This window comes from Petromyzon marinus, chromosome 8 (genome assembly GCF_048934315.1).
Source record: "Petromyzon marinus isolate PM22_M1 ecotype Great Lakes invasive population chromosome 8, UKy_Petmar_22M1.pri1.0, whole genome shotgun sequence".
NCBI classification, from domain to species: domain Eukaryota; kingdom Metazoa; phylum Chordata; class Hyperoartia; order Petromyzontiformes; family Petromyzontidae; genus Petromyzon; species Petromyzon marinus.
In genome coordinates this window covers 15,910,752-15,982,063 of record NC_133674.1, presented here as the reverse complement: position 1 = coordinate 15,982,063, position 71,312 = coordinate 15,910,752, and the positions used below count along the sequence as shown (strand labels likewise).

The following is a 71,312-nucleotide window of genomic DNA, read 5'->3' as shown; positions in this document are numbered from 1 at the left end:
AGAGGAGGGCGAAGCGGTGGGGGCAGTGGGGTTGGGGGGGGGGCAGAGGGGGCAAGATGTTAACTCCCTCGCCTGGTTTACAGGAGGTCGTGGGTTCGATACCGACACACTGACCCCTGCTGCTCTATATTTGGAGTTCGTGTGGATTTTTCTCCGGGTCCTCCGGTTTCCACCGTGCGCATTTGGAATCAACGCGCGTTTAGAGAATTTGGCCGCTATAAATGTCCACGTGATAAGCCACTTCGTAGACCTGCCATCTGTGATAGCCAGAACGCTTCTGAAAAAGAGCTACATAGCTCAGTGGGTCTTACTTGGTAAAATAAAAATTAAATAGTTTTGTTCAATTTGCCTCGGGACTCAGATTCGAAGGGGACTTCAGCAAGTCCCAAGGGTGAGCTCAGAGAGGAGCCTTCTCGTTTGGAATTTACCCCGGTTCTAAAAACAGCTTTAGGCATCCCTGGAGCTGATACAATATCAGATGCACTGAGCCAGCACCATGGAGTGCCTGGATTTGAATCTGGGCTTCCGCGAACCCTTGATCAAACTGAGTTTTCCGGTGTAGTGGCCTCAGCCCGGTATAACAATTACAAACATAGGGGTGTTTTTCTTCCAGTGCAGGGAACACTCTTAGCAGTGCGTATAAAACGCGCTCTCCGAGTGTGGATACATTAATTATGTTTTTTTAAAGCGTCACAAGTAGTGACGTGACGTCACCTCTCTGGAGCGTTCTGACCCAAGGATGAAGCGTCACGTTGCCCTGCAACTCCTGTCGATAGCCCGAGCGTTATGTTCATATGAAAGGGGGTTAAAAAAAAACATCTTAATACACGTGACTATGAGAACACATTACAAACACACAGCTGTTATAGGCGTCGGGGCTACGTGATGGGCAGCGGAGGACGGTGCAACAAAATTAATTGTTGGACTGTACTTCCATATCTATGCTCCCCGCAGTGTGGTGAAGTATGGTCCCGCACGGCGTGAAGGGGGGGGGGGGTGCTTATTATTATTCTTGTTTACCCAGAAAAGTGGAATTGAATCTCAATCATATTTATGAACTCGTGGTCCTGTCAATCGTTCCCAGTATGATGCGATAATGTTGTTACTTGTAATCCCAATTGAGTAATTGATCGGGTATTGGTTTTTTTTTCAGCATCGCGGTGTTTGGCTCGTAGAAGTTACATTGTGCGCGCGTTTTTTTTATGCTACGGGAGGAAAGTGGAGAACCCGGAGGAAGGAGACTCGTGCAGATCAGTTGGGAGATAATACAAAACTCCACACAGAGAGGCCCCACAAGTTGTGAAGTTACGTGCGGTGTGCGAAATAAGTTCAACGAGCACACACAACAAAGCGTGACCACCACGCCACACCTCACGCAGCAGTGGATTGTGCTCCACATTTACATGCGCGAGCGATTGAAATCGAACCACGTAACTCTTCATGAAGGAAAGAAATACAAAAAAAAGCGTCTCGCTGAACCCGCAGATTTTCAGCTGTGTTTGCGGATGAGACACCTCACATGGGCCCGCCCGCCCGCCCATCCGGCAGCTGCTGACGCTGATCCGCGCTTGTTGCTCGAATCCCTGAACTATAGCAAGCATTTGAATTTGCAGGCTGTTGGCAGCAGCTTTGAGCTACGCAGTCTATTGACTCGGTCGATAGCGAGCAGCCAGCCGCCTCCGGGCTTTTGGAAAACACAGGCGGTGCTGTACTATTTGCGTATTTATTTATACGCCGTGGCTGTAGGCGCGCGGTGCGGCGATTCAACGAAGGCGAAGCGTTTGCGAAGGATGCTAGGGATTTACATGTTCATCCCTTTGTCAATGCAAGCCTCCCCATGCCCGTGTCGGCGATGGGCGTTGTTCGACCATACTTCACCACCCCGGTCAGCGCGGGTTTGGTAAAAAAACAAAACACAAAGTGTCGGGGACGGGACGCAATGAGGCGGATTCGTGATATCGCGAGATACGGATTAGGGCGCGGAAAGAAGGGAGGAGTGTGGACAGGCGACAGAGGGAGCAGGGACAAAAAGACGAAACGAAGTCGGTTCTCGAGTTGTAACGATTCGTCGCATCGCAAGGGAGTTGGTTTGCGACGACGGTCACGAATTGCGGTGCGCCCGCGGGCACGCGCGCCCGTGCCGCGAGTCTGGCAGGAGGGGTTGCGGAAACGGCCCCAGCCCGTGCCTTGAATTGACGTCTAATCGGCTTCGTTTCTTCTGTGAAGCGGATTTACTCGCGAGAAGCGCAGCGCACATTGGGCGGCTTTAAACCCTCTCGGGGTCTAGCCCGTGCGCGCGAGCGTGTCTGTGTGTCTGTGTGTGTGCGTGTCTGTGTTTGTGTGTGCGTGTCTGTGTTTGTGTGTGCGTGTGTGTGTCTGTGTGTGTGTGCGTGTCTGTGTTTGTGTGTGCGTGTGTGTGTCTGTGTGTGCGTGTGTGCGTGTGTGTGTCTGTGTTTGTGTGTCTGTGTGTGTGTCTGTGTGTGTGCGTGTGTGTGTGTGCGTCTGTGTGTCTGTGTGTGTGCGTGTGTGTGTGTCTGTGCGTGTGTGTGTGTGCGTCTGTGTGTCTGTGTGTGTGCGTGTGTGTGTCTGTGCGTGTGTGTGTGTGCGTGTCTGTGTGTGCGTGTGTGTGTCTGTGTTTGTGTGTCTACGTGTGTGCGTGTGTGTCTGTGTGTGCGTGTGTGTGTGCGTGTGTCTGTGTGTGTCTGCGTGTGTGCGTGTGTGTCTGTGTGTGCGGGGAGCGGTAGTGTAGCGGTTAGCGCGCTGCGCTATGAACTTGGCGACCCGGGTTCGATTCCCGCTCACGGCCAGCACCAGTGACGATTATCTGAACCGGTCCTGGGCCTCCCATAGGTCGACTCAGCCTGAAATGAGTACCTGGTGCGGTGTGTAAACATCGCCACTGGGGAGACAAAGGCGGTCGGGCGTGGTGCTGGCCACCCATCCCCTCGTGTACCGTTCCGGCCTTCATAGGTGCTCGCTAACAGCACTTGCCCCTACAGTCTGTTAAGGCTATAGGGGGGTCTTTGTCTTTGTGTGTGTGTGTATGTGCGGCTTTCACCTGCGTGCTAAAATGCGCTTTGTTACGTGTACACGAATCCCAACGCCTCGAAAGGAAATACGCTGCTGGGCTGTGCACTTGGCCGGTAATCCCAGTGTTGTGGAAGCAACAAGGGTTGGTGGATCACCACGCAGAAGCTGTGGAACTCCTCTTCTCGTGGTCGCCGAAGAGGTGCCCATACCCTGGCTTTGCTAGAAGATTACCAACTATTTACCTATTTCTGTTTTACTTAGCTGTATAGCTCTTTTTGAGAAGCGACACGGCCACAAATGATAGCTCATCACGTGGACATTTATTGCAGCTAAATATTATAAACCCACGAGGGGGCAACTGGAGAACCCAGAGAAACATTCACGCGACCACGGGGAGAGAGACATGCATACTCCAAATAGACAGGCGTCAGGGTCGGGATCAACCCCACCGCGGCGAGATGTTAACTGGACCCCACCTGTTCCGTCTGTATGGGATTTAGTGTTTTCCCCTCGCATGCTGAGTTTTTTTTTTTCCGGGTGCTCCGATTTCCTCCCACATTGGCGCCGGTTGTTGCGTAGCTGCCTTGCTGCTTGCCTGCGATCCCTCGCGTCTCTGAGTCATTCTCTCTCTTTGAGGTCGAGTGAATGCTGGGGGCGTTATACGTAAAAATTATTACGCGTATATAATAGGCGAGGATTCGCGCAATGGTCCTTCTTAAAAGCGCATGGGCTTATTAAGAAGGGTCATTGCCCAAAACGGCGCATGTGCAACACCGACAACGCATTATCACCAAAAAAAAATCGATGCACTTATCCATACGTTGCATTTCAATCTCAAAGTTGGAATTGAGGCAAAGTTAGTGAAATACCAAACTTAATTGAAATGCCCATATATAATTTAGTTTTTTGTGCAGATTATTGGTGGCCTGGTTGGGACCATCAGCTAATTACATTTGATAACGCGGTGACTGCCAGGTGACTGTAACCCAGATTCGAACCCATGTTTGGCAATCGCTAAATATATGCATATATAATAATTTCTATACACCGATACATACAAAAAATACGTGCATGTTATATTACTTTGTGCATCCATATTTGACCGTGGGTGCATTTTATATGCAATGTAATACATTTTTATGAATATATCGAACAATGTATAGTCATGACATAATCTACCTATAAAGGAATTATACAAAATAAAATAGGATACCTGCACTGCAGTACACACACACAAACACACACACAAACACACACACACATATATTACGAACTTTTCAATCTCACAAAGAGCCGTGTTCGACATACAAAACAGGCAGCGTGCAGTGAGATCGGATCCTGTTCTATTTTACTACAACCATTCACACGAGGGTGGCGGTGGTCCGGGGGTGGTTGTTGGCTGCGGTGGTGGTGGTGGTGTTAGTTCTTACACGTGCAAATGACGATGGCTCTTTAGTCGCTGTAGCCCTTTCTCGTTACTAATTCAACCAACGCAGCGGCTTCCTGCAGCGATCGATTGTTGGGATTTCAGAGGCAGAGGAAACCTTGGCTCGCGCCACTGTGCCTGGGGAAACTTTAAAGGGATAAGCCGGGCTCACACAACCATGCCCCTCTGTGTGTTGTGTGTGTGTGTGTCCCTCTGCCCGGGCACACACACGCACACACAGGGGCATGGCTGTGTGAGCCGGGCCAACAGTCAGGACACGTTTCACCTGCAGTCTCTGCAGTCGCGCGCTTCACGCATGGACGCGGGCTGGGGGGTGGTGGGTGCGGGACGTTCCTTTCTGCATTCACAGAAATCTCCCGCGTTGAACAAACGCTGCGGGCAAGGGGGAGCGCGCCCGTGCGAGGGGAGGATAACAGCAGGACCCTCCGCGTGCGTTGCCCGGCGGCGACACTGGCAAACTTCCACTGCGTCTGTGTACAAGACGTGTGTCGACTGTGGACAGTTTAAAGACAGGCGTTGCGGCAGCGCGATTGTGGCCATGCAAGCCCCCCCCCCTCCTCACCACCAAAAAAAAACTACGGACCGTGCAATAAACCGTAGTAGTCTGCGCTCATTCGACGGAGAGGGGGGGTGTAAAGTAAACACGAACTCTCTCCCCTACCCCCCCACTCTCTCTGTGTCTGCTGAAGACCTCTCGTGGCTACCAGACCTCGACTTTGGCATTCGTCTACTGAGGATATTGCCATAGGCAGGAATGGGAGAGAATGTCAACTGTTAGGAACAGTGCACTTTTCCGATCCATATTTGTGTGTGTGTGTGTGTATTTGCGTTAGGCTACGTGGTAGTTTTATGCAACAACAAAACAACGATTGTCAATAACCCTCCATCACCCGATAATATTGTCACGTTGACACATTATTTATACTCTTTGGTTCTTTCGGTAAAGTCACGTAGGTAGGTATAAAATAAAACAAAACAAATCACGACGTTTCGATCGCAACACAAGCCATTTCGATTTAAAGCTTTCGTGACTGCAAGGATTCATCTTCTTTGGTTCTTTCGGTAAAGTCACGTAGAATGAGAATAAAATAAGACATTGATATATTTTATTTTATCAATTTATTTTTTTATTCTCATTCTACGTGACTTTACCGAAAGAACCAAAGAAGATGAACACAAGCCATCTTCATCAGATGGAAACCGCAGCAGAAAAAATACCGTGGTTGTCCCACCTGATGAAGATTGCTTGTGTTGCGATCGAAACGTCGAGATTGATTTTATTTTATTTCTACATACGTGACTTTACCGAAAGAACCAAAGAGTATGGATTCCTGCAGTCACGAAAGATTAAAATCAAGACATATTATTTACTTATGCGTGCCAATGTCCAGGGTTGTCCAGATGTCTTGCGACCCCCACTTAATTGACCCCTAAAATTTTCTTCCTTTGCATATTCATTTCTGTTTTAAATCAACCTTACCTAAAATATATATATACGTTTCAGAGAAGTAATTGGAGGGTCACAAGACATATCGACCGCCATGTACTGTGTTGGTCACATTTTGACTAACGCAGCTCTTCGGCGGTGACTTAACACTGCTCATGATTGAATTTAAGATCAACTTATAAGACGCTTTTTGTTGTTGTTGCTACTCAAACTGCTTTGAGCTTTTCGTCAGGAAAAAAAGCGAATTCGTAATTGATGATACACGCACGTGGCCCATGCCTCTGCTCCGGACGATGTCGCTGTGTGCACGATGTAACGAGTGGTTTGTGACCTCTCCAACTTTTAATGCACTATGCATTAAATAGTTCACGATTCGCACGGTTGGCTACGTACGGCGCGAAAGAAGTTGAACATACGTACACACACGTGCACACACATTGCTAGTTAATGCATCATTTAAAGTGGTGAATGCCTTTCCAGGTGCTGGGGCGGTGGTTAGTTTTCTGCAGCACCTCGCCTGTGCATTATATGCACGATTCACAGAGTTACAAATACACACACACACAGCACGTACATATGATAGGTGATCATCTCGGTGGAAGGAGATCGGTGCGCTTGGTACCAACCCACCTGAGTTCGAATCCCCGGCGTGGCTAACGTGAGCGGCGCGGTGAGATCTCCGAACCGTTTCCGTCACCCAGCGAGGTGAAGTATGGTCAAGCAAACCCCCCATTGCCGGAAGACGTGGGGAGGTCCTTCATCCAGCAGTGGCGTGAAACGTGACTGTCAGGAACGGTAACAATAACGAAGCATGATAAATAGCTCGTACGTACAGAGTCGCGTCGCATTAATTTATGATGCTGAACACGGGAATGTAGACCAATGCGCGCATATTGACAGCCAATCCACTGCTGGGTGAAGGTCTCACCACGCCGCTACGGTCAGAGGGCTTGTTTGAGTATACTTGAATTAGTGTGCTTGTTTGAGTATGCTTGAATTAGTGTGCTTGTTTGAGTATACTTGTATTAGTGTGCTTATTTGAGTTTACTTGTTTGAGTATAATTGTTTGAGTATACTTGAATTAGTGTGCTTGTTTGAGTATACTTGTATTAGTGTGCTTGTTTGAGTATACTTGTATTAGTGTGCTTGTTTGAGTATACCTGTATTAGTGTGCTTGTTTGAGTATACTTGTATTAGTGTACTCGTTTGACTATATTTGTTTGAGTATACTTGTATTAGTATTCTTGTATGAGTATACTTGTTTGAGTATACTTGTTTGAGTATATTTGTTTGAGTATACTTGTATTAGTGTACTTGTTTGAGTATACTTGTATTAGTATACTTGTATGAGTATACTTGTTTGAGTATACTTGTTTGAGTATATTTGTTTGAGTATACTTGTTTGAGTAGATTTGTTTGAGTATACTTGTATTAGTGTACTTGTTTGAGTATACTTGTATTAGTGTACTTGTTTGAGTATATTTGATTGAGTATACTTGTTTGAGTATACTTGTTTGAGCATACTTGAATTAGTGTATTTGTTTGAGTATACTTGTATGAGTATACTTCACCACGCTGGTCAGTTCAGAGCGGATTGGTGAAAGTGGAGGGGCGGTGGGTCAGGACAGGCCCAGAGCCGACAGTATTCCCACTCTCAGAGCCGACAGTATTCCCACTCTCAGGGCCGACAGTATTCCCACTCTCAGGGCCGACAGTATTCCCACTCTCAGGGCCGACAGTATTCCCACTCTCAGGGCCGACAGTATTCCCACTCTCAGAGCCGACAGTATTCCCACTCTCAGGGCCGACAGTATTCCCACTCTCAGGGCCGACAGTATTCCCACTCTCAGAGCCGACAGTATTCCCACTCTCAGGGCCGACAGTATTCCCACTCTCAGGGCCGACAGTATTCCCACTCTCAGAGCCGTCCTTCTGGGTGGGTGGGGGTGCGGGGCCCGAGGCTATCCCCCCAGGGAGAGCCCCACGACGCCTTCAAACTAAACTGGAAGTTTAAAATCTGATACCGTGACGTCGAAGCACACCCCCCCCCCGATCGCGGGGCCCGGGCCGATCGCCCCGATTCGCCGTACCCCAGGGACCGCTCTGCCCCCTCTCCACTGACGTTAGCCGTGTTCGGTGAAGCCAACTCGGTTTCGCGGCGTCGCAGCACTTTGCGCACACCGCTGCACCACCGCTCCACCCTAAGTAGGAAGCTAACTGAGTGTCCTTGCACCCTCGCTGAGAGCACCAAAGACAAAAACAAAATAATACCCCGTAGAGGCTTGAAACGACTGCTGGGGCAAGTCGTGTTGGCGAGCACCTATTACAACCGGGCATGGCGAAACGAGGGGGTAGATGGCCAGCACCGCGCCTCGCCGCCTTTGTCTCCCCAGTGTTAATTTTCACACGCCCCCACCAAGGTGCTCTGCTCTATTTAAGGCTGAGTCGACCTAGGGGGAGACGGTGGGTGGCCGCGAGCGCGGTGATCCGCTCCCTCCGATGAGCACGGTTGTCTATGTACGGCGCGAAAGAAGTTCAATCGAACTCGGGTCGCCCCGGTTCGTCAGCAGCGAGCGCGCTAACCGCGGCGCCACCGCTCCTCCGCGAGAGGCACCGTGCCCCACCCCCACCTCGGACTCCCGAGATGAAGTTGGAGGAGCCGCGGATAAATAATGAAATAAGACAACTTAAGGACGTCGAAGATGCTGAACCCCTCCCCTATTGGGGCGGACGGACGAGCGGGTCGCGACGTTGCCGTGGCGACTGGGGCGGTGTTTGCCCAGGGAGATTCTTTCTGCTCGGCTCCCTTTGAGCGAATCGGGGGGGGGGTGAGAGGGGTGGGGGGTGTAACAAATTTTTTTTCTCACAATTGACACTTCACAAACAGCTTAATTAAACACATTAGCGGAGACGAAGTTTGTTTTCCCCTTCAGCCTTAAAGGGCTGCATCTTCCCTCCACAACAGCTGTTTTCAAAAACGTCCTTCTTCGTCTGTCCCCCCCCTCCTCCTCTCCTCGACAAGTAACAGCTGCAACTTTCTCAAGCGGTCGCCTTCTGCGTGTGAGCGGTGTGTGGCGTTGGCGGTGGGGTGGGGTGCTCGCGAACAGCACTTGCCCCAACAGTCTGGTCAGGCTATACGGGGGATATCTGTCTTTGGGGGGGGGGGGAGCGGTGGCGCAGCGGTTAGCGCTGCGCTGCGAAAACCCGGCGAACCGAGTTCGGTTCCCGCTCACGGCCAACACCCAGTGACGACTATCCGAACCGGTCCTGGGCATCCCCTAGGTCGACTCAGCCTCAAATGAGTACCTGGTGCGACGTAGTAAACATCGCCACTTGGGGAGACAAAGGCGGTCGGGCGTGGCGCTGGCCACCCCACCCCTCGTGTGCCGTGCCGGCCTTAATAGGTTGCTACTCGCTCACGGCACTTGCCCCAACAGTCTGTTAAGGCTACACGGGGGACCTTTGCCTTTGGTGTGTGCGCCTGGCTAAGAGACGGGAGTTTGTGTGTGGCACCGTCCCGTGAGCGACGTGGCCACACACAAACTCGCGTGGTGGTGCTGCAAGTGCCGTGCTGTCTGCAATGCTGCGTATAGACGTGCGCGCGTGTGTGTGTGTGTGTTGAACTTCTTTCGCACCGTACGCAGCCAATCCGCGCAAATCGGAGGGTGCGGGGAGGGGGACAGAAAACTAAACCGAAAAAGCAGTTGCAAAGAAATTAGTTTTTCAACTTTTTAAGTTCGCGTATTTTGCTGCCAGTAAAGTGCCGTCCGCAGTGGCGTGTTCTTTCAAACGCATGCAATTTGCCCGTCTTTAAGTTTACCGTATATCACTTTCTTATTAGCCTTTTGCAATCATATGAAGTGTAACGATAATTATAATTGCCAGAAGTCTCTCCTGTGGATGATACTCGAGCGACTTAGCAGAGCAGGGTTGGTTATAATCCGTGTATTTTTTTCCCATAGTTTCCGAGTAAGTGTTACAAAGCTACCAATATCACAGCCGCATTTCATCACACGTGGCCAAATATGCGAAGGAAGCATCGCTCGTGAACACGGATCCTTGAGCTTCATTGCACCCTTCCTGACCACATAAGTGAATGAGCACTTCTCACACGTGGTGTGTGTACACGTGCATTCACGCAAGCACGTATGCGTATACGGCCACTATTATGTGGTGGGGTGTTTAAAATCAATTACTTAGCAAGCCCTGTTTGACTATAAAAATATATATATCTAATCACGCACAACACACGTGGACATACATTCATGCTACGCACGCACGCATACATAGATACATGAATGAATGAATGCATGTGCGGCAACTAGCAGTGACACCCCCTTAATTTATAATACATCAATTACTCGGCAAAATCCCAAGCTACAAAAGTTAACAAAGCGAATAAAGTTTTCCGTTTTTTGTGTGTGTGTGTGAAACACATCCAGGCAGGCATGCATGTCCGATGTGCCATCATGACAAAGAGTCAATGATTCCACCATAAAAACCCGGGCTCGCATTGTCCCGGAGGCTGGATTATTTATATGTAGGTGGTCACGACAGGACCGCGCGGCCTCCGGGAGGAGTGGGGGGGGGGAGACTCCGGATCCTCGGCTCACCCCCCGTGGCTAAACCGGAGCGATTGTTTGTAGGGTCGCAGCCCTTTTCCCTCTGGTGGTCCTTTCAGCAGCGCCCAGCTCCCTGGCTACAGGCGGAGACAGTTACCTCACGACAAAGACGCCTACCCTCAAAGGGTGGTGATCTGGGAGCCTCCGCAGAAGCGGCCTGTTTACACAGGCAGCCCTAATTCCTACCTCCAAGTCTTTCAGCCCCCCATTCTTCGTCGACAGAAAGGAATAAGCTTCGCCTTTCTCGACAGATTTTAGCCTCTCTTTAATAGAGAACAATGTATTTAAACGGTACAAATATGTGTGTGTGTTTTAATGACAAAGGTTTTCTTCCCCGTCCGTTGAATTAAATAAAGTTTTGCGCGTTCACACCGACGCTGGACGGCGTTAACTTATTCATGGTCGCTCATTAGTGGACTCTGCATGTGCGGCGTGATGGTGGTGGTTGGTGGTGTTTGGTGGTGGTTGGTGGTGGTGGTGGAGGAGTAGGAGGAGAGGGATGCAGAGACTCGGAGACGCTGGGGCCGTGTGTTTTGGTGTCCTGGTGCCAAATCCGGTCCCCTTTCCCAGAAGCCACACTTCTCCGTTGTTAGCAGTGTGCCCTGGCCAAACGCGTGCGTCGTGCATTTTAATGCAATATTTTAAGTGATTAAACGAGCGTATTTGTGAGCGGTGGCGCAGTGGTTAGCGCACTATGCTATGAACTCGACGGTCACCCGAGTCGGTATCTAGGCCACGGTCAAACAGTGGTGGCGAGTTATGCTGAACTTGTCCTGGCCACCACCCACCCCCGTTTCTTCACCAACCCGCCTCCAACCGGGTGGTGAAGTATGGTTAAACAACTCGCATGACCGACACGTCGTGGGGAGGCCATCATCCAGCATCGGATTGAGAAAGCTGCAGTTTACGTTTGTGTTATATAAATGAGCAATGCTGCATCACATTAAACAGTACTTCACGTAAATACAAAATAGCATGAAAACGTTATGGTCTATAAACGTATGGGTGTTCTGGGTCAATGTTTCCCAGCAGCATTTGTCTAATGTAGGCATGTATGTTGAACTTATTTCGCACCGTACATAGCCAACCGCGCTGAGCAGGCAACCCCTGGAGCGTTTCGACTTCTCTGAGTCTCATCAGGAGGGTGCGGGCCCGTTGAGTTGCCTGATGATATAGGAAAGGCTACTCCATCAACACTGTGGGCAGTACAGCAAAGGCTGTGTCAGAAATATGCGCTGTCATGAAGGAATGCGGATAATAGGTCATAGTCCGTGGCGCGACCTAAATCAAATACAATTTCGTTTTCAAAAAGCCATCGGCCTTCTGCACCCATGTTTAAAACTTTCTCAGCAACAACATTAATGCACATTCTACTGATGCTCGTGTAAAGATTGCCAATGTTAAATTTTAATTGTATAGTTATTCTATTCTCCACTGCAAAACAGCATCCGAACTTGACCTGGGCCTTCCCTAGGTCAACTCAGCCTCCAATGAGTCTCTTCACGTGGCGGTGTGGGCTTCACCAGCACTGATCATTTAAAGGCGCCCAGCCATATGTGGAGGTGGTGGTGGTGGCTGCCACTCCTCCTCGTGTGTCTTTTTCATCTGACATTTAAAATGTGCTCGCCAACACCACATATTTCAGCAGCATTCCCAGGCGTAACGTCGCATCGGTGTGCATGTGTTGTGCCAAGTGTCCACACTATCTCTATGGGAATTCCGTGAAATGCGTATTTAATCACGTACAGGGCATTGGCAATCTATCAATGCATGGATAAAGGACTCCCCACGCTCTATCGTTCGTGGGTGGCTATTTCACCACGCCGCTCAGTGCCCACTGATGGACAGGGCAAGGACATCACTCGCCACTGAGGTTAGCCGTGGACGAAAATCGAATTCAGTTCGCAGAATGCAAGGTTCTGTTTGGCGACCACTGTACCTAACCACCAAGAGGGGTCTAACCGTCAACGCTTGATGTATTCACCGATTAACACCGAGTCTTATTATCCCTAGGCCAATGGCACGAACGTGACGGATCAAGCATACTGCCAGTGAGACGGACGTTACGATGGAGACTGAAATTGATTGACTATTCAATCGAATCGTGACTCGGGTTGGTTACGATCAATCTGGTCTGGGAGCGGCTGTATGGTGACTCATTACTCGGCTTACTCTTGACAGTAAAGGTACTGCCGCGGTGGCGAGATGTTAACTACCTCGCCTGGTATACGTAAGGTCGTGGGTTCGATCCCGACCCTGACGCCTGCTGTATATTTGGAGTTTGCCTTTTCTCCCCGTGGTCGCGTGGATTTTTTCTCCGAGTCCTCCGATTTTCCCCTCCACATTTCGAAACGTGTTTAGAGTGTTTGGCTGCAATAAATTTCCACGTGGTAAGCCACTTCGTTGAGCTATCATTTGTGGCCAGGTCGCTTCTGAAATAGAGATGTATATAGCTCGGTCGACCTTACTTGGTAGAACAAATAATAGTTTAAATAGTAGTTAGCTTTTTTATATAACAATAATCATTTGTAAGGGCATTAATGATGTTCGTCAGCTCGTGGATTGCAAACAATGGAGTCTCTTTACTCATGGGGTAATCAGCGCGATGATCTCTGTGCTCGGATCATTGCAAGCTTTGAACCTCGCCACATGAGTTCGATTCACCGGCCACGGCTAGCGTGAGTAAGTGAGTGATGTCTGAAGCGGTAGCTCGTTTTTCCCCCCACCATCACGAAATCCGCACTGAACTAGCACAATTGTCTACATTAATTTCAGAATGTACCGTACACATACTCCAATCAAACGAAGCAGACGCGTCCATCAACAAGTAATTCCATTTTATTGGAGGAAGAAAAAAAAACCGTGGACATGAGTATTTTCTTTTGCACGCAAATATCAGCAAAAATATATATATACAATCACTTAGTTAATGCATTTGCATTATTAACACGGAATCGCTTAGAAAACCAAACCATATTGGCCCTTTGAAAATCAAGTGTCTCCGTATTTATCATCAGCATCAGCCAAGTAGTCCATCTTGATATATACATATATATACAATACAGATAATGCCTGTTGAAGGTGGTAGCTATGCACGCCTATAATCCAGCAATATCAAGATAGGGTTGGAGGATCACGAAAAGATGGAAACGTCCACTTGCAGGACAGCGAGGCACCCGTATGGTGGGCAGTGTGGCAAGTAGGTCGCTGCTGGCTTATCTGTTGGGTGATGTTTTGAACAGCGTTCTTTGCCATGCTACAGTACTAATTTGGTCTCGCATCCGATACCAAAGGATACAAACAATCGGCAAATAACGGAAAACTAACAAACCCAAATCTCCCACAGCAGGATCCTCTCGATAAAATGAGACTTGAGTTATCGGTGTCGCCGAGTCCTGGGAACGAGCAAATGTTCGCGATGGCCCAGAAGTTGACACGCGCATCACAACGATACGTGCTGCCCGCTTGGTATGCCCCGGGCAGCCGAGGACACGTGGTGAGGGCTCAGGTATCCCATGTAGGCGCAGTCAAAGTGCTGCCCCGAGCTGAGGAAGCTCTGCTGCCCGGGCGACAGGAAGCCCTGCTGCCCGGGCGAGTTGAGGTAGGGCTGCTGGCCGGCCTGGAGGAAGGGCAGCGGCGCGGTCGCCTGCCAGGGGTACGGCTCTGCTCTCCGAGTGCCGTGCAGGGGCGACGGTCTGCCCGCCGACTCGGGCGCTCCTCCGCCGCCCACGCCGGATCCCCCGCCTCCGCACGTCCCCGGACCGGTGAAGGCGGGCAGCTCGGGGCAGCGGGCCGAGGGCTGCCCCGGCGCCAGCGGGTGACCCGCGGGGCAGGAGCGGCGAGCCTTGGCCTGGAGGAAGGCGAGGACGCGGAGGTAGCGCGAGTCCTTCATTTCGAGGTGCTCGATCGCCGTAAGGTAGTGCACCAGGTTCTTGAGGCACTCCTGGTAGCCGGCCTGGTAGTAGTTGGAGAATTCGCGCAGGAGATCGGCAGCTGCGTGGGGGGCGAAACGAGGGGACACGCGGTTTTATGTCGTCATCGTCATCATCAACCTCATGGTGAACTTCTTTTGCGCCATACGTAGACAACCGTGCCAATCGGAGGTCGCTAATTGAAAAGGAAACCCCTAATAGGAATGATCCTCTACTTCATAATAAAAGTAATCTATCGTTGTCCATCCAGAATTATCAATATCACAATTGAACCCCAGATCCAGGGCCATCCGGAGGGGGGTGTGGGGCCCCTCAAAGCGTGGGGCCCGGGTCAGTCGCCCCAATTATCTGTACTCTAGGGACGGCTCTGCCCAGGTCTCGCTATGAAAAAATGGCCTGCTGGTCTAGATTGCCTCTTATTTGATGATCACAGCCACGTTACTTAGATATCTGCTGTTGGCGGTCTATTCATCGTAATCATCGTGATTTCATCTTAAGTCTCCCTTTAAAAACAAGCTAATTTGTTTCGAACCTGATGTTGTCATGTATTCTATCTCTATATAACCGCCACCAGTTCCATCAGCATTATCATCAACAGCTATGATGATACTGCGGCCCCGCCGATTTAAATCGGCCCTTTGCCTCGTCCGATCTCGCCTCTAACGCCTAGGAAACACAATCATTAATCTTCAGACCCGAGTTGATCCTTTCTTCTGTATTAACGTCGGTAAATAATGTCCTGTGTGTTTACTTTTGTCGCACTTATGAATGAGGCACCCTTCAGCTCACTTCTCACTCCACCGTGCCTCCACAACTCCTTCCCAGCTCAACGCGATAGACAGAGATGTGGCTACACGGTGTGTCTGTGCTAACTATTCCTAACTATCCTATTTTTTTATTCTACCAGGGAAGGCCCACTGAGCTATATAGATATTTTTTTTTCAGAAGCGACCTGGTCACAAATTATAGCCCGACGTAGTGGCTTATCATTACGTGGAAATGTATAGCAGCCAAATACTCTAAACGCATGTTTCTAAATGTAGAGGGAAAACCGGAGGAATATGTTGCTTGTTGGTCCGCCGTGAACATTGCAACCTCTGGATTCGATTTTATTGAAATAATACAGAACCGAACCTAGGTCGACTCAGCCCTAAATGGGTACTTCGTGCGGTGTGTACTAGGGATACACGGCTACAGAATCACCCATCGCGTGCAGTTCATGCCTTAATAGGTGCTCGCTATCTATGACTTCCATGAGTATCGGTGCCTGTAGTGACTGATCATCATAAAACCTGTAAAATAAACTGCAGTACTCATCAAGCCTCATGATGTAAAATGCAGTCTCCAACTCCGACCCACACTATCACTCTGTGACCTTTCGAGCAAACGTGCTATGAAGAAGGGTCATTGAACGAAACGTCGCCTATTATATATCTTGGGCCACGGTGTTATTGACGAATGCGTCGAGTGTCCACGTGAGTGAATGGGCCATGTGTTGCCTGCACAGGGCACGTCGTATTTGCCTGCACCCTCCCGTCACGCTGCCGCTCCCGACCTCCACCCGGGGTCAAAAGGTCAATTCTCTACAATGTGGCATGAACAGCGTAGCGTTATAGAGCGGCGAGCAAAGAGTGCTCACAATTGGAAATAATTAAGTAATTACGTTACCATCCGGTGTAATAACATTACTGCATTATTAGTGAACACGATCCTCTCGTGTCGGTAGTAATTAGCCTATGGTACCTACGAAAAATTCCTCAAAATATGTACAGCAGTGGAGCATATAAGTATAGTACAACAATGCCTTTCGCTACACTGCCCTCTGATGCGCACTACATTGCCCCACAGCCTATGTCTACACTGTTATGCGTCGTGGTTATCGATTCAATCGCTATCCAGGCTGAAAACCTGCTTAGATTTCGAGATATGGCCAGATATGGAGCATTCTGGGTAGTTTTGCAATGAATGGGCTTATCTGCCAGGCAAGGGTGATGTCTGCTGGCAATGCACGTTAAAGAGCCAGTGAATATTCGCGGGTGTCGTGTTCTAGTTGACCCATACCACTGACCCATTCCCACACGTGTTCATATTACAATCCTCCATGATCAAATGTGTAATAAAAGATGGGATTCTAGATAGGAATTACCATGTCTGGGTCAGGAAATTTACCATGTTCAAGGTGATATGCATGATAGCAGTAACAATTAATCGATTAATAATAGAGGTTTTTGGGTTAGATCGGGTAAATATAAATGTGTAGTTAAACCCGCCACCACCAGACACAGCCGATTACTGTGGTCGCTTAGCCTACCACGTGTTAAACTAATTAATGTAGATTATATGCACCGTCATTAAGGCCACGATTGTATCGCGGAGGTCACGGAGGTCACTGGGCTCGTGAATCTGAGTGAAGCACGTGGTATCGTGGAGATGACTGTCGAGACACACCAGATTATACGTGTGCGCTTCCTTGATTATCTTTACTTAAACAATCATCTAATTCGTTCAACCCGAAACGAAAAATAACAATAAAAATACGAATTAATCACTTGGTGTACGCTTTGTTTATACTTACTTTAAAAGTTTTTTTTCAACTCCTTTTATGAAAAAAATATTTCGCAACTTTGTTTGGATATCCGAATATTAATTGTATGCAATTAAGAAATACACGTGACCCTTCCAGCCACTCGAGGCGCTGCCATACGTACACAACAATGTTCAAGGAGCAATAACAAAAAAAATAACAAAAATAGAATCCTGAATCGAAATCGTGGCCGCGAATCGTGACCATTGGTCAAATCGCGGGCGGGGGGTGGGGGGTCGATGCGGTGGGTGGTCAGGTGAATGCGTGCAGAGTTCCAACAGTAACCAGATCTGTATCAGTTCTGCAGTCAATCTCATCAACAAGGGTCCTGCTGGGAAGGGGATGCATTGGGGGCGGGAGGGTGCGGGGGGTTAGGGGGCGAAGAGGGGGGCGGTAGCGTAGCGGTTAGGGCGCTGCGCTACTAACCGCACATGGCTAACCCGATTGTCTGAACCAGTCATAGGCCTCCCATAGGTTGACTCAGCCTCAAATGAGTAACGCGGTGTGATGTGTAAACATCGCCACTGGGGAGACGAAGTCGGGACGGGCGTGGCGTTGGCCACCCACCCCCTCGTGTGCCGTGCCGGCCTTCAAAGGTGCTACTCGCTAGCAGCACTTGCCCCGACAGTCTGTTGAAGCTATACGGGGCCGGGGTCTTTGTCTTTGTGTGGGAGGGGGGAGGAGGGGATGCGCTTACTCTTCTCCTTGCCGCGCAGGAGATCGGACGAGTGCAGTGCCCGCAGGTACTGAACGGTCATCTCCAAGATCTCCGCCTTCTCCAGCTTCCCGCTGCTCTGCGCGCCACAAAAAACCACACAGAGATCCCCCGTGTAGCCTTAATAGACTGTAGGGGCAAGTGGGTGGCCAGGGGTGGGTGGCCAGCACCACGCCCGACCGCCTTTTTCTCCCTAGTCGCGATGTTTACACACCACACCAGGTACTCATTTGAGGCTGAGTCGACCTAGGGGAGGCCCGGGACCGGTTCAGATAATCGTCACTGGTGTTGGCCGTGAGCGGGAATCGAACCCGGGTCGTCAGGTTCATAGCGCAGCGCGCTAACAACTACACTACCGCTCCCCACACAGAGACTCACACACACAGACATACAGAGACACACACAGACACACACAGACACGCCCAGGATGACGCTCATCCTTCATCATCCTCCTCCCTCCTCCTCGAGCGCAGTGGTTTCTCAAACTGCTTTGCCCCCGCGGACCCACTCAGCCGATGAAAACATTTGCGCGGACCACCCAGCTCCCCCAACCCCTGGTGACAAAACGAAATCACTTATCTCTCTGAAAAAAACAGTTATACAAAATTATTTATATTATCGGAACAAAAAACGAAATTAACGCAGCTGTACGGTTTTTTTTAGGGGGTGCATTTAGATCTTAGGGTCAGGGTACTTTAACCAGGGCAGTTGATCGAACTTCATTTTTTGCACGTTAAATTGAACGAGCAAAATATTCATTCATGTCCGAAACAAATGGCGTAATAAACGTTGCCGCATTAACCTTGCGCGTCCATCACAGCCCCGCGAACTACCGAGGGAGGGGAGGGAGGGGAGGGAGAGGAGGACCGTCGGACACTCTGAGCACCGCCGCTCGAGCGCATGCAGGGATGGCCTCGTCCACGTCTCGGAAAGTCAAAGGTCCAGGGGGACATCTGCACGAGTGCCTCTCCAACGTCTCCGCTCGAATTTGTCGCCACGCGTGGGGCGGTGGGACCGGCTGGGAGAGACGGCGAGAGCGGGCGCGGGGGGCGGGCGGTTGTGGGTTGTGGGCCAGCGGGTGGCGCGTTCATTTCGTGCAGCGAAAGCGTCACTGATGATCATCACTGATCAGCATCACAGCTTATCATCACTGATTATCATCACTGATCACTGATGATCATCACTGATAACTGATTATAATCATCGCCGATTATCATAACTGATTATCACTGATTATAATCAATGATTATCACTGATTATCATCACTGATCATCACTGAGTATCATCACCTGATCACTGATTATCATCACTGATTATCATCACTGATCATCATCACTGATCACTGATTATCATCACTGATCACTGATTATCATCACTCGTCACTGATTATAATCATCACCGATTATCATCACTGATTATCACTGATTATCACTGATTATCATCACTGATTAAAGATCATTATTGATTATCACTGAGACTCGTCGGCGGCGTTCATTGCGCGTGAATGAAATGTCCATCGGGTGCGCGTGTGCGGGACCCCCCTGAGATCGTGGGGCTCGTTCACGTGCGGTCCACACAATTATTGCTGCGGGTGTAATCATCAGAATAACCATCATATCACTTACTACTCCTACGATCATGCGCCGCCTGGTTCGCAGTGGCGTCATTCGCGAGGGTAGGCAACAGTTGTGCCGGCGTCAGGCTCCGAATTTGTCAACATTCTAAAATAAGCCGCGAATGACTCGGTTTAGACAGAGACGTAGCAATCGTCGCCCAGTAAATGCCCATTCGCCTGTTGTGTGTTAGATCGTAGTCCTTCCCCCGCACCTCCGATTAGCGCGGTTGAGCTGCGTACGGTGCGATAGAAGTTCAACATGCAGTACATCATTGTAGACCATGTGCTGAGTCACATTGAGAGCTGCCGCTGAGAGTGCCCATTCATCGCAAACAAATCGGTTTCATCGTTACCACCGCTGCTAACGCCGCATCCCCAAGGACTCAAGCCAAGGACTCAAGTTTGGAGTGTGGCATGTCTCCCACATTAGCAAGCACTGGATTGACGTCCCTGCTGAAGAAAGAGAAAAGGCCGTGGGTTGCATTCAGCGCATTAAGTGCCGCTGACCGCTCGCGTTGCGGGTGTGCCATGTATGGTGGGGTTATAATCGGACCACCGAGGGCCTTCATCCAGCAGTGGATGGGCTATGCCTGCGTAAAACTATACAGTGTCGCATTATGATCAGTCGACGGAGCAGTGGATCCGTGAGAATGATCGTAAAGGTTCAAGCAAAGTGGTTCATCTTGTCAGCAGTCCACGCACTGCTGCCAACGAGCCTCAGAAAGCAAAAACCCCATCGCGACATTTGTTGGATGAACAAATTGTCCGAAACACAATGCACGATACACAGATGCCAGTGTATTTCTCTAAAGTCCTTTCGAGTATATCTGTCTACCGCATACGCGTCTTAGCGCACGTGCATTTGTGAGCCATTGTTTAATGTTGGTGTTAGTCGTGGCTCCGAGTCGAACTCAGGCGCGCCGGGTACGTAGCGCAGGATGCAAACCCCCCCCCCCTCCGTCACCCCTCCCCCCCCCATTAGCGTGATCAATGAGACAATTCCCCAACGAGCGAATTGTCTCATTGCAATCACTGCGCATTTAAATACATTCTCAGTATACGCATGGAGGTGCAATGAAACCCATTGAATAATTGACCGTTTAATTAATCGCGTTATTAATTAGTCCCCATTTCGCTCGTCAAGTGTTCATTTGCGCTGCGATTCAGCGCGCTCTGGAGGAAAGGGTTGGTGGGTCACGTAGATATTTGTGAAATGCCCAAACCCGCTCGCCTGGGAGATGACCGGTAGAAAGCCAGGGCAGCAGGTGAGTTCGTGAACCTCGTCGTGTGTGTGTTTACAGTGCCGGATTAAGCTAGTGCGGGGCCTGTAGTATGTGTTATAAAGGGGCCCTAAATAAAAAAAAACACATAAATATTAAAACACAAATAAAAATTAATATTTTTTACTTGCATAGCAAAGTGATTGTATTTTTCATTTGCTATACAGCCAAATAATACGACAAATCGCTAACCTTAAACACCCAGTCGTTCATAAAAGTTGAAGGCGGTATAGTACTATAGTAATAGAGCAAGTGCAGAATCACTGAACCAGAATTGATAGCGCGGTGCCCTTGAAAGTGTGGGGCCCGTAGCATATGTAGCTACTTTTGCTACCGATATAATCCAACACTGTGTGTATTAAACATTTATAAGCAAGCAATGTCCTGATTCATAACATCTACGGTATGTGTAGATTCACCGCTCTGTGCGCCTTTCTATCCAATATTTACCAGCAGCCTTTGTTTAAACGGGCACGCGCTGACACTCGACCTTTTTGAGACTCATCAGCGGCGTTTATCGCGCGCCATCGGTCAAGGGCACTCCCCGAACGCCGCGGGACCCATCCCAGCGCAGCAACGCGCCTCGCACCACGCGTCCTCCTTGCGGACTTGCGTGCGGAAGACAGCAAATGCATTCGTTTTTTTCTTTTGCGCTCGCGAGGTTCCATTCGCGTTCTCTGCCACGATGTCTAAACCCCTTTGGAGGCGACACTCAACGCCCCGGGCGAGCGCCGTTGATCGGAGGCGTTTTTCGAAGGCCCCCCACCCCACCCCTCCACAATCTCGCCAGAAATGTAATAATAATACATTTTATTTGTGAGCGCTTTTCTGAATACTCAAAGACACTTTACATAAAATCATAAAAGCAGCAAAAAAAACCATCAAATGGTAAAAACACTAAAAACACATAAAACATAGCTAAACATTAAAAGCAATTTTTAAAAGGTGAGTTTTAGTCAATGATTTGAACGCTGGAAGGTCGGTGCAGTCACGGATTTGTTTTGGGAGAGAGTTCCAAAGTGAGGGGGGCAGCTATAGAGAAGGCTCTGTCGCCCCAGGTTCGACGCTTGGTCCTGAGAGGTGGAGTCAGGAGGTTGGCGTCAGATGAGCGAAGGCTACGGGATGGGTTGTGGCGGTGGAGCAGGTCAATGAGGTAGGAAGGGGCCTGGCTATGAAGGGCTTTATGTAAACATCCCATAGCCGCAGGGAACTCGCCTCTGAGACTCGCTGCAGCTCGTCTGGGATAAACGCACGGATTACTCTTTGGTTCTTTCACGTAGAAAGAAAATAAATTAAACAATAGACTACGACGTTTCGTTTGCAACACAAGCAACCGTCATCAGGTAGAACTCAATTTGAGAGAGACACTAAACACAGGCACGGAGACACACACGCAGAGAGAGAGAGAGACAACACAACATTTTCTTTCTACGTGACTTTGCCGAAAGAATCAAAATAAAATAAAATAACACAATAATATTCTCACGACGTTTCGGCCACAACACAAGCGGCCTTCATCAGGTGAAGGGACGAAATGTATTATTTTATTCTCATTCTACGTGACTTTACCGAAAGAACCAAAGAAGATGAATCATTGCAGTCACGAAAGCTTTAAATCGAAAAAAAATCAAAGAGTAATTCCTGCAGTCACGAAAGCTTCAAACGTACGGATGTTGAACTTCTTTTGCACCGTGCGCGGCCGAACCGTGCTAATCGGAGGTGCTAAACGATCTAATATAGCGGGTACACCTCTTATCAGATCTCCGTGGAATACCCCCCCCCCCCTCCCATGCTAACCCCCGGATTCTCCGTCAAGCCTCGGAAGCGAGAGCACGCAGCGTGCCATGCTGCCCGCTCGATCTAGTCCGCTGCGTTGCTGGTCAGCAGAGGGCAGTGCAGCCGATGTCCGCCGACGTTCTTGCGTTGATTTCTACGGTCCCACGTCGGGGATAACGCCAACCGAGCAGCGTGGTGGACTTTGATCAATCAGCCCACCGCGGAGGCCATCGTCTGCAACGAGGACGACTGATCGTTGCAGATGCTGCGGCTTCAACGGCTGCCACACGTGCAATCAGGAATTCGCTTGCCACGGCGGGAGCCTTCGACGCCGTGCGTAGGACAGACCTCGCACAGGACAACCCCGTTCTAAACACGGGGAGCGTTTGCCCGACAAAATGCATCACGGATCGTACGTGTTATTATCGCCATCATCATTGTCGGCCGTGATCAATCCGCTGCTGGATGAAGGCCTCCGTCAAGCCGTCGCCATCTCCCAAGGTGCCGAGACGCCGAAAGGGCCGGATGCGATTTCGCGCGTGCCACGTGTTGCGTGACAACCGCGAGTTATTTGCGTTAATTGCAATTAAGCCAAAATGAAACACCGCTTCATATTTACCACTCGATATTTTCCGGAGCGCTGCCAAGGCCGGCTTGGAGTAGCGTCTATCTCCGTAAGGCACCACCACCTTACGCATCTCCGTAATAATTATCCTAGATTATTGTACGGTACCATATATACTTCATGTGCAATCCTGTGAACAGGTTTATTTATGACAAATATTCTGACAAACTAAGGCTAGATGGACGTGTCGTGTCAACACATTGTCGAGCCAATGCAGTGTCCGGTCAACGCAGTGTCGAGTCAACGCAGTGTCGAGTCAACGCAGCGTCCGGTCAACGCAGTGTCGAGTCAACGCAGAGTCGAGTCTACGCAGTGTCGAGTCTACGCAGTGGAGCCGAATGTCCCTCGCCCCCCCCCCCACACACACCCGGCCCCACCCCTCACCTGCTTGGCGAGGGCCATGGGGACGGTGTTGCCCAACTCGTTGAGGCAGTGGTTGATCCGATCCCGGCGTCGCTTCTCGATCACTTTGTGTGACACGGTCCCACCCTGGAACGGGAGATGGAGAGCGGTGGTGTAGCGGTTAGCGCTACGCTGCGCCACGAACCTGGCGACCCGGGTTCGATTTACGCTCACGGCAAACAACCGGTGACGATTATCTGAACCGGTCTTGGGCCTCCCCTAGGTCGACTCGGCCTCATATGAGCACCTGGTTCGGCGTGTAAACATCGCCGTTGTGGAGAACAAAGACGGCCGAGCGTGGTGCTGGCCACCCATCCCCTAATGTGCCGGACTTCATAGGTGCTCGCTGACAGCATTTGCCCCACCAGTTTATTAAGGTTATACGGGGGGGGGGGGGGGAGGAAGTCTCTGTTTTGTATACTGTATATGCAATGCATTATCTTTCTCGATTTCAAAATCAAGATGTTATTATGGCCAAATCCACTGGTGCCAAGAGACCTCGCCTACGCGTGCCACCTCCCTTGCCAACGCTAGAAATCGCCGCTGCTGCGCGTGCACGTAAGCCGAACTTCTTTAGCGCCGTACGTGGCCAACCGTGCGAATCGGAGGTGCGGGGAAATCAGCGGGCATTCAACTCCCGAAATCCACAGCGAAGAGCATCCCACCGCCATCTGATCTAAGGTCTTCTTCCCCTCGCTCCCAAAGAATCGCGGAGATAATTTCTGCGTGTTTTTTTTTAGATATCGTTATCAGCAGCCGCGATCTATATACTGCGGCTCCCAAAACTCGTCGCCAGCCACGTGACAATTCGCCCATGGCACCTGCAAGCGCGCTGATTTATTTTGGATATAAACCGGGCATCAGTCCCCACTGAATATGCTCGGGGGTTTCGCTGGTGGACCGAGGGAGTTGGTGCCCGACGCAGCCGTGGCGAGGTGGGGGGTGGGGTTCGTGGGTGTGGGTTTGTTCCGGACACGCAATTATCTTCCACGTGCGCCAACGCGGCGGAGATAGACCCGGCCAGAAGTGTAAGCCCCTGGCTGGGTACGCAATGTCACGTACGCGCAATCAACGCCGCGTGTGCACGTACAGCGCTTTGCTCAAACCACTGCTGGACGAAGGCCTGATCTGCGCCGTACGAGTCGAGTTGACCATACTTCACCACCCTAGTCCGCCCGGGTTTGTGACGGCGGGAAGCAAAGACGCGCGTGTGTGTGTGAGAGTGAGCATAGAAGCGTGAGCGTAGAAGTTCAGTGCAACGATAGATGTATTCTGCCAATAACGCATCTGCCCTACAGCCCATACAATCTGATATGCATGGCGGTCACCCATCCAAGCACTAGTCAGGCTCAACCCGGCTTAGCTTCGAATACGCATTGGGGGGGGGGGGGGGGGGGGTGGTATTCTCACAGAGCTGGCCATAGGCAATTCATAGGCTGTAGGGTCCAGATTCAGATAATTAACCAAACGGCCGACACCGAGAATTCCACATTGTTGATCGAGGAGGCATCTGCGTGAAATGGTAACGCGTGAATCGCAAACACGTGAATATATGTGTGTGTGTGTGTATGTTGACCTTATTTCGCACCGTACGTAGCGCGCCGTACTAATCAGAGCTGCGGAACATATCGTGCATCGCAGTTTCCTAGGTCTTCTTATATGTATACAGTATACAAAGCGAGCGCCTGACACGCAGGTCGCCCATATAAAAGTATAATCGACGGGGGAAACGGTCACTAATCTGGTCAGCAAAAAAAATAAGCGAGCAGTATTTGTGCGGTATTGCGTCGACAAGAATACTCATTTGACAATACGCGATGACGCTTACAAGAATGGATTTTTTTTTTTTTCACCCAGGAGGGTGTCGCGGAGTATCATGATTATTATATTTTTTTCATCTTTGTTTTTTTTTGTTCACGAGGTTTCTTGCATTGGCGATGTTTTGGCCAAAATTCCCGCGCCTGAGTTAACATTTCGCGCGCCTGAGGCAATTGCAGTTGCCCGCAGTAAAAGCCACCGCGAGCACGAGGCGATGATACACGCTGAGCGCGGAGAGATTTACGAATTCACCGCCGTCCTACCGCACGGCCGATTCGAAAGCTCAAGCCCACAACACCGGGGCAGTATCCCGATCCAGGCTTTGATTTCTGTTGAACACCGCTCTGGCTTGCTAGACGGTTCAAACTGAGAGTCAGAGCGTCCAGGACGCTTTGCTGGAAGTCAACTAATACCGGTGCCACACGCACGAAATCTCTGCCAATATTAACGAAACTATTTCTCTTCACCAGGCAAGGTCCACAGAGCTATCTAGATGATATATCAACGAAGTGGCTTATCACGTGAATATTTATTGTGTGCCAGATACTCTAAACGGACGTTGATCCTAAATGTGGAGGGAAAAAACCGGAGGACCGGGAGAAAAATCCAAGCGACCACGGCAGAGAGAGACACGCAAACTCCAAATATACAACAGGCGGTTTGGGTCTGGATCAAGCCCACGACATCCTGTACACCAAGCGATGTAGTTAACATTTCGCCACCGTGACGCCACACGGGTGCAGCAACCCTAACAACCTGCAACAAGAGCAACATCAAAAGAAAGGGAATTCAAAATCTGCTGAGTGCTGTGCATCTACACGTGGTGATGCGTGGTGGTGGTGCGTGGTGGTGGTGGTGTTGGTGGTGGTAGTGCGTGGTGGTGGTGGTGCGTGGTGGTGGTGGTGGTGCGTGTTGGTCGTGGCTGTGTTGGTGGTGCGTGGTGGTGGAGCGTGTTGGTGGTGCGTGGTGATGGTGCGTGTTGGTGCTGGTGGTGCGTGGTGGTGCGTGGTGGTGGTGCGTGTAGGTGGTGGTGGTGGTGCGTGTACACTTGCGGCACGTGGGTTGCGGTCGTGGCGGGAGGGATGGAGGAAGGGAGGGGGGGGGGCAAAGGCTCTCACCCCGCACTCGTGGCGCGCGTGAGCGCTGAGCCTCATCGCCACATCGCGAGAGTCGTCCTCTCGCCTCTTTACCTTGCGCAGTTTTTTGCTGCCCGACATGATGGTCCCTCCTTGTGGCCTGGAGACAAGGGGGGGGGGGCGATCGTGGCTCGGCAAGGGTCCGCGTCCCTCGGAGTGGCGACACCTCGCCCACGGGGATGGCCTCTTATTTATAACGGGGCCGCCTCGGCATTGCCCCGAGTCCGGCCTCACCCCCAAATCATGTCAAGGATTACGTCTCCTGAATGGCCATGTTTATGCATCGGAGGTGTTGTTTTGGGAAGAGGGGGGTGGATTGGGGGGGGGGGGTCGAGGGAGGCGTTGGTGCGCTCACGTGGGGACCATTGGTATGCTAATGTGGAACAGGGCGCGAAATGTGAACCGCACACGCGCAGTGCGGGGGGGCACGGAGCGAGGTTCCTCACCACCCCCCCCCCTCTTCGCTCCCCCCCCCCGGATGATTCTCCTTTCCCCTAGAGCACCCGAACCCAACCCCACGCCGCTGCCCGCCTCGTTCACCGCCTTCTTAACCAACCGTCCACCGCGCCCCATTGGCGCGTGAGGCTCGACCCCCAGTGAGCTCCGGCCTTGCCCCGTCTCACGCTTCCTTGCTCCCCCCCCTTCATCCACCCCCCACGCAACCCCCCCCCCCCTCCCACTAGCGTTGTTAGGGTGATTGCCGGCCGCGCGGGCTGCGATGGCGGGGTGCTGCGTGAGTTGAGCGCGCCCGTTTGTTCCCGAGGGCCCTGCTGACCCGTCGGGATCGGCACGGTGGCGAGGCGGGAGCGGAGAGGAGGAGGTGGTGGGGTGGATGGGGAGGGAGAGGAGAGGGGGGGGGGTGACCCGCCTTTGTCTCTCCCCGCCATTATATATCGGAGACCGGGCAGGTGTGGAGCAAGCCTGGCACACGAGCGGGCCGCTCCCCGTCGCCCCCAGCCGCCTTTGGCACTCGCGCGGGCGAGGCTCCGCCAGCGAGGCCACCGGCTCAATTTTGCGCCTATTATTCTAGAAGAAATGTCCATTGAAAGCGCTGAATAGCTTGGTACACTGAAATTTTAATCATGGGGCGATGGGTAGGGCAGATAAAATGAAGAAAAAAAAGGGAGCGGGGGGCCAAACCCAGCTGGTGGGGCGGCATTAACGCTGCGTCACCTGCGGAAGAGGGAACGCGGAGCCCTCGAGTCTTTCAGCGCACGCGAGACCCGGGGCCTCGCCTCGCGCCAATAGAAAACGCCACGCTGCTGCAAGGCTAGAGTTTGATGAGAGAGTTAAACAGAAAGAAAAGATAAATCGGCCCTTCTTCTCAATACGACTCGCTTTAAGCCTCCCTTTGGAAAGTTTAAGCGTTTTGGTCACAGCCCTCCGCTTTAAATTGCGCAAAAGGGGCGCACAGGAGCCTGGTTATTACACTGATCCAAAACGATTTTCAAACTTTTGTTTTAGAGTCCAGGGGGCTTAAATCCAATTTTTATAAACGTCCCTCAACTTCTCCACACATTAGGCAAGCCCGTGGCTGAGCGTTGCTTTGTTTAGTTAGATGAGAAGAGGCGAACCGCGCCGTGCCGCGCGGCGAGACGACTCCATTTTTACGCAATAACTTCTCGCCGTGCCCGTTCAGTTAACACGTGATTGCCACAGTTTTTACGTGCAAATTATCGAACATTCGCAAACCGGGAACCTTGATGCTCGTGTGCTTCCCGCGTACTAGGTTTTTTTTTTCGTTTTGTTACAAAGAATCGCGCGTGTTTTATCCTCGCATTGCAACGGCTCACGTCACCAAAACCACCGTGGCTTCAGTCGCGCCGCTCAGCGCTCCCGCGGAGTCCCATCACGCGCCGCCTTCCTCTGCACCGTATGGCTCCCGTGCGGCTGTGGCCGGGTGAGCAGATGGCCCCAGCGTGCCTTCAGACAAGACGCGGGGGCCTCCCCCCGTTCAAGCCCTGATCCACCGTTGAAAACCGTAGCGCCGGAGCGCCGCGCGCAACCACAGCATGCGGCGAGCGGGCGGCGTCTGTCCGCGCGGCGCAAAGGCGCGACTGACCCGCCGTTGACTCGTTCACTCAGCCCGGGAGGCCTCCACCCCGTGATAGAGCGCAGCCGAGCGCACGGGATAGGAGGCGAACGCAGGTTCACTGTGAGCCGCGGCTCTGGGGCTCCCGTTGTGCGCGTGCGTCCGTGCCGTGTCCACGCACGCGACTCCGTTAAGTATTTATTTGATCGGTTGCGCGCATCACTGGGAACGGTGGGGACGCTTTCTTCGAATGGCCCGGTTCTCCGTGATGTTTCATAACAAAAAAAAATAACAAAACATTGTCTGTGTAATAATTGGCCAGATAATTTGAACGCGTCTGAATTTAAATACCGTGTGCATATGAGGATGAATGGGTAGAGCGGTGGTGCAGCGGTTAGCGCGCTGCTCTGTGAACAGCCGATCCTGGCCTCTCCCCTGAATTGGCCAGCGAGGTGAAGTATGGTCCCATGCCCGACGTAACCCAGATGTCGTGGTGGCGTGTGGGGGCTTCACCCATCGTTGGTTTGATTATGGCAGGGAATTTATGTATTTGTTATGTCAGTTAACGCGCGCAGTTCGTCAGTTTAGAGGCCCAGGGTCGTGAACTTTGTACGCGTTTTGTTTCCCGAGTCAGAGATCGCGATTCTCAGCGATGAGCACGGCTATGACTTCCAAAAATGGCACGACTCAACATTAAATTTACACACAGTATATATATACACACACACAGTATATAGAGGTGGAAATGTTTCGTCAAAATTAAAGGGAATGAACTCTGCGAACGGGTCAGGAGGCAGAGACAAGGTGTGACGTGGACGTGGACGTTGACGTGGACGGTTATCAAGCGGCGCTTTCCGTACGCCGCTCCTGTTGCGCCGCGAATTTCGTGACTGTTAATCGCGAGGCGGTTTACGCAGCGCCAACTACATCCGCCTGAAATCACCCTTCCCCGCAGCTGTTGCACTACTAACTGGACACATTATACATCAATGCGTAGGCAGTGTACTGCTTAGCACGCTCGAGCTGCAATCCATCGGTCGCTAGTTCGACCTCTCGGCGGGGCCGTTTAAACAATTGGAAGGTTCCTGAAGTGTGCGCCCCCCCCCCCCCCACACCACAGGTCAGGGATGGGCAACCTTCGGCTGCTCCGAAGGCGCATGTGGCTGTTTAAGGACCGCTGTTTTCGTGGCGTTATTTATTAAGGGGCCACCACCGTCTCTATTCACCACTCAGTGCATTGTTGAAACATTTAGTTTATATTTTTGTAACCGAATTAGTTTTTTGTTAAAATTTCTCTTCTTGTTAGTTGCGTTGCCGAGCCCTGACCCAGGAGTTTAAACGAGTACCCCAGTTAGTCACGTGTGGTGGGGTATAGTGTCGGTGCAGACACCTCTTCCAAAACGTTCAGCCAGCGTGGAAGAGTCGACCCCATGTGCCACGGTTGACTACCTGAGATGACCAACAAAGATCCCCTATAGAGGCCTTAACAGGCTGTTGGGGCAAGTCCTGTTAGTGAGCACCTATAAAGGCCGGCACGGCGCACGAGTGAGTGGGTGGCCAGCACCATCCCCGGCCGCCTTTGTCTTCCTCAGTGACGATGTTTACGCACCGCAACAGGTACTAATTTGAGGCTGAGTCAACCTAGGGGAGGCCCATGACCGGTTCAGATAATCGTCACTGATGTTTACCGTGAACGGGAATCGAACTCGTGTCGCCGGGCTTCGTAGCGCAGCGCAGCGCTAACCGCTCTACAACTACGCTCCCCACACTCGCACATACGGACACATGCACACACGGACACACGCGCGCACACACGCGCGCACACACGCACACACGCACGCACATACGCACGCACACACGCACGCACACCGACCTGCTGCAGTCGCGAGACTCTCGAGGCGGGTGCCGCGGCACTATAGAGGAGAGATTTGCGACTCCACGCGGGGGCGCGGCAGCTGCCGCCGCCGCTGCTGGGGCGGCACGCGAGCGCGGCGCGCGTGCACGCGAGCGAGCGTCCATCGCACGCAACCCCCGCATCCACGACCTCCTCGCTCGTGCAACACCCCTCTATTTGTCAGCCTTATTTATTTATTTACGTTTCGCTTTTGTGTGCGTGTCGTGTGTGTGTCGTGTGTGCGCATGGTTCTCTGTGTGTGTGCGCATGCATGGACGTGTGCGCGCGCGTGCTGTGGGTGCGCGCGCGCGTGCTGTGCATGCGCCGAGCGGATGGGCGCGCGCGAACGCGCACGTGCGCGCGTTCAGGCGCGTCCGAAGCGTGGACCCTAATCGAGCATCAGCATCACCATCGTCATCAGCAGCACCACGATTCTCATCGTGATTATCAGCACCCTTTTCATCATCGACATCATCACGCTCGTATCGTCTTACTCGTTTTATTTTATCCGTGTTCTTGCATGCCCACTCAGCAATGGATTTGACCAAGCATCCCAATAATGAGTGTTATACAATTCATCACCAACCCACTTGCTGTACTACTTACCACATCCCAGCCACCTCGCAACCAAGCAAGCGGATTTTTCGAGTTGTGCAAATCCGTGCGTAATCCGCCAGGTCATCACGCCTGGCTCAATGAGACCCTCGTCTCTGTCATCTCTCACTTGGTTATAAAGTTATTCACGATATAATGCTTTACCCAGAAAAGCCTCGTTAAGTCTGACATTTATTTTTCAGAAGGGTCCCTGCTACCTTGGGAGGGGGCGGGTGGCGTTTGAACGATTCCGTGAGCGAGTGTTTGACTTCGTGAAGGGGGAAACCAGAGCGTCCAGAGAAACCACTCCGCAACGTGCGAGGGGGTGACACTTCAGCGCCGCACTCCCCCTCGCTGACAGCAACTGGCAAACCGTGGTGGTCACCCATCCAAGCACCAAACAGACTCAAACCTGCTTAACTTCCAAGATCTGACTAGATAGGACGAATTTAGATCTATGTGTGTGTATATATATGCAGGGCGCTTCAAAAAATATTTGTACACTTCTGAGAATTTGCTACAATACCACAATGAAGGCGCTCTAGAGATCACCCGGAGAAGATTCCAGGCCACGCGTTGACAATGTTGGTGAACACGTGGGAGACTCTTTTACTTTTTAAAGCTATTAACATTACATTTGCTATCACGTTACAGTGTCTTATTATCCGTTCTTTTTCCATTAAAAACGATAGTCCCATGTAAGTATTAATATTTTTTTAGTTTGTCTTTGTAGTGCACGCTGTGCTACGAACCCGGCTAACCGAGTTCGATCCCCGCTCACATCCAATTCCGGTGACGATTATCTGAACCGGTCATGGGCCTCCCCTAGGTCGACTCAACCTCAAGTGAGTACCTGGTGCGGTGTGTAAACATCGCCATTCGGAAGACAAAGGCGGCCGGACGTGGTTATGGCCACCCACCCCATCGTGTTCTGTGCCGGCCTTCGCTAACAACACTTGCCCCAAAAGTCTGTTAAGGCTATACGGGGGATATTTATCTTTTTCTCTTCACCTCACGAACCTCGATGCACGTGACCGAGTGACCCCCCCCCCCCCACTACTCATCCACGCCCATCATCCTCTGAGCACTGCAGCTCATTAACAAATCAAGGACCACGAGCCGACGTGGTTAGCTGGCTGGGTGAGCTAATTAGCCCTCTAGCTCAATACATTACATAAAACCGTGGGGGTTCAGTGCACAATTAACGACTGGTGACAATTTGCAGAGCCCAACCGTGACTTCAGCCCCCTCCCCCGATTTTAAAAGCCACGAGTCCCGCATCTGCTCCAACCCATAGCGTGCATACGCAAATGCCAGCTGAATGTTTACATCAGGAGTTTGTAGACCACGTGCGTAGTAAGCCACCCAGACCCCCCTTCGGCTGTGTGTGGAGGGGGCCAGGACCTGTATGTATGGTGGAATTCTCTGGCACCCTACCTAGCTAAAAGTGCTCATCGGAGGTGATGGCCGTAGAGCAAAGCGGGCACGTGAACCCGCATGTGCAGACTTTCGTTATCTCCTCGAATGAGTGGTGGGCTTTCTCGGGGTGCTCCACTTCCCCCCACGTGAAGCCAACAAAAAAAATCATTCACGGAATTGGTCAAATGAACCAATGCACCACGATTTCGAATAAAACATAACGTCTTGGGACTCTGTGAGTATTTTCCCATGTAAATAAATAGTATTATTTAGATCCTTTTCTCAATATAATCCTGGACGAATGTCCCCTCCATACCGGGGCAGTCATGGGGGTTGTTTGACCATACTTCACCACAACAGTCAGTGTGAGTTGGTGACGAGTTGGAAAGGCGAGTAGCTGTTCAGGAGCTGTTCCTTGGGTAAATAAAACTCTTTGTTCTCACAAAGTGGAATGGTCAAAATTAACAAATTCAGTGCCATCCTGAAACCTTAATCAAACGTCGAGGCTTGGTAAGGCTTTCGGGGATTACATGAAGTTGACTTGTCTACTCGAAGCGTGTACGAAACAGCGACGTCTGCCTGTTTTGTCTGGTTCCCCATGCCTGCCCTTACCGCATACGCGTATCGTTTCAGCCACCCCCACCCCCCTCATGCCCCCCAATGGTTTGGGAAACACAATCCAGACGCGGCCAGGCTGAATTTTAATGACACATTGTATAACCACCGTGAGCAGAGGAGAATACACCTTCAGTGGAGTCAGACAGGACCGCTCCATTCACGGGGCTGGCAAACGGGATTATGAGTCGAGAGGCCCACGGATATACTGTACGCTGCAAAAAAAGACTTAATTTATTTGTGTGCGCGTGTCTGCGTGTGTCTGTGTGTGTGTGTACGGGGCTGTAGCGGTCAGCGCGCTGCGCTACGAACCCCGGCGGCCCGAGTTCGATTCCCGCTCACGCCCGCCAACACCAGTGACGATTATCTGAACCGGTCATGGGCCTCCCCTAGGTCGACTCAACCTCAAGTGAGTACCTGGTGCGGTGTGTAAACATCGCCATTCGGAAGACAAAGGCGGCCGGGCGTGGTGTTGGCCACCCTCCCCCTCGGCTGCCTTGCCGGTCTTCATAGGTGCTCGCTAACAGCACTTACCCCAATAGTCTGTGCAGGCTATACGGGGGATCTTTGTCCTTTTAAGGGGCTGGCTGCATGTCTGCTCTGGTGTTCCAGGTGGTGCAGATAACTAACTCCAGCCCTGCAGAATGCCGAATATATAACTGACGTTGACAAAAATTTCACGGAATGCGCCCGATCTCCTAAGATTAAAGCAGCGCTGAGCCCAGATAACGCTTGGATGGGCGACCAGCACGCATGTATTATGGGTTGCGGATTCACGGTGTGGACATGGACGTGGGGAGTTTGACAAATGCCATTGCTTTCCTCTAAGTACAGCTACGTAGGTCTACCCTCCACACCTTTTACCCAACCCGTGCTGAAAAGCGGCACGTACGTACGTACGTTGAACTTCTTTCGCCCCCTACGTATCCAACCGTGCTAATATCAGAGGTGCGGCTCGATGGAACCTCGTCAAGTAACTCCCCCCCCCACACACACACGGAGTCGCGGGGAATAGGGTGGGGGGGTAACCACATGAGAACAAAGAGCTGGAAAATGAGGGGTCTCATTAATCCCCTAGATTAACAAAAAGGTCCGTGCGTGTACCGTGCGCACACAGCGATGGGAAGGAGAATTGACCACCGTGGCTATTCACTCACCAACCGCGCCACCGCCCCCCCCCCCCCCCGACTGACTGACAGCTGCACTTTGTGGCGAAGATGAGTGCGGGCCGCGCGCCAGCCACACAGATCACCGCAACTCAATACAGGAGGAGGGGGGCGAGGGGGGGGGCCCGCCCGATCTTCCTCTTCCATGCAACAACCTTTGTCATCTTGCACCACCACCACCACAACCACGCTCATTAGGACACCCAAAACCCGTGCCCCGTTGTCTTTGAAAACCTCTCGGAGAGCGCAAGACGCCCCGGGCTGGGAGGGCGACAGCTCTGTACCGCTCATCCGTAAACACCACTCGGGAAAGGAGTTTATCTCGTCGCTGACGAGTTGACCGCGTTAAAGAGAGAGAGAAAGAGAGAGGGAATCTTTCGCAGAATCTGCGCTCGAGTCAGTACGGCGGTGGAGAAGAGAGAGACGAGAGCGAGGAGAGACAGAGAGAGAGAGAAGCGCTTTCATGTAGGCGAGCGTCGTGAGAAGATGTGGCGTGCGTGGCATGAGGGATCAGGCGGACGACGCTCAAGGAGACACCACATGGAGGAGGCTGTGGGCATCTCCGTGGCAGTGCTGGCGCTGATCGTGGCTCACGGCGCGCTGGGCTGCAGTCCGCAGAGAGCAGGTGGGGTACCCACCACTGCCACCGCTACCACCGCCACCGCTGTACGCCACCACAATATCATCAACTCTATTGGCCTCCGCGTGCGTAATAAGGCGAGAGGTGGGGGGGGGGGCTCATCCTTCCAGCTGTTGGTTATGCTGTGAGCAGCTCGCTAACAGCACTTGCTCCAATAGTCTGTTACTGCTTTACGGGGGAGGGATGGGGTGGGGGGTCTTTGTGGACAGCGGTAGTGAGCGCACTGCGCTACGAACCCCAGCGATCCGAGTTCCATTCCAGCTCGCGTCCAATAACCAGTGGCGAATATTTGAACCGGTCCTAGCCCTCCGCTAGGTCGACTTAGCCTTAAATTAGGACCTGGTGCGGTGTGTAAACATTAGCACTGGGGAGACAAAGGCGGCCGAGGGAGGTGCCGATTAAGAAAGGGCCGTAGACATTGCATGACGCCAGTATCATCATTAGCAGCAGCAGCCATGATCAATCCACCGCTGGATGAAAGCCTTCCCAAAACCATCGCCACGTCTCACGTCCTGCGATACGATACAATCCAGTCGAGCCCGAATACTTTACAGACAAATTCCTGATTTCGTCGCTCCATCTCCGCAGTGCGCGCTGGAGGGGTCAGTCGCCGGCATGCGTTGAGCGAATTATTGTTACGGCGCGCGCACTTTGATGCATGTCGCCTGTCCTCATCACGGCCCGCACAAAATAATGCAGTGGGGGGGGGGGGGGGAGGGGGGGGAGGTTTCCCGGCGTAAATTATCGCAATGTGAATTGAGACGATTTCCTCTGAATGCGTTCGCTCATTGGGGCTTCGCGCTGAGAACCCCAAGGCGAAGCCCCCCCCCCCCCCCCGCGTAAGAGAGGCGCTGCGTGCCCGTGCGCCAATTGCGCGCGCACCCAACCATCAGCATGGACGCAAACCCCGTTCTGGGGTTTCCACCTGCTCCGCATGTGTGTTTTTTTTTGTTATGGGGAGCGGTAGCGTAGCTGTTAGCGTGCTGAGCCACTAACCCCAGCGACCCGAGTTCGATTATCGCTCACGGCCGACACCGGTGACGATTATATGAACCGGTCCTGGGCCTCCCCTAGGTCGACTCAGCCTCAAATGAGTGCCTTGGACGGTGTGTAAAACAATCGCCACTAGGGAGACGAAGGCGGTCGGGCGTAGTGTTGGTCACCCACCCCCTCGTGTGCCGTGCCGGCCTTCATAGATGCTCGCTAACATCACTTGCCCCAACAATCTGTTACAGGCAATACGGGGGATCTTTGTCTTGTGTGCTTTAAAAACCCCCTCCCCACCCTTTTGTCAATCTACTGCTGAATGAAGGAGCTGACGTACGCCGTGCAGGTCGTGGGGATTGTTTGAACCATACTTCACCACGCTGGTTGTCTTGTGGGCAGTTGGTCAAAACGTCGATGTGCATGCACGTGAGTGAGTGCGTGGATGTGGGGAGCGGTTAGCGCTACGCTGCGCCACGAACCCTGGCGACCCGAGTTCGATTCCCGCTCACGGCCACCAACACCAGTGACGATTATCTGAACTGGTGCTGGGCCTCCCCTAGGTCTACTCAGTCTTAAATGAGTACCTGGTGCGGTGTGTAAACATCGTCACTGGGGTAACAAAGGCGGCCGGGCGTGGTGTTGGCCACCCACCCCCTCGTGTGCCGTGCCGGCCTTCATAGGTGCTACTTGCTAACATCACTTGCCCCAACAATCTGTTACAGGCTATATGGGTGATCTTTGTCTTTGTGCGCATAGACGTACAGGACAAGGAAGGATTTTGCTGGTACCGCCCGCTATAGCGCACGGCCGCCTGATTATTTGTATGTACTATATGTATGATGAACTTCTTTCGCACCGTACGTATCCGACCGTGATAATTGGAGGTGCGGGGGAGAGGGAGAACAAATAAACTAAACACAAAAAGCAGTTATTAAGAAATTAGTTTTTAATCTGCTGTTCGCCCATCCATTCACTCTGCACGCTCCACCTGGTTTGTTTGGATTTCGAGCTATGATGAGATTAGGGGGAATGACCGATTCATTATTTGGACATAGGCAGATACAAAAATACTGCATAGTCAATGCCCACGATTATCCAACAAGCAACCTATATGGGTTGTTTTTTGTTATAATGAAGAAACAGGCTGGCGACCTATTGGTCAGAGACACTATTACGCACCAATACAGAGCTTTATAGAGCGTATATGTATATACCGCAGAGAGAGTGTGTGTGTGTGTCTATCGGGTAGAGTGATGGGGCTGTGATTTGGGCCCATACTACGTTGTGAGCCCAACGAACGGAGTTTTCAATTGCCGAGCTGCCATCAAATCGTGGCCCTTAAATGCATAATCGGTTGTGGTGCCCCTGGATTAATCTTATAACTGCCTTTTAAAACGCTCGCATCGTCAATTCCAGCCATCACGAATGCAACACGAATCTCGTGCCACTCTCCCTCGTGTAGACATTGACGTTTGAAGTTCCATTGACGGGGGCCCAGCCCGCGCATGTTTCGATCGACTTGCGTGATTGTATGATTGTATGTGTGTATACGAACCTGGCGAAACGGGTTCGATTCTCGCTCACGGCCAACACCCAGTGACGATTATCTGAACCGGTCCTGGGCCTCCCCTCGGTCGACTCAGCCTCAAATGAGTACCTGGTGCGGTGGATAAAAACATTGCCACTGGGGAGACTAAAGCGGTCGGGCGTGGTGCTGGCCACCCACCCCCTCGTGTACCGTTCCGGCCTTCATAGGTGCTCGCTAGCAGCACTTGCCCCTACAGTCTGTTAAGGCTATACGGGGGATCTTTTTATATTTGTGTGTAAACAACGAACGGAGCGCCGGGTGGCTAAAGCACAGCAAATTGGCACAGTAGGGGGCACAGGTGGTGCATCAGCCAGTCATCTCAGTCATCTTTGTCAGTCGACCCGTGGCACTTGGGTCTGCCCCGTGACCTCCTGACAGCGGGCGTTCGACACTTCACGTGGCCTCAAGGTGCACATGGCCTGGCACAAGCGTCGTGGTGACGTCACCGCCACTTAGCGGCGAATGGCGGCGGTTGTTATTGTTGTGTGTGTGTAAGTGTGTGTGTGTATGGCTTTTGTATGGGGAGCGGTAGTGTAGCGGTTAGCGCACTGCACTTCGAACCTAGCCACCCGGGTTCGATTCCCGCTCACGGCCAACCCCAATGACGATTATTTGAACCGGTCCTGGGCCTCCCCGAGGTCGACTCAGCCTCAAATGAGTACCTGGTGCGGTGTGTAAACATCGTCACTGGGGGGACAAAGGCGTGGTGTTGGCCACCAACCCCCTCGTGTACCATGCCGGCCTTCATAGGTGCTACTCGCTAACAGCACTTGCCCCGACAGTCTGTTACAGGCTACTCTGGTGGATGTTTGTGTGTTGAACTTTTTTCGCGAATCGTGCTAATCGGATGTGCGGGGAATGACACCCCCAGTGCACTGACAGCCACTTTGGGGGAGGGGTTGTGGTGCAGATAGCGACCCCGGTTCAGATTGAAGAGCCTCAATGAGCTGAGATGAATGCAGCGCTGGATATAATAGCAACGAATACATTTTGATAAACGCACGTGGACAAACGCACAACGGGGATGAGATTGAAGTTCATGGCTATGGCACCTTGACAGCGCCCTTGATGTCCCTGAATACACACACGCAGACACACACACAGACACTCACACACAGACACTCACACACACACAGACACACACACGCAGACATACACAGACACACACAGACACTCACACACGCAGACACACGCAGACACACACAGACACTCACACACAACAACAACAACCGCCATTCGCCACTAAGTAGCGGTGACGTCACCACGACGCTTGTGCCAGGCCATGTGCACCTTGAGGCCACGTGAAGTGTCGAACGCCCGCTGGCAGGAGGTCACGGGCAGACCCAAGTGCCATGGGTCGACTGACTGAGATGACTGGCTGATGCACCACCTGTGCCCCCTACTGTGCCAACCTGCTGTGCTTTAGCCACCCGGCACTCCGCTCGTTGTTGTGAGCGTCGCTCCTCCGCCCTCCGTTGTTGTTGGAGGGCGACTGCCTCCAACTGCTCAGTAGCGTCCTTCACGAGCCTCCTCCACAGAGGCCGATCTTGACACCGCTGGTACCAGTCATCGGCAAGTCCACTCAGCTCCACGTCCTCCTGTACCACGTCACTCCATCTCTTCTCTAGCCCGTGCCGCGCCCGTTTAGCCCCCTCGATCCGGTCGAACAAAAGCTGTTTCGGCATGCGGTGGCTGGGCATGCGGGCTACATGACCCAGCCAACGCAGCCTTGCCTGCCGGAGGAGCTCACCGATGGGACCGTGCCCAGATCTTTCAAGGATTTGTGAGCTCCTCACACAATCCAGCTTGGTTAAACCCAGGATGGATCGTAGGCAGGCCAGCCTAAATGTTTCTAACCGGCGAAGATGTTCCATTAGGGGGGTCCACGTTTCGCAAGCGTAGAGAAGGGAGGGGATGACCGTGGCCGAGAAGACCTGAAGCTTAGTGCGGAGCGACAGACCAGGTAGCTTCCACACAGCGTTACGCAACCGATGAAAAGATATTGCCGCTCGACTGATTCGGAGTGAGACCTCTGCTGTTAAACTGGAGCCGGTCATAAGCACACTGCCCAGGTATGGGAAACTCTCCACTCTCTCCACAACTGCCCCATCACCGATTGGGAGTTGTGGGGGTGGAGTGTCCGATGGTACAAAATACCCAGGCAGGTGCTTAGTTTTGGTGGGGCTGATGGTAAGGCCCCATCTCTTAGTACCACGCTCCAGTCTCAGCAGCAGCGTCTCCAACTCCTCCTCTGAATGAGTAGCTATTTCCAAATCATCGGCATATATAACGTGGTTGAGCAATAGGGAGCCATCCCTTGACCGCACCCGGGCATCGATCAGCCTCCCATTATATCTGTACCATATGGAGATTCCCCCAGTACAGCAATTGAAGGCTTCACGAACTACGTGGTCAAAATAGATGTTAAATAATGTGGGAGCCAGAGGACATCCCTGTCGCACCCCAAGGTGTACAGGGAATGGCTCTGACTCCCGGCCACGTAGTTTTACCCGGGCCCGCTCACCATCATGAAGGTCCTTAATGATCGTGAGCAGAGGGTCAGGTACTCCAAAAGCACGAAGAACAACCCAGAGCCCAGGCCTACTGATGGTATCATAGGCCTTGACCAGGTCAATCAAGCAGAGATGTAGGTCTTGCTGGAATTCCCTACACCTCTGCTGTAGCAGACGGACAGAAAATATGGCATCTGTGCAGGACCGCCCTTTCCTGAAACCGCATTGGGGCTCCGCAAGCCTCTCCTCAGCGTGCCTTTCCCGGCACACTGAGGAGTGAGATGCCCCTGTAGTTGTTACAGTCTGTGTGGCCCCCCTTCTTAAAGAGGGGGACCACCAGGGCATCCTTCCAATCCTGCGGAACCCGTCCAGTGGTCCAGACTGTTGTTATGATGTCATATAGGGCAGTCTGTGCACAAACGCCACCCTCCCTCAGCATTTCGCTTGGGAGATCATCTCTGCCCGTTGCCTTTCCTGGTCTCAGACTCTGGATCGCCTTCAGTACTTCCTCAACAGATGGCACCTCAGCCAGCCACTCACAGGGGGTGACTTCTTCCAATATCTGAGGCACCGCAGCCTCAGCAGGGTCATCCTCACTTTGTGCCACGATGTTTTCCTGGCTGAGGGATTTTCCCTCCCCCAGGACCTCACAGAAATGCTCAGCAAATCTGCAAACCTGTTCCGCAGACACACACACAGACACTCACACACAGACACTCACACACAGACACTCACACACAGACACACACAGGCAGACACACACAGGCACACACACAGACACTCTCACACAGACACTCACACACGCAGACACACACACAGACACTCAAAGATCCCCCATATAGCCTTAACAGACTGTAGGGGCAAGTGCTGTTAGCGAGCACACAGACACACACGCAGACACACACAGATACACACACAGACACTCACACGCAGACACTCACACACAGACACTCACACACAGACACGCAGACACACACACAGACACACACACAGACACTCACACACAGACACACACACACAGACACACACAGACACACGCAGACACACACAGACACACACACATACACTCACACACACAGACACACACACACGCAGACACACACAGAAACACACACAGGCACTCACACACACACACGCAGACACACACAGACGAATATCCCCCCGGCACACGAGGAGGTGGGTGGCCAACACCACGCCCGGCCGCCTTTATCTCCCCCAGTGGAGACAAAGGTGCCCAGGACCGCTTTGGGTAATCGTCACCGGTGTTGGTGGCCGTGAGCGTGGAACCGAACTCGGGTCGCTGGGTTCGTAGCGCAGCGTAGCGCTAACCGCTGCGCCACCACTCCGCGTTACCCAAGATTCCAGCGGGCCTTGTGTTTGTTGTGGTTAATTTAATGAAATGGACACGCGCGCCGGTAAGGCGCGCTACACTGGAACACGCGTTCACGAGATAGCGCGAGGTGTCAGAGGGGGTGGGGAGTGGGGCTGGACTTGGGGTATGGGGGATACTCATTCACACACCCGCTCACCCAGTCATCTAGAGGCAGACCGAAATTTAATTTCTGGTTTTGGCCGAAAACGAAACCAGACCGAAAGTAAAAAAAATACTTTCGGCCGAAACCGAAACTATGCCGAAAGAGGCCATTTGCCAACTTTCGGCTCCGAAACCGAATTTCGGTCGGCCTCTACAGTCATCCACACACTCCTTCACAAATTCAGCCTGTCACAGACTGTCGTGGCAAGTGCTGTTAGCGAGCACCTATGAAGGCCGGCACAGCACACGAGGGGGGGGGGGTGTCAGGACCATGCACGGGAATCGAACTGGGTTCGCCGGGGATCGCGTTAATCGCTACACACGCGCACACTCTCACCTCCTTGCACGCACTCCTCAGATCATCCACTCGCACACGCTTCATCATCCACTCACCTTGTCACTCAACTCACTCAGTCCCTCCTTCACTCAATTATATCCTGGTGACTCATACTCACTCACGCATTCACCCACCATCTAACCCACTCGCCCATTCAATCTCTCACCCACTCCACGCCTTCACCCGCTCACCCTCTCATCCACTCACTCGCCATCTCACCCTTTCAGCCGCTGTCCCCCGTCACTCACCCGATCACCCTGTCGTCCACTCACCCTGTCACCCACTCACCTCGTCTCTGACCCTTTCACCCACTCGCGCGGTGACTCGGAGCGGTAGATGCGGGTGGGGTCAGTGGAAAGAACCACACGGCGTGGCGCTTGGCTGCTCTGCTCATCACTAATTCACCCCATGTCTCGGGTGTAAAGCCTCCAACGCTGCGTTTTTTCCAGCGTCGGGGATTTGTTTGCCGTGTTTTATTAAACCCCCCCCCCCCCCACCCCTCTGCTGCTGTCGATCCCTCCCGGCTTTAAACACAGATAACGTCGTTCGTGACACGACTTGGACGGAGGTGCAGCGGCGTTAGCTTGGAGTGCGCAGGCGGTGCAACTGCACCGGGTCCCACGGGCTGAAGGGGCTCTGCAGGCGCCGGAATTTTAGAGGGGCTCACCCCCCCCCCCCAATTTAACTAATTGTACCAGGACCCCTGCCAGCCACCGACGCCACTTGTATGCATGTAGTATGGTAAATTTCTTTCGCGCCGTACGTAGCCAACCGTGCTAATCGGAGGTGCAATCAACCCCCATTTGGCGGATTCAGAGGACGCTTCGGTTTTTACAGAGTGAACGGGCTGGTAAATCGATAGCAGGCGTTCTCTCGGCTTTAGCGTCATACTCCTCGGTTATTGAATATCGGACTTCGTGTTTGAGTTGACCACCCTTCAAAATATCAAGGTGAAAACTTGTTTAGGTATAGGTTCAAACAAATATATAGTCATCAACTGTTCCGAAATGTTGGACGACCCGAAATTAATGAGTTTGTACGATATTTTAGTCGATTATCGTCATAGATGGTGTGCAAATCTTAAGTTTACCCACCCTTTCCGAACATCATTAAAAATGGTGTAATGTACTCATGAATTAGCTGTGTAAAACTTTATATATGGGTTTCGAAAGATATATATACACAGGTGGGAATTCGTGGATGTAGGGTGTGTGGGTATTCAGTCAGAAAATGTATCAGGCAGGTAAATGCCACCCTATATTAACGATCTCTAATTGTAGGTGTACGTATGGTACGGTACTAAGTTTAGGGGTTCCAGTGTGCCAAAAAGTGGAATCTTTCATTCAGTTTTGCTCTTAAGTTTAGGTAATGAAGGTAATACAAATATAAATGTGCGCTGTTATATTCCCGTTTTTAAAATTATAATAATGGGTTCATTTTCTTCGTTCTTTCGGTAAAGTCACGTAGAATGAGAATAAAATAATAAATTGATAAAATAAGACAATAACATTCTCACGACGTTTCGGCCACAACACAAGTAGCCTTCTTCGGGTGAAGGAACAGAACTGTCGGGACGACAGCGCTTCAATGAAATATCGAATTATAATAATGGGGTTTATTGATCAATTAAACGACGCGCGTGTGCCGTGACCCATCACACTTTGCAGTTGATGATGCATCGCAACTGATAACGCGTGCCCTCTACCGGCCACAGGCAGGATCAGGTCCATGTCAAGAGTCACGTTTCAGAGAACATTCATTCACACATCTTAAGCCTGTGGACAAGTCTTCCGGAAAGGGCACGCTCTCATCAGGTCTCGTAATCAGATCTCAGGCGGAGGGCCGAGTGGGTGAGCTAAGGGGGGCTGGAGTGGGTGAGTTAAGGGGGGCTGGAGTGGGTGAGTTAAGGGGGGCTGGAGTGAGTGAGCTAAGGGGGGCTGGAGTGGGTGAGTTAAGGGGGGCTGGAGTGGGTGAGTTAAGGGGGGCTGGAGTGGGTGAGCTAAGGGGGGCTGGAGTGGGTGACCACAGTGTCTTATCCAGCTGTTAGGGGCCGTCCATAAATGACGTCACACGATTTTTCACGATTTTTGACCCCCCCCCTCGTCACACGGCGTCACAGAAAGTCAGACCCCCCCCTCAAATATGACGTCACAACGCTCTGCCCCCCCCAAAAAAATATATATATAAAACATGCTTCAAATCGCTTTAAACTATTCTCATTAATTAAGTAGAACGTGTTGTCTATATTCATTTAAAGTTGCGCATTCTGATGTGACGTCACATTTCTCAAAGCCCCCCCCCCCTCGTCACACACCGTCACAAATGTCTGACCCCCCCCCCCCAGGTGCGTGACGTCATTTATGGACGGCCCCTTATGGGCTGCGGTGCTGCTACTCTTTCAGCAGCATCGGTGCAGTGAAATCCACTGTTCGTGCTCTACGTTAATAAATAGACGACTGCTACTCACCTGATCGGCGCGGTGAAATAAACCCCCAATGTCTGCACGAGTCCAGCAGCGGTTTGTCAAAAGGGCTGTGCTGTCCTTGTGCTGCAAAATAAACGATTCTGTTTGGCGTCTGAAATTTGTTTAAATGTCGTCTCTGATGTAGGCCAATCAGTTTCAAAGACAACGCGTACATATACTGTCAGAGCATGAGAAGAGGTTTTCCCCTTTTTTCTGGCAACAAAACAGCTGTGTTAAGATGTTAAAACACCGAACTGAAACCTTTTACAAGGAATCACGTCTGCATTAACCACAATACTTGTGGTCAGAATGCAAACAAAAAAAGTACTCTGATAATATGATGCGTTGTCTTTGAAACTGATTGGTCCACACCAGAGACAGCTTTCTTTTGAGCCTCGTCTCAAAACGAGGTTAGACCAGAGGACGCCAATCTCAAGAGAAGTGTGTCAAGTCGTCATTTCACACGTATTCTGGGTTTAAACCTGCACCCTACCTACACCCAACCTCCCCGCGTTGCAGACTACGTCTGGGTGTCGTGCTTCCCGAACACCATCACGGCGACCGTGCTCGAGTGCCCCTTCGGCTGGACGCTCGAGACGCTGCTGCTGGGCGGAGTTTGCGTCAACGGGGTCAGCAACCAGGGCTTCTACAAGTTCGTCATCCCCGACCTGACCCCCAGCGACTTCAGCTACTGCGGCACCCAGACGCAGGTCCACCCCCGCACGCTCGGCCCACTCCGCTCACTGGTCAGGGCCAGTAGCCTGACTTAGCGGGGGGGCAGGGGGGTGCCTTGACCCCCCCCCGCCGCCCGCCCCTCCCCCTTGCCCCTCCCCCCTGGTGGCCAGAGCTACGAGTTGGGGGGCCCCTCTTGACAACCACCGTAAGATGTTTTCAACAACTTGTTTAAAAGAGCAATAATTTATTTGTATGAAAATGCTTTCATTTAAGTTGCATGTTTTTATTGTTACTTAAATAGAGCAGTAAAGTAATATTGCAAAGAGGTACGAAATGCAGCCATGGTGGCTGCATTTTGCGAAGACAAAGCACCCCTACAGGAGGCCGCGATATACAATAGCCTAGGTACGACCGTGCGAGACAAATAAAATATTGGGGGGCACCACCTGACCGATTGCCGCACCTCCTGAGCTGATAATGTACTAACTACGTCACTGGTCAGGGCAGAAACTAATTGGCAGCCGAGGAACGCTGGGAATCTATTGGTTTGATAGGGTAAGGGAACTTGGAAGTGCAGCTTAGAACGTGACAAAAAAAGCGTTGCAGGCGAAATATGTTTGTTGATGGGTGGAGCGTCAATGGAGGATGGAGGCGGGCAGGTTACATAGACATGTGTTCATTGGCGTGGTATCCCAGAGGTCAGTGATTGAGGGGGATGCCTAACAAAGAGAACGGAAACTAAAATAACAAAATAGGCATTCTTTTCTAACTGGGTAAAACAAACTCAATATTTCAATAGACGCGACGCACGTGTGTACGAGACGGTTGTCCTTCATAAACAACGTCACGACGCAGCCGCACGCGGCTCCAGAGCCGAAGTTTGCCGACCCCCTGGCCTAACCTAAGCTCACGTCACACGGTGGGAGACCGTCAGAGGAGACGTTGAAACCCAGGTGTCGACTGAGGGATCTGTCAGAAGGAAGGGAGGGATTGCCACCGCGACCTTCTGTCATACGTTCCAATTCATTTCGCTCCGTGTTGTCTCACGAGGCGTGCTCGTGTGCTCCCGCTCAGCTGGTGAACCAGCACGGCACGCCGACCTACGTCTTCACGAACTGGATCACCTCCAGAGACCAGGGTGCTGGCGTGCGCTTCCAGCCCGTCAACTACACATTCAGCTGCAGCTACAAGGCTCGCTACACCATGGAGACGGCCGCCTTCGACCAGAGGCAAGGAATGTCCCCACGTCCGGCCCGTGGCTGGTCACGCAGCCACTGCGCTGGTTACGCCGCGGTGGCGAGATGTTAACTTTTCTCTGGGGCCTCCGTTTTGTCCCTCCACGTTTAGAATCGACGCACGTTTAAGAGTATTTGGCTGCGATTCATTTCCACGTGATAAGCCACTTAATGGACCTATCGATTTTGATAAAGAGCAATATAGCTCAGTGGGCCTCACCTGGTGAAATACAAAAAAAAGTTAGTATGTCCATGCCGTGCTCTCTGAGACGAGAATGCGAATGTGTAGAAATGTTTTCAAATAATAATGAACACTCCTTTGTCAGGCTGTCGCTGGTTGAAAGCCCTCCTCGTGCCGCGTCGGTCGTGGGGGATTCTTTGACCATTCTCCGCCGCACCAGTCAGTGCTGGTTGATGAAGGAGGGCGACGGGATTGAGACTGGCTCAGATATCACTCTCCACCGATGTGAGCTACGAATAACAATTCAGGTTCGCGGGATATCGTAGCGCAATGTTGCGAACCACTGCGCCACCAATCCACCTGGACAGTGTGAAGCGTAATGTAGAGATATTTCAATGACGATGATGACGCTGAGGTCTGCGCCTTAGTAGATTGGCGCAGTGGGGCCAACTCTTGCTGGCACGTTGGAGGACCAGTGTGTGACATGGACACGTGGACTCAGAAACACTACGTTCAGCTGTCTGCATGGACCCAGAACGACATTTTATTTCAGTTTATGTTTAAATTTTAATTGCCTGTTAACTCTAACCATTAGTGCAGGTTGGTTGTATGTATGTTGAACATCTTTCGCACCGTATGTAGCCAACCGTGCTAATAGGAGGTGCGGGGGAGGACAACAAACTGAACACAAAAAGCAGTTCTAAAGAAATTAGTTTTCAATCTAGATGATTTAAAAGTGCATAGCTCCAGTGGCTTCCTAATAATATCTGAAGGAAGAGCGTTCCAGACGGCCGCGGAAGTGCATCTGAAAATGCACGATCCAGTGACCGTCTCTGTTCGATGGTTAGCAACCAAAAGCCGCTGTGAGGATGACCGTGAGAGTTCGCGTGATGGTTTATGCTCCTTGACGAGATCAGCGAGGTATTGTTAATATGTGGCTTATATGTGGCTACCGGGACGCCAATGCAGTTCGGTTGACACGGGCCCTGGAACAAGGAATAACATGGGTGGCCCTCTGTTCAATTCCATAATATTGAACTCAAGGATCTGGGCTCCTTCTGGCCCGTGGGTCACGGCGCAGTTGCACCGCCTGCGCACTTTGATGAGCCATGCCACCGACTGTAACCCATCCTCACACTGCCACGCGATCCTCTGCCGTTTGCAGCGTTGCCACAATATTCGTCAAGAACGGCAGCTGGGGATCCTTTGAGAGTCAGCTGTCTATGAACATCTTTTCTGTGAGTGTCTGCACGTGCACACATACTCTGGCAGCCTTTATGGTATAGGGGCACCACGGTGGCGATAAGTTGTCTCCCTCTCCTGGTACACAGGAGGTCGTGGGTTCAAACCCGACCTTGACGCCTGCATATTTGGAGTTTGCGTGTCCTCCCCTTGATCGCGTGGATTTTTCTCCGGGAATTCCAGTTTTCCCCTCCACGTTTAGAATCAACATCACGCGTTTAGCGTATTTGGCTGCTATATATTTCCACCCGATGATAAGCCCACTTCGTTGAGCTGTCGTTTGTGGCCAGGTTGCTTTCCGATAAAGAACTATGAAGCTCAGTGGGCCTTACCTGGTAAAATATTAAAACAAATTTAGAGCCCCAAATTTTTTTTTATACATTCTCCAAAAACCGTGGATATGGGCCCTATAATGGGACGTTGGGCCGGTACATCTGTCCACTGTGATAATGGGGTTCCACTGCAAATGTATTATTCAGGCCATTGAACAAGTTACTGCGACATACCAATTGCTTCCGATATTTGTCTTACCATAAAGTCTGCCACACCACACGTTTATACTGCGTTCGTACAACACGATGGATTGTTTCACGTAGAATATTCACAAACTACTTCGTTGTGTGTGAAGTTTAAAATCACTCTCTAGTTAGAACCTCGATTATCTGATTGCAAACTTAGATTCCTTGTCGGTTAACGAGACGCGTGCACTCCACGTGGTGCCTGCTGAGTGTTTACGAAATTCTGCACCGTGGAGTGAACACCGTCGCTCACATTTCGTTTATTTTTCTCCTCTTTCCTTCTTTTTTCCACTCTCTTTTTCCTTAAGGGTCCTACGGATAACGGACGCGTTCGGATAATCGAGGTTCGGAAAACTTTGACGTTGTGACCGCGAATTTTGAGGCCAATGCATGAGGCTGCGGTGGCTATCGTGTTTTGTGGTTCCCTGCATCGTTTTGATTGTTGGGTTAATGAAGCCCCTTTTAAATTAAGAATGGAAATGTATTGTTATTTTGTAAGGGCACTGACGATAATGAATTGAGGTGTGCTGTCAATTGAGTCGCTCATTTGCATGGTTTGCGTGTGTACCGCATTTCAAACAATGACGTGACCGTTTGTCTTTAGCACCAGAAGGTAAAACGCTTAAAATGTTACAGTAGAAATAAGATCGCATTTCTATATCTTAAAGAAACGGTCCTTTAACATCTTGCAGTTCAGCACGTCAGTTCACCAGCGTTCACCAGCATTGGTTCAAGCAAGCTTGACTCTGCTGATGATCCACTCGCATTCGCTTGCACTGAACCAATGCTGCTGAAGTCATTCGCTCTCAGAAGGCCGTGTGGCCCGATGGGCTATGTACATTATACTTGTTTTAGTTTTACGTGGAGAGACAAGACGTATGGAGGAGGCGCGTTGTCTTCTTATTTCCTTTCTAACGTCTTTATTACTTTCTTGCACTCCGTAAGATAGCCCCAGTAGCGTATTTTCACGAGCGTGTCATTTCCAGCAAAAATAACACAGCCACGTGAATGAAAAAAGTATCGTGGCACGAGAATGAAGGCTTCGGTTTGCATGCGTGTATGCGTGTGTGTGTGTATGCATGTGTGTGTGTCTGCGTGTGTGTGTGTGTATGCATGTGTGTGTGTATGCATGTGTGTGTGTCTGCGTGTGTGTGTGCGTGTGTGGGCACAGAACTCCAAGTTCTCAGTGCTGAAACCGGCTCCGTTCATCGTCGACGCCACGGACATCGGCTCCATCGTCTTCATCGGCATCGAAGCCAAAGGGCTGAGCCGCCGGTGCGGGAAGCCCTCGCTGGCCCTAGGCAGCAGCCTCCTCCTCGCACGGCCAAGCCGAGCCTCTTACCTCCTCCCGGTCGCTCTGCTGAGATGTGGCTCCCCCATCCCCTCCCCACCCGTCCCCACCGAGGCCACAGATGAACTCACGCACGGGGAGGGAAGGTTGCCTCCTGTGTTGAATACCAACGCGTGAGAGGAGCCCCTAGGCCGATTCGCCAACAGGGGGAGCGGTGGTGATGGTTGGCCTCTGTGTCTTGGGGGCCGTCCATAAATGACGTAACGCACCTGGGGGGGGGGGGGGTCAGACATCTGTGACGATGTGTGACGAGGGGGGGGGTAGAAATGTGACGTCACATCAAAATGCGCAACTTTAAATAAATATAGACACGTTCTACTTTTAATTAAATAGACTTTTTAAAATAAATGTTTTCTCCTTCAACATCAGAGTGCAGCGCCACATTAAATACCCACTACAATGACAATAGTTTAAAACGATTTGAAGAATTTTTTTTTGGGGGGGGGGCAGAGCTTTGTGACGTCATATTTGGGGGGGGTCTGACTTTTTGTGACGTCGTGTGACGAAGGGGGGGGTCAAAAATTGTCAAAAATCGCGTGACGTCATTTATGGACGGCCCCTTGGCACTACCGTGGCAGGGGCGGGGTGAGGCGAGGTGGGGCGGCCAGGGGCTCCTGATAGGGGTATACCGTGGCCGACTGCGTAGCTGCAATGGAGCGTTCTTCGTTGCAAGGATCGTGGGGCCACGGGCGGCCCCTGGTGGCCTTTTGTGTGGCCCCCGATAATGCACGAAGAGTGAAACCCCCCCCCCCCAACCCCCCCCCCCATCATTGTGCCTTCATGCCCAGCAATGGTTTCAAATGAGCGGCGGCCCTCGCACACTGACGATGTCTTATCGGCGAAAGTGGCGCCCACCGTGGATAACGAGTGAAGGACGCTGCCGGGATGGGCTCGAAGCGAGCAGTGGCTGCTGGTGGCTTTAAACAATTTCGGTGGGGCGGTGCAGGCAGCCGCAACACCAATGTGGGAGAGAGGGAGGGGGGGTGGAGGGGGGGGGTGCTTCCTCCAACTTGTCTCTTTATTTTGTTGCCTCTCTTGGCTCTCCGCGTCCATGTTGACGTTTGTGTCTCCTCCGCTGCCCCGTACATTGTCGTCATCAATAGTGCATTGTGGGCACCCCTGATCAGCCACTACGATCGCCCCCCACCCCGCCCGTGGTCCTGACAAGGGGATGTGTCTTTGGCAGATTTAAGATCGTGATCTCAAAGTGCTGGGCCACCCCTTCCACCAACAGCAACGGCAGCATGGGCCTGTCGCTCATTCACGCAGAGTGAGTCGCAAGCTGCGTCCTCACCACTTGGGGCGTCTTCAAGAGGCCCTCTGACACGTGGCGAGACGTTAATCTACCTCTCCTCGTGTACAGGAGGTCGCGGGTTCGATCCCGACCCTGACGCATGTGTATTTGGAGCTTGCGGTGTCTCTTTCCACGTGGTCGTGTTAATTTTTCCACGGGTCCTCCGGTTTTTCCCCCCGCCGCGTTTAGAAACGTGCGTTTAGAGTATTTGGCTGCTACTATAAATTCCCACTTGTGATATCGGCCACTTCGATGGGCTATCACGTGTGGGCTGGTCGCCTCTGTAAAAGAGTTCATAGCTCAGTGGGCTTTACCTGGTATAATAAAATAGTTTAGTGTCGTTCAAGAAACATGTCCGTTGAGAGGTTATTTATGATTTTTTATTCGTCATGAATGTTTCAATAATTTAAAAGAACCCCATCATCATTTGTTCGAACTCACGGGAGTGGTGGGGGGGGGGTAACGTGTTTACGTGTCGAAGTTGCGTAACTTCACGTGAAAAAAACACGGTCATTCTCGGCGGCTCTTCAAAAAATGCGTACACCCCGTAAACCATAAGTCTTCTCCTGCACACAGATGTCCCAGCGATAACACCGTGGTGATCTTCGAGAACGGACACTCGCAGAAGTCGACGTTCCAGTTCCGCTCGTTCCGCTTCCGCGACGTGAGCGGCACGTCGCGCGTGTGGCTGCACTGCGAGGTGCGGCTCTGCGACAGCCACCGTGCCACGTGCTCCAAGGCAAGGCCCACCGGCGACACGAGGGCCTCATCGCGGCCCCGGGGGCCAACGACATCTCCTGCTCCGCGCGCCAACCGCTGTCACGTCAACCAGTGACACGTCAACGCCTGTTGCGCCAACCGCTATGCGCCAACCCCTGTCGTTCATACCACTGTAGCGTCAACCAGTGTCACGCCGACCCCTGTCGCTCCGAGTGTCACGCCGACCCCTGTCGCTCCCACCGCTGTCGCGCCAAACGCTTGGGGCGACCAGTGCCACGCCAACCATCGTTGGCGGCAGACCGACCCAATCTGTGAACGCGTGCAATTGTGTTCATTTCGACAATGCCCAAAAGCGAGAGGGCGTGAGGTCACCGATTTGCGGAGCAGGTGGCAGAATGACCCGGCCGTGACATTTCAGTCCACCACGTGTTCTGCTCCTGGCAAAACTTACTTCCTCGTTTTAGGCATACAGTAGTTATTTACTTTCCTTATATTATATATTTTTGGCACCACTCCCCCTCTCAAAGAATGCTTTCACATGCCGCCTCTGGGGGATAAGTAGCATTCTACTGCTTTCGGTGGAAAACAATTTTACATCTTAAGCTGCGGTCACTGAATCCGCCTTGACTGCATATCTACACGCAGCCGTAAATCACAAAGGTTGTTTTTTCTTTTTCGACAGTATTTTTTTTTACTTCTTGGCGGTCGCAGTGCTCGGTGGACTCGCGCGTTGCTATGCTTGTTACGCAGACGTCGAAGTATAAATGTGGCCACCGCAGATAGTCGACCGGCGTGTCTCGCGTGGCTGGGTAAAGTGTGGGTTCTCCCATCCCATCCAAAAAGGTTTGGCTGAGCGTGGAAGAGTAGGCCAAATATACCGTCTAAGAGCAAGGGGTGGCCAAGAGCCAAAAAGTACCCATGCGTTCTGTAAAGAGCCAAGTATATATGTGGTGTGCTGGATTAAGCTAGTGCGGGCCCTTAAGCATTTGTTATAAAGGGGCCCTAAATATAAAAAAAACACGAAAATATTAAAACACACATTTTTAACTTGCATTGAAAAGTTATTACATTGCTTCAATTGCTATAATCCAGATAATACGACAAATCGCTAACCTTAAACACTCAATCGTTCATAAACGTTGAAGACAGTATAGTACTATAGTAATATAGCAAGTGCAGAATCACTGAACCGGCATTTATAGCTTGAAAGCATTTAGCGCGGGCCCTTGAAAGTGCGGAGCCCATAGCATATGTAGCTACTTTTGCTACTAGGATAATCCGGCACTGTATATATGTATATGTGTAGATGTATATTGACAGTTTTCAGCACAGCACGGGAGACATTCGTTATTATCTGCTACTGTGATAGTGCGTTCTACGTTACGCCCCTTCGACAGAGCCGCATGTGGTAGATTAAAAAGCCGCATGCGGCTCGCGAGATGCCAATTCGGCCGCTACTCGATCTCTCTAGAGCTGCCTCTCGTGGAGGATCTTCTGGCAACAGTGGCGTGGCCGAGCAATTGCAGGGCTGCAGCTTTATTTTTGTTACACACTGCGCACAATACCTCGCTGGTCTTGTCAAAGAGCAGCAACCATCTAGCTCCGGTCATCCCCGCAGCAGCGGCTTTGGCCTGGTGATGGCCTGGTCATCGAACAGAGACGGCCGCTGCATCGCGCGGCACTTTCAGACGCGCTTCTGCGGCCGTCTGGAACGCTCTTCCTTCCGATATTAGGAAGCCACTGGAGCTATGCACTTTAAAATAATCTAGATTGAAAACGTATTCCTTTAGAACTTCTTTTTTTGTTTAGTTTGGTGTCATTCCCCCGCAACTCCGATTAGCGTGGCTGGCTACGTGCGGTGCGAATGAAGTTCAACGTGCACACATGCATAACATTTGCTCGGAAGATCGTTTTCAGTTTCATTTATTAGGTATAACCCTGTGAGCCATGCGGCTCTTGACTCGGGTGCAACCGCAACAAAACAAAAACATGACCAAGAAACATATTAAAGAGACTATACGCAACAGAAAAAAACAACCTGGGAAAAAAATAGCAAAGTATTCCAAAAAAAGCCCACCGCATTTCAACGCTGTGTGCAAAAATCCCAGTGGGATGCAAGTCAAACAATAACAGCCATATCGATTGAGAAGAACCGTCAGCCGATGCTGCAGCCTCCAAATCTGTGTTCCATGCATCTGCTGAGGTCCGATTGACCCGCGTTCGTCTCTCTCTCTCTCTCTGCACCGCAGAGTTCATGCTCCTCTCGGCAAATGAGGATTGAAACCGCGGAGGACAACATGGGCACGCTCACGCAGGAGTTCCAACTTAAAGGTAAGGTGCATCCTGCACACGCAATAAGACAACAACAACAACCGCCACAAAAAAAACCCCTCATAGCTTACGCAGGCTGTTTGGGAAAGTACCGTTTAGCGAGCACTTTACGCGCACGCAGGCCAAGTGTGGCAGTCTTTATTTACCCAGTGCTGATGGGTTTTATTACACCTCACCAAGTACTCATTTTTAGGCCGAGTCGAGCTGGGGAATAAATTCGCCTAGACCCGTGCAAATAGTTGTGACCGATGCTATCCGTGGCCAGGAATTCAACTCCGGTCGCCAGGGTTGGTAGCGCAGTCTCGCTAACCGTCACACTGCCGCTGCCCGCAAACTAAAGACACGGAACTGCCAAGGCGGGTGAGGGGGTAATAAGAATACTTTCATTTTACCGCTAGCGACATTGATGGCCAGCATTTATAGAGTGTTTCCTCGTGTTCTCATGGCCAACACCAGGGACACTGTTGACACACAGGGAGGTCTTGGGTAACATCAGAATATTTACTTAGACTGGAGGAATCCGATGAGCTATGAAGCTCTTGTTCATAGATGTCCAGTATGGGCGGGTAGGCCGGTTAAATGTCCGTCTGCTCTCCTTAGCTCAGAGCTGGTACTGACCCCATCACCTTCGGTTGGCTACATACGGTGCGAAGGAAGCTCAAAATACATAATACACACGTCACACCAATTTACAATTTTAGGCTGAGAGGGCTTTGCAGAGATTTTAGCAAAGTGCAGGCACCGATCGCCCCCGAGGGATATACTCTTAAGACTCAGTGAGGTGTTCCTGGAGATTTAAATGGCAACATTATTATGATTATTATTATTCCCACGATTCACAAAGTACGTTGACAGATGTCACGCGTAAGCAGACGAGTTGAGAGTGCATTCTTTCCTCCACTCCATCCGCTTCAGACAAAAAAAAGGTTCCTTGACGTTTTGACGAACGCACGCAGACGTTTCAGAATAAGCGAATATACCAAATACGATTGTTTGCGTATATCCATTCTGGTGAACTAATGTTGTTGAGGGCCACCCTCTTCCTGTTTGCGCAGAAAACAAGGCGGCAGCATGTACCTGCGGCCCCAACGGTGAGCTTTGGTTAATTACTGTATTTAATATTCATAATAAAGGTTTTATTCCTATTTGATGAAAACATTTCCTTCCACATCGATAAGCGATGTGCATCTTCCAGAAGTATTATCTATTGCTCTGAAGTAATCTCACCTTTTAAAATTAACAAAAATATATTTTAATGGTGCTTTTGTAATCGGATTTCTGTACAGAGCTGTAGAGCGTAGCATTAGGCTGCTTCCTGATGATGTCGGTTGTAATCACTGGCGAAACGTCGTACTCAGATTGTAAATGCTGTGGATTTACTCTCCAACACACCGGTGTGGCTGTACTAGTAACGAATTGGCACGTTCTGTTTACGTGACAAACCTTACTAATTGGCTGTGTCGGGTGGTGGTGGGTTTAACGACACATTTATCTTTACACGATCCAACCCAAAAAAAAACTGTATTGTAGAACTTAGCATGTTTCAAATATCGCGCCACACTGGATCGATTGGCCAATGAGTGCTATCGGTGTTTATTGTGATGCATCCTGGGATAATTTTGATGAACAGCAACTATATAACGGCAACATGTCAGGTATGATAATAGGTTTCCCCTATTTATCTGGCAACAAAACAGCTGTGTTAAGATGTAAAAAACACCAAACTGAAACCTTTTACAAGGAATCATGTTTGCGTTAACCACAATAATTGTGGTCAGAATGCAAACAAAAAAACACTCTGATAGTATATGTATTGTCATTGAAACTGATTGGTCCACACCAGAGACAGCTTTCAAGCTGACCAATCCGTTTCAATGACAATGGACATATTATCAGTGTGTGTTTTGTTTGCATTCTGACCACAAGCATTGCGGTTAATGCAGCGACATGATTCCTTGTAAAAGGTTTCAGTTTGGTGTTTTAACATCTCAACACAGCTGTTTTGTTGCCAGAATTAAAGGGGGAAACCTCTTATTCTTAGTTCTTTCGGTAAAGTCACGTGACTTTACCGAAAGAACTAAGAATATGAATTACTGCAGTCACGAAAGCTTTAAATCAAAAGGGAAACCTCTTCTCACATGTTGGTACTGGCAAAGGAGGACCAATGATGTCAAGTACCGTGTTAAACATTTTACAACAAAAAAATCGTACCACAAATTACAATCCCGTCGACCTCACACAGCGGGTATATTTACAGAGGGTGGCAAAGCCGTGGCTCAGCAGGAAAACACACTGCGTTATGAACTGTGGGAGCTGAGTTCCATTCCGTGGCCACGACCAACGTCCAGTGACAATCTGCACCGGTCCAGGGCCTATTATTGCCTTCACCAAACCTCGCAGACGAAGGTTGTTGACGTCCCGTAAAACGACTCCCGTTCACCGACGCGGTGTGGGTTGGACTATTTTTTTATGAAATCAATCTCAGTGGAGCGATAAAGGAGTCTCAATGTAAGCCGTCGACACGACACGTACGAGCGGCGAATGAAAGTCGATCGCTGTGCTGAAACAGCTCGGTTGGCGATTGACATCGTGGCCGGGTGTTTGATGTCCGCAGCTATCGCCGCAGGTGTCCATGTGTTCCTTCTGCTGCCGATTGTCTTCGGAGAGGGCATTCCGTGACGCCGCCGACGACGACGGTGGTGGTGGTGGGAGCCTCTGGAGGTTCTTGGTGATGGTGGTTGTGAGTTGGTTGTGTCGTTGACAGCGCGACAAAACTACGCGGCTTATTTAAGACTTCTTCCAGTAGGAGGCGTACACATTCCATTGCACGTTGGCCGTCACCACCACCACCACGATCGTGATGTTTTGTTCCATGACTGCGAGGAGGTATTTATTTTCCATTACACCGTAGTCAGCTGTTGATTATTCATGAAATTGTGGGGGGAGGGGAATGATAGCCCAGATAGCAGGGGGAAAAAAACCCCAGCAGATAATACAAAACACGCTAATTTGCTATTAAACAGATATTTATTGCTTACGAGATTTGAGGTGAATATTTAGGCGTGTAATTTGTGTTTTACAGCTTCCTTGAAACACTGCAATCAGTCACTGATTCACACGTCAGGAGTCGCTACTGATAGAACCATTGGCGAAACACGCTCCTTTGGAGAGTTTCCCACCGTCTATCGCGAGCACAGTAAATCCATCTACGGATAGTTGTACATTGCCTAAGATGACGACTTCCAGATATTCATAAGCTCTCTTGCAAGCAGGGTTTGTCACACATAGTATGGGCAGGATACATTTCCCAGCCCGACATTAGCTTTTAAAATAATACACTAATAACAATAATGAATAATTATAATTTCGTACATTTGGTTGCTTGCGCCATTCTTATAGCACAGGGCTGTTGCGAAGTTGCTGTTCACACGCACGGTGTGCGCGAATTATAAACATTCGGAGGCCACGTGGCAATTGTGTTATCCCAATAGAGTAATTTGTGTGTGTGTGGGGAGGGGGCGAGGCGAGGGGGTTTCTAAATTTCGCAAAGTATGAACCCATGGCGCTGGCACACAAATGGCCTGCACGTTTTAATTATAACGTCAGAGGTGGGGGGGGGTCTCTAACATTCACGGCATTGCAGACGACGCGCACGTGTGTGTGTGTTTCACGGTCCACGCAACCGCAGCAATAACCAGGGCGGACCGACGGATTCAAAACCGTGAACCTTTACAACGAGACGGCAGGCAGACAAGCGCCATCCGTGAGGTGACGTCGAAGTGCAACGCTTTTGCGGGTGACATTAATTTTGGCCGTCAATATCATCATCATCAGCAGCGGCATTGGCCGTTGTCAATGTTTCTGCTGCTCTTCGTCCATGTCTTTTTTTTATCTCTACTTGCAGGAGAAGAGACCTCAAAAGTGAGTTTACAATTGAAGCAAGAATTACAATGTTGGTTACGACTACCGAACGTTCTTTGGCTCTGGGTCATCACGACCATTGCCACATTAACATTGCCACATAGGTCATGGCATTGACACACCACGACTCGACTTTCCAAAATGAAGTAACAACGTTTTAAGTGCGCCCTTTACAGCACATGGGTAATTCATGTCAAATGTTACCAGCTGGACTGCCATTGTAAAAAAAAAAAAGACGTGCTTCTTTCACAACTGACCAATGGCAGCAGACACGCATACGTAGAGTCGTTCATCAATCCACTGCTGGATGAGGGCCTCCCCACGCCCTGCTGGTCGCAGGGGTTATTTGACCATACTTCACCACGCGGGTCAGCGAGGGGTTCGTGACGGTGGGGAGCAGTGATGTAGGGGGCATAGAAATACAGCACAACAGCAGATTGTGCTGCTTGTGCTGCCCACTACATAGCCCCGTCACCTATAGCACCCGGCTATGCATTGCGCTCACCCATCCACACACTATTCAGGCTCAACCCTGCTTACAAAGTGCTTGCCACAAATGAACCGCAATAGCTCACTTATCTCGTCCAGGAGCATGAACCCCCACGTGAACTCCGGTCGTCCTCTCAGCAGCAGCGGCTTTTGACTAGCCGTCGAAGAAAGACGGTCACCGCATCGCGCGCTTCCAGATGCGCTTCTGCGGCCGTCTGGAACGCTCTTCCTTCAAATATTAGGAAGCCACTGGAGCTATCCACTTTTAAAGTTCGATTGAAAACTCATTTCTTAGAGAACTGCTTTTTTTGTGTGTTCGGTTTGTTGCCCCGCCCGCCCGCACCTCCGATTAGCGCGGTTGGCTACGTACGGTGCGAAAGAAGTTCAACATAGAGTACACAGAACATGAGTCGTCACAGGCAATAGACCGGTCGGACATCGCTGCCACTCCACACACACACACGACTGCCACTGCCCCCGTTTTGCTCCACAGTGGCTCTGCTTACCTCTACCGAAAACCAAAAGGCTGCCTCTGGTCAAAGTTAATGGCAAACAGGGTTTATGAGTTGATAACATGCAATGAAATGCACCCAAAGGTTGCAAAGCGTTGACTAACCGTGACCCAATAGAACCCGTCGTGTCTCAACACAGGTACTGTATTGTGCAACGTTAGGTGACTAACAATATTATATTTTTTATTGTTTTGCAGTTTATTTTATTACGGTGGGGGGGGGGGGGGGGGCAACCCCCACCCCCCTCCCCACTTGGCAGCCCTAAATGGTTTGTTTTTAAATTTCGATTTAAAGCTTTCGTGACTGCAAGGATTCATCTTCTTTGGTTCTTTCGGTAAAGTCACGTAGAATGAGAATAAAATAATAAATTGATCAAATAAAATAACGCAATAATATTCTCACGACGTTTGTGTTGTGGCCGAAACGTCGTGAGAATATTATTGTGTTATTTTATTTTATCAATTTATTATTTTATTCTCATTCTACGTGACTTTACCGAAAGAACCAAAGAAGCTTTGTTTTTATTTGAATCCTACGTGAAGCAAAACGATGGGCTGTATTCAAGTGGTGGGCTGATTTTTTTTTTAAATGCTGTGGCTCATTGCCAAAGGGCCAGGGTGCACGAGCAGTGGATTTGCATAATAATTGCCTCTTTTTTTTCGTTTTCATATTTTTCTGTGTCCCCCCCCCTCTCCTCGTGTTATCGCAGTTATGCTTTTGATGTCAGTCGTGAGACGGGGAATTGTATTCAGAACTCTTGCACAGCAGTGTGTCAATCACTCTTTTGTTGGAGGACGACCCCCGTAGACGTGGACGTCACGGAGCTACTTCTGAGGTCCAATCACGTGGCCTCTGGACCACACAGTAAGGGGGGGCAGCACTTTCTCTCTCTCGCCCTGCTACGGAGAGTTAATGTTCTTTGAATTGACAGTCAAACTAATTTGTTTAATTCTTCAGGCTGAAATTGAGCAGATACCCAAATGCGATCATTGTTTTGTGCAGTCATTTGTGACCATGCTGGAGACCATCAACTCATACACTCGAGGACTATTAGTCTATAAACTATTTTTTTTTATTTTACCCGGGAAGGTTCACTGAGCTAGACAGCTCTTTTTCGGCAGCGACCTCGCCACAAATGATAGCTCAACGAAGTGGCTTATCACGTGGAAATGTACAGCAGCCAAACACTCGAAACACTTTTCGAATTGTGGAGGGAAACGCCGGAGGACTCGGAGAAAAATCCACGCGACCACGGGGAGAACACGCAAACTCCAAATATACAACAGGCGTCAGGGTCGGGATCGAACTCACGACCTCCCGTATACGAGGCGAGGTAGTTAACATCTCACCGACTACTACCTGTATTCACACCCAGGATTTTACCCAGAATCCTTTATTGTACTGCATGCCTCTCTTATTTGTCTTTTGTTTCGGTGTTTATTTCGGTAGCAGTTTGTACTTACATACTATTAACATCTAGACGCTGGCAGTGCTGCTTTACCTGCACTTAAGCTGCAACCAATCATGAAAACAGTAATACTGCTATGAACGTCAACATTAATAGCAAGGATCCGTCTTCAGTTGCCCGCAAATTTGACGAGCATCAGTGATTGCACACAGTGCTATGGATGTGCAGTGTTGTGGACCACACCATCGCTCTATTTAAGACCGAAACAGGAGGACTTCTTCACAATTCTGGCTAATCGCCTAATGAAGCTGGTTGTAATCACCAGCGAAATGTTGTATTCGAATTGTAAATGTTGTGGGTTTACTCTCCGAAGTTGTAACTAATTGGCACGTTTTGTTTACGTGACAAACCTTACCAATTGGCTGTCGGGTGGTGGCGGGTGAAACGACACATTTATATTTACGCGATCTAACCCCAAACAAACCTTATTATGGATAATATTGGTCGTGAAAGGCTCCTACTATTACGCGTTAAACTGACCATGCAATCTGCAAGCTCAGCTTGTGTTGCTCTAAACTCGCCCTCTCCTGGCGATGAGTACAGGCAGCGGCGTTTGTGTATCTATCTGTAGAATATAGAATGCGTTTCTATGTGGTCAAATGAGTGGGTATAGACTGTAGACTTGCGTTAAGTGGTTAAGTGTGTGTGTATGCATGGATTATCGACTGTGAGGAGTGGTAGTGGTGTGTTAGCGCACTGCGCTACGAACCCGGCGCCAGGGATTTAATTCCCGCTCACGGCTACCACCAGTGACGACTATCTAAACCGGTCCTGGGCCTCCCGCAGGTCGATTCAGCCTCAAATCAGTACCTGGTGCGGTGTGTAAAGATCGTCACTGAGGACATAAAGGCGGCCGTGCGTGGTGCTGGCCATGCAACCCATCTTGTGCCGTGCCGGCCTTCATAGGTGCTTGCTAACAGCGCTTGCCCCAACAGTCTGTTAAGGCTACACGGGGGATCTTTGTCCATAGACTGTGGCACTGTGTGGTATCATGTGTTTATCTGTTGTAGATTGGTGGCCGTAACACATCTACATATACAAAAACAAATAGGGGCTCCTGCAGAGATAATCTTGCCAAGGGCCATTTCTGAAAATTCCCCTCAATGTTTTAGTCCGAACAGTCCGGGTTTGTCGATGAAATATTAACTTGACGCTGTCGCACAAAGCCAGCCGCTGCGACGCTGCTATATATCAATCCGTTGGTGCTAGTTTTTATTTTATTAAAATGTGCTCTCCCGGATCACGGTTCGAGAAAGAGTTTGGCTTTGTTGTCTTCACGGTCGGATTGACATGAGTGGTTGAGCCAAGTAAGGCTGTTGGTATTCCCGTGGAATACGTTTCAGGAGGAGAAGTTCGCGGTGGAATTACAAGGAATAGGAGGGCGTGGAGAGCTCATCACTGTGCTGTGAACCCATCAATCTGAGTTCGAGTCCTGGCCACGGCTCATCTCGTGTGTGTGTGTGTTGAACTTACTAATCGGAGGTGCGGGGGAAGGACATCGGTGATTAACGAGATCTGCAGCGCTCCTGCACACCCCTTTCCCCGATCTGCGCTGACCAGCGTGGTGAAGTATGGTCAAGCAGCCTCCGTGACTGATCGTCAACGGCAAGGGGGCGGCCTTCATTCAGCAGTGGCTTAACACAGAGCTGTATATTAACAAAAACAACTACATCATTAACTTCCCTTCACTTCCATCCAGTGGCCTCACGCCGTTTGGCTACGTACGGTGCAAAAGAAGTTCAGCATACATCCACAACTTAATCTCTCCAGAGCCGTTATCACCTTCCTACATCGTCTGCGGCCGGGCAAGGCGGGGGGGACAGAAGTACGAGTTGGATCCTTTACTTTAGAGAGTTTAGTGATCGCTTCTGGTGACATAATTCATAGAAAAGCACGACAATAATAACAGGGATGTCGACAATGGACCATCAACACAGTTTTACATCACGGTTAATGAATAACCTTCCACGCCGACTCTGCCATGTTCATGAGGCCGTCGTACCAAAGTGCATTTTTGTGCCATCAAATCATTTTAGATGTTGCTGTTTGTGTGCTCAGTGGCACCCAAGATGGAAACGTATCGTAAATGTTCTTAAATTAATAGGCGTCTTACCTATCTTCCAGTCTGCCGAAAATATATCCAGCTTTAGCTGCTCAATATTTCAAACAAACATTTATTTGAAATGTACTTTACTGCTGTACAGCTGCGTGACTAAGTTACTCAACATAAGCACGAATACATTGCGATTCAAATAAGCCAACGCATTTCTCTTTCCCCTTCACGGAAACCCCATTGTGTGTAACTGCTCATCAATCTCACGATGATCTTCATCGGAGCCAGGTGTCTCCTCCGTGTCTGTGGCCACTCGGATCTTGGCGAAATGTAACCTCGTTTCCCGGCACCAAGAATGGACAACATCTGATCTCATGCAGAGCAGCGCTGGCGAGCACCTTTCCTCGATACCCTTGCTGTGATGTGACCTCTACAATTCCGGATTATCCTAGTAGCAAAAGTAGCTACAAATGATACGGGCCCCGCACTTTCAAGGGCCTCGCGCTAAATGCTTTCAAGCTATTAATTCCGGTTCAGTGATTCTGCACTTGCTCTATTACTATAGTACTATACCGCCTTCAACTTTTATGAACGACTGGGTGTTTACGGTTAGCGATTTGTCGTGCTATCTGGCTGTATGGCAAATGAACAAATACGATTACTTTATTGTGCAAGTTAAAAATTTACGTGTTTTAATTTTTGTTTCATTTAGGGCCCCTTTATAACATATGTTACAGGCCCCGCACTAGCTGCATCCGGCACTGGACGTGTAACATTTTCGCCCCTAACTACTACCTGCGATTGGTTAAGGATCCATCACTAAGAAGTCCTTGTCATTGGTTAAGGATCCATCACTATGAAGTCCTTGTCCCCCGACAGGAAATCAGCTCCTCGTGCGCAGGAGCTGCAGGTGGATGTTTTTTTTTTTGCATCCGTAAGACGTTAGAGAGACGGCGGTGGTTTTGGGGCAGCCTTCATGCAGCAGTGGATCCTCTGTGCCTGGCTATAACCTGTAGCTATTCCGGCTGGACCAGTTCCCCAAACCAGCCCAAGCCTGCCTCCGTCTCCGCAGCGTCAACAGGGAGCTCACCCATTTGGGCTTCTCTCGGCAGTTTTCGCTCATTCATCGTAGTGTCCTCTCTTTTAAAATTATTCCAAACGGTGTCCTTAATTTACGTGATTTTTAAACGGTGAATTGCTCACTGGATGTGCTGCTATAGGCTCTCTGAATTGTTTTTAAAAACCAGGATGTTTGGCCGAAGCGATGGCAACAAGGAGCTTCTGAAGCCTGCACAAGTAGCCATCCTCACGACTAACCTCGCTCATGTCCCGTCACATCCGATGAGCACGGTGCGAAATAAGTTCAACATACGTCCATTTCAACGTCAATGCAAGCAAGGTACCGCTGCTGAACACAGTGTCTTGATCAGTGGCGTATTTACGCACGTGCAGCAGCAGCAACAACGAGTGAGTGTGAGACATGTTGTTGATTGTTAAACTTCCAGTGGGAGTTTTTTTTTTTTTGGGGGGGGGGGGGTACCCACATCATGCCTTGAAACCTACGGACGGATCTGAGTCCGATACTCGGCCACGACTATCGCTAACATCGATATCAGAGTCAGTTCCCGTGGCCCTCCTGCCGTCGCCAGCCCGCCACGAACTCAGCGTGATGATGTATGGTCAAAACGACCTCCCACCCATGACTGACGCAGCTTGGGGGAAGGCCTTCATCCAGTAGCGGATTGACAAAAGCGCTGAAAAACTCGTCACGACCCTCCACCAGGAGTGGGGATGCCGACCCGTTGAATACAAGGGGTGCACATGGCACGTCACGTGGGGTACAGGGTAAGAGCCCCCCCCCCGCTGGGTTATTCTGTGCACAAGGTCAGCGCCCCCCCCCCTAGGCCTCGGCAAGGTAAGGTAATTTACCTTTTTTACCAGGTAAAGGTAAAGATGTCGACATGCCAAGGGGTAAGGTAAAGGGTAGGGTAAAGGTAGCTCGGAAGAATTACCCGGTAGGGTAAAGGTAGCGTGAAGTATTACCCGGTAAATACGGTGCCTTGTTTACTGCTAAATGCTCCGTGGCACAGTCCGTGGCCTCCATTTAATAAGTAATATTTTAAACAAAACTTTTTTTTTAAAACACGCTTTTATGAAATGTACCCTACTAGTAATGGCAGAGCTCCACGAGTCCATGACTCCAGGAAGTGGCCCCGAAGCTTGCCACAACGTAAGGGGGCCGTGGCCAGTTACAGCCAACGTCAGTTGACAGTGGACAATTAGACCCAAGCCGAAACATAACATATAAAAAAATAACGTTTAAAAATAATTTTATTTGAATGATAGAATATAGTATTGTCATCAGTATGACATAAGTATACCAAGTTCGCAGTCGATACCACATTGGGAAGTGGGTTAAAATTGAGTTACAAGATTTGAGGATACAACAACAACAACAGACAGAGTGAGTTAAAAGAAAGCGTGTAAAATTGGAATAATCGAGAGTATTCTATATGAATAAAGCACTCTACCTAGCATTTACATGTTATAAACCTTGTTCATGTGTAATACCCCAGTAATTACCCTGTAATCGGGTAATTTGTATGGGGTAAGGGTAAAAGGTAGGGTAAAGTAGGCTCGTTGCTTTTAACCTTTAACCTTACCTGCTGAAGGGTAAAAGGTAGGGTAGAGTGATTGTATTGTGGTAAGGTAAAAGGTAGGGTAAAGGTAGGCTCGTTGTTTTTACCTTTTACCATACCTTGCCGAGGCCTAGCCCCCCCCCCCCACTCCCCGCCCCCACTCCCCACCCCCCATTCCCCACCCCCCCATTCCCCGCCAGGTTTTTGGTTTTCAGTTTCATTTTATTAGGTATAGCCCTGTGAGCCATGCGGCTCTTGACTCGGGTGCAACCGCAACAAACAAAAACATGAACAAGAAACAGCTTAAAGTGACTCCACGCAACAGAAAAATCCAGGAAAAAAACAGCAAAAGTCTTCCAGAAAAAACACCGTATTTCAAAGCTGTGTGCAAAAATCCCAGTGTGATGCAGGTCAAACAATAACAACCGTAAGACAATTTAGATTAAAGTTATCAGGCTAACTCTGTACTACAACAAACAAACATGGCTAAACCAAAACATTTTCAAAATTACCAAAATAAAGCTATAAAAACAATGTCACAGTGATCATAAGAACTGTGATTCAAATTTAACAATAAACGATATACATAACATGTACGACCAAACTTTGCAGCCATAGCTAGGTGCCCCCCACTCCCCGCCAGGGCTATGTTGCCTACACAGGCCCCCCCGCCCCCCCCAGGTGCCCCCCACTCCCCCCCAGGTGCCCCCCACTTCCCCCCAGGTGCCCCCCACTCCCCCCCCAGGTGCCCCCCCTGTCCCCCTTAGGTGCCCCCCCACTCCCCGCCAGGGCTATGTTGCCTGCACAGGCCCCCCCGGCCCCCCCAGGTGCCCCCCCGGCCCCCCCAGGTGCCCCCCACTCCCCCCCAGGTGCCCCCCACTCCCCCCCAGGTGCCCCCCACTCCCCCCCAGGTGCCCCCCACTCCCCGCCAGGGCTATGTTGCCTGCACAGGCCCCCCCCGCCCCCCTCAGGTGCCCCCCTGCCCCCCCAGGTGCCCCCCACTCCCCCCAGGTGCCCCGCCCCCGCCCAGGTGCCCCATTCCCCCCGCCCCCCCCCCCCGAGGTCCCCCCCCAGGTGCCCCCCCAGGTGCTCCCCACTCCCCGCCCCCCACTCCCCCCCAGGTGCCCCCCACTCCCCGCCAGGGCTATGTTGCCTGCACAGACCCCCCCCCGCCCACTTAGCGCGGGTCTGGCTTGGGCTCTGATAAAGAAAACAGCGATTCAGTACCACAGCGATACATTACCTGGGCTTTCACTGCCAGCGCGTCGGACACTGCGTTCCTCACCTGCTCCCGACAAATGCCTGGGCACCTGCCGAGCGTGGCGACGGTCATGTTGGCGTGACCACCAAGTGGCTATACTCGGCGGTGCCTACCGCTGCCGTGTTCACATCTTCAAAACTGTTCGCGTGCGGCAGTGCTCCGCGTATTTCAAACTGCTAGCTCCGACGATAAATCAGTGTGTCTTTCTCTCTGTTTTCTCTTCAGTATTCTGAAGAGGGGAAAAAAGGTACATTTCCCAAAAATGTTAGCCTACGACTGTACATGCGCACTGTATAGATTTGTTTTTTATTACGATCGTGCTGGTGGGAGTGATGGCGCGGGAGTTAGGTCGACTCGGCCTAAAATGAGTACCTGGTAAACATCAGCACTGGAGAGACAAAGGCGGTCGAGCATGGTGCTGGCCACCCCACCCCCTCTGTATGGCGTACGGCCTTCATCGCTGCTACCCGTTAACAGCACTTGCCCCAACAGTCCGTTAAGGCTATGGAGCGCAGGGTCTTTGTCATTGCAGAAGTTAGCTGACTGCACAACGTACCCAGCAAGATGAGATCGATCAAGACCGTAGCCATGGAGTCAACATTGGGGGGCACCAAATCTTCCAGGGGGTCTGTGGGTCCACCCCCCCCCCCCCCCAGAAAAAAAAATCTAAATTTGAAAACACATTTCCTGCAATTTCCTGCCTAAAATATTAAAAGATTCACTAACACATAGGATGGACTTCCAATAATGTCTAATAGTGTATTGTATTACATTGCTCTGTTTTTTCTTTTTTTACCTTTTGTTTCATTGTATGTAATGGCAGAGATGAGTGATTAATAAAGTACAACCATAACCACAATCCTATGAACAGAAATCTATTTTATAGCAATATATTGGGGGGGGGGACATTTTGAGCATATTTGAATATTGGGGGGGATATGTCCCCCTTAATATATATAATTACGGCCTTTAGATCAATGATAAGGTCGCACTCGTTACACGCAGAATGCCTGCCACAAATGAGCCACCATACCTCGCTGATCTCGTCCAGGAGCATAAACCATAAGCCATCAAACAAAGATGGATCACTACATCACGTGCTTTCATATCCGCTTCTGTGGCCGTCTGGAACGCTCTTCCCTCCGATATTAGGAAGCCACTGGAGCTATGCACTGTTAATCTCGATTGAAAACTATTTTCTTTAAAACTACTCTGTGTTCAGTTGTTTTCCTTCCCCCGCACCTCCGATTGGCACGGTTAGCTGTGTACGGTGCGAAATAAGTCCAACACAAATACATGCGTAGAATTCCTCTACCTGGCTAATGTCGGCTGCGAATGATCCAGTCCTCCTCCTCCCTCTCTCCACCAACCAATCCTGACCAGCGCGATGGACCAAACAAACCCACACGACCGAATTTGCGAATGGGGAGGCTTTCATCCAGCAGTGAATTGACAAAGGGCTGTACGTTATGATATTTGTGACTATAATATAGTACGGTACGAGTGTGCCCTGATAAGGTAATGAGTGAGCCCCAGTGAGGAGAGGTGAAAGCAAAAAGGCCTTCCCTGTCTTGAGTTGGTTTCAACCAAGTAAGTTAATTGAGAAGAGGGCTTTGCTGAGCCTGCAGTTGTACACTTCAAGACCTGCCGAAGACAGCAAGAGTCATTTGGCGAGTCAAGTTAAATAACGTACTGGCTGGATGCAAAATTTCGGTGGGCCACTGGTATTGGAAAATCTTGGGTGAGAACCTACTTCCCTCAGCCAGGGCATTGAAAATGGGTCGTGAATGGGTATTCCAGCATAACAATGACCCAAAACACACGGCCAAGGCAACAAAGGAGTGGCTCAAGAAGAAGCACATTAAGGCCCTGGAGTGGCCTAGCCAGTCTCCAGACCTTAATCCCATAGAAAATATGTGGACGGAGCTGAAGGTTCGAGTTGCCAAACGTCAGCTTCGAAACCTTAATGACTTGGAGAAGATCTGCAAAGAGGAGTGGGACAAAATCCCTCCTGAGATGTGTGCAAACCTGGTGGCCAACTACAAGTAACGTCTGACCTCTGTGATTGCCAACAAGGGTTTTGCCACCAAGTACTAAGTCATGTTTTGCAGAGGGGTCAAATACTTATTTCCCTCATTAAAATGCAAATCAATTTATAACATTTTTGACATGCGTTTTTCTGGATTTTTTTTATTATTGTCTCTCACTGTTCAAATAAACCTATCATTAAAATTATAGACTGATCATTTCTTTGTCAGTGGGCAAACGTAAAAAATCAGCAGGGGATAAAATATTTTTCCCTCACTGTACGTGTAGTCACTTTAAGCTGCACCCGAAACAAGAGCCGCATGGCTCACAGGGCTATACCTAATAAAGTGAAACTGAAAACTGAAATTTACAGCCACTATTAATCCACTGCTGCATGAAGGCCTCCCCATGACACGTTGATCATAGGTGGGGGGGTTGACTATACTTCACCACGTTCTTGAACACAGGTTGGTGATATTGGGGAGGCCCAGGACCGGTTAAGACATCACTCGCCACTGACGCCAGCTGCGTCCAGGAATCAAATTCAAGTCACCAAGTTCGTTCATAGAGCAGCGCGCTAATCACTACACCACCACTCCCCCTGTAATCGAATACTGTAACGTGCGTAATGTAATTCAGTAAAAAATATACATTTCGTAAGCAAATACTGTGACAGGACTTGGGCTCAAAGGAATAAAAACAAGGCGAAATTGTCCAGTGCACGTCCACATTGTCCAGGCAATGGTGAAAAGCAGGGGGTCATAGGGTCAGCTTGACCACCTGCCGTTTGGGGTTCGTTCCCCAAACACGAGTAAAGGAAGCCAAGTGTCCCCTTGAAAAACAACAAAATAGTGCAAAGGGTTAGGTTTGCATGGCTCTGCTGTAATAAAGAGTCCAAGATGTTAAACATTACATTGTTTGCATGCGTGCGAGATAAAGATGTACACAAACCACTCTTGGCAAATGACTCTTGGCTGGATTCGGGTACCAGTCAGTTCCAGCACGCTGGGTGTTTGGCTGGAGATCAGAATTGTCGTGGTTGAACAGCGGTTATAGGTGTGGTGGGAGGGCTGCGTTCAGTTTTGCTCTCACGTACATCGACTCATCATCACCACGGCGTGCTTGTTTCCCACGTCACGAAGTTTCTATCATGCACAAACACACGGAGCGCCACGTGTGTGTGTGTGTGTGCGTGCGTGTGAGAGAGCACAAACAAAGACAAATATCCCCCGTACAGCCTTAACAGAATGTCGGGGCAAGTGCTGTTGGCGAGCATCTATGAAGGCCAACACGGCACACGCTGGGGTGGGTGGCCGGCACCACGCACGGCCGCTTTTGTCTCCCCAGTGGCGATGTTAACATACAGCACCAGGTACTCATTTTAGGCTGGTTCGACCTAGGTAAGGCCCAGGACCGGTTCAGATAGTGGTCAGGGGTGTTGACCGTGAGCTAACCACTGCGTGACCGTGAGCTAACCACTGCGTCACCGCTCCACCCGAATGGTGGCGAGAGAGCACAAGCACAAACACACATACCCATGGCAAACAGGTGGTTGATGCTTCGTATTTTTTTCTTCAAAAATAGCCGAGAAACGTGATGTTCTGGACACGATGTACCCTGGAAAGTATTTGTATGGATGTTAAGTGACATTACATAACGTCACATATGCGCTGGGGAACCGTCGTATTAGAAAGCATGGTATTTATATAACGTGCAATGATTTCGCTGATTGAAAACAATATACGTGGCAAATGCATCTGAGTATGTATGGCAATTGTTTTTTGCAGACCAGGTTGAAACATTTTTTAAATAGGGAGGCGGATGGGAACAGGTTGCTTTTGAAAATACTCAGAAAATACAGTAATGCCTCGATATACGAAGCAGATGCGTTCCTAGAGCTTCGTTCGTATGTTGAAACTTCGTATCCCAGCCTTTGTAACTTACCATTTCACTTAATGGTAAACACTTAATAACTCACCATTCATATGGTAAAGACAATTTATATTGAAAATAATAGAACGTTTTATATTGTAGAGTATTCCAATTAAAAAAAACAGACAATGAAAGAAACTCGTAAAGAAACGTTATTCTTACGTAAATAGTACCGTACATCTCCGATGTATTATTTATTTATGTGTGTTCATGTCAGTGTACGTATTTGTTGTTTTGATTTTTTTTGCTTTCTGTGTAAAATAATGGTAACAAAACCAATACAAAGTACGTTCGACTGAAACTGATTTTTTTTAATCAAATATACACGTACCAGTATGAAGCTGTTACTGCAATGAAAGTCGCATACCAATCAAGGAGAAAAAAAAGTGTTCAATGGAGATGGAGTTTCGAGGAAAGCTCGTGTGTATGTAAGTGTTGTCCTTCCCCCATACGTATATGTTGAACTTCTTTTGCACCGTACGTAGCCAACCCGCGCTCATCGGAGGTGCGGGGCGGGGGAAGGACAACAAACTAAACACACACAACAAGCAGTTCTATAGAAATACGTTTTCAATCTAAGATTTAACAGTGCACAGGTCCAGCCGCTTCCCAAGCTGGCGCGTGCTTTCAATAATCACCATACAGCGGCTGTATATCCTTTTCTAAACGCAACATCATGAAAGTGAACACAACATTTTATTGATATTACATTCTCGACACACTTACTGATTCACGATGATTAACGTGCAAACGTTGTAACGATGACATTTCAACGGGGGGGGGGGGGGGGCGGGGGTGGTGCCTTGTGAGTCACGGTGGTGACGAGACACTTCCAGATTGAATTTTCCATTTTTAACGCTATCCTGCGGCGTTATGTGTGCGCCACTAATTTGCAAACAATGTGGATGGGTCTGTAGGCTTTGAAACCCATGCAAGTGCGTCTACCAAAAGGCAACCTTTAACCAAAGGATATCGAACAACGTCTTTCTCCGTGGGCGTTGCATGGAACCGTGGGTGGTGAAGCAATGCATCGATTTATCAACTCATATCGATACTTACGCTCGCGGGATAGACGTGTGAATCAGCGCGTTTTGATTCCAATAGCAACTTAGAACTCTTCGTCAATCTACTGCTGGCTTAAGGTACATCTTGCGCCGAAGGTATGCAATCACGGTGTTTCATGTGCAAGTTGGTGTTTGTGGACGTGACGCATTCACGGAGCTTTTGGAGTGTTCTTTGGCTCTTTCGGT

The 71,312-nt window shown here is 50.4% G+C and overlaps 2 protein-coding genes and 1 long non-coding RNA gene across 4 annotated transcripts; 2 read left to right on the top strand and 1 right to left on the bottom strand.

The window, feature by feature from the left end:
- Positions 1–13,368: 13,368 nt before the first annotated feature.
- On the bottom strand, positions 13,369–26,696 carry HELT (helt bHLH transcription factor). Of its 2 annotated transcripts, none has more exons than XM_032949886.2 (4): positions 26,412–26,696; positions 23,458–23,562; positions 17,760–17,856; positions 13,369–14,539 (listed from the first exon to the last, which is right to left on the bottom strand). In XM_032949886.2, exons 1-4 carry the CDS (start codon positions 26,508–26,510, stop codon positions 13,989–13,991), a joined length of 852 nt encoding a protein of 283 aa, XP_032805777.1. In that variant the 5' UTR covers positions 26,511–26,696; the 3' UTR covers positions 13,369–13,988. The 2 variants fall into 2 exon arrangements, with proteins under 2 accessions (XP_032805777.1, XP_032805778.1); XM_032949887.2 differs by having other exon boundaries at positions 26,484–26,696.
- A 6,897-nt stretch (positions 26,697–33,593) lies between these two features.
- Positions 33,594–51,543, top strand: TECTB (tectorin beta). The gene is made up of 8 exons (XM_076065506.1): positions 33,594–34,774; positions 44,732–44,922; positions 45,962–46,116; positions 47,469–47,541; positions 48,372–48,407; positions 49,235–49,338; positions 50,601–50,684; positions 51,285–51,543. Exons 1-8 carry the CDS (start codon positions 34,636–34,638, stop codon positions 51,541–51,543), a joined length of 1,041 nt encoding a protein of 346 aa, XP_075921621.1. The 5' UTR covers positions 33,594–34,635.
- A 1,598-nt stretch (positions 51,544–53,141) lies between these two features.
- Positions 53,142–59,086, top strand: LOC142924117 (uncharacterized). Its single transcript, XR_012941277.1, has 3 exons — positions 53,142–53,759; positions 54,815–54,850; positions 56,374–59,086. It is a non-coding gene; the product is annotated as an uncharacterized LOC142924117 (long non-coding RNA).
- Positions 59,087–71,312: the final 12,226 nt, after the last annotated feature.

Excerpts from the sequence above, each read along its gene's own strand:
- HELT (XM_032949886.2), bottom strand. The coding sequence starts at position 26,510 with ATGTCGGGCAGCAAAAAACTGCGCAAGGTAAAGAGGCGAGAGGACGAC. Across the intron at positions 23,563-26,411 it reads ACGCGCGCCACGAGTGCGGG|GGTGGGACCGTGTCACACAA; the intron begins GTGAGAGCCTTT and ends CTCCCGTTCCAG. Across the intron at positions 17,857-23,457 it reads CCATGGCCCTCGCCAAGCAG|AGCAGCGGGAAGCTGGAGAA; the intron begins GTGAGGGGTGGG and ends TGTGGCGCGCAG.
- TECTB (XM_076065506.1), top strand. The coding sequence starts at position 34,636 with ATGTGGCGTGCGTGGCATGAGGGATCAGGCGGACGACGCTCAAGGAGA. Across the intron at positions 34,775-44,731 it reads CTGCAGTCCGCAGAGAGCAG|ACTACGTCTGGGTGTCGTGC; the intron begins GTGGGGTACCCA and ends CCCGCGTTGCAG. Across the intron at positions 48,408-49,234 it reads GACGCGTTCGGATAATCGAG|AACTCCAAGTTCTCAGTGCT; the intron begins GTTCGGAAAACT and ends GTGTGGGCACAG.